The sequence below is a fragment of the Emys orbicularis genome, chromosome 4, assembly GCF_028017835.1.
Source record: "Emys orbicularis isolate rEmyOrb1 chromosome 4, rEmyOrb1.hap1, whole genome shotgun sequence".
NCBI lineage: Eukaryota > Metazoa > Chordata > Testudines > Emydidae > Emys > Emys orbicularis.
In genome coordinates this window covers 84,848,717-84,918,955 of record NC_088686.1, presented here as the reverse complement: position 1 = coordinate 84,918,955, position 70,239 = coordinate 84,848,717, and the positions used below count along the sequence as shown (strand labels likewise).

At 46.1% G+C, this 70,239-nt stretch overlaps 2 protein-coding genes across 5 annotated transcripts; both read right to left on the bottom strand.

Moving 5' to 3' along the window:
• Nucleotides 1-8,696: 8,696 nt before the first annotated feature.
• LOC135877502 (CD59 glycoprotein-like) lies at nt 8,697-24,426 on the bottom strand. Of its 4 annotated transcripts, none has more exons than XM_065402951.1 (4): nt 24,107-24,426; nt 17,838-17,921; nt 10,935-11,036; nt 8,697-9,916 (listed from the first exon to the last, which is right to left on the bottom strand). In XM_065402951.1, the coding sequence occupies exons 2-4, from the start codon at nt 17,905-17,907 to the stop codon at nt 9,720-9,722; spliced, it is 369 nt and encodes a 122-aa protein (XP_065259023.1). In that variant the 5' UTR covers nt 17,908-17,921; nt 24,107-24,426; the 3' UTR covers nt 8,697-9,719. The 4 variants fall into 4 exon arrangements, with proteins under 4 accessions (XP_065259023.1, XP_065259021.1, XP_065259022.1 ...); XM_065402949.1 differs by having other exon boundaries at nt 24,099-24,423; XM_065402950.1 differs by lacking the exon at nt 24,107-24,426 and adding an exon at nt 23,834-23,933.
• A 17,145-nt stretch (nt 24,427-41,571) lies between these two features.
• On the bottom strand, nt 41,572-69,932 carry LOC135877040 (CD59 glycoprotein-like). Its single transcript, XM_065402372.1, has 4 exons — nt 69,888-69,932; nt 61,858-61,935; nt 44,409-44,510; nt 41,572-41,768 (listed from the first exon to the last, which is right to left on the bottom strand). Exons 2-4 carry the CDS (start codon nt 61,919-61,921, stop codon nt 41,572-41,574), a joined length of 363 nt encoding a protein of 120 aa, XP_065258444.1. The 5' UTR covers nt 61,922-61,935; nt 69,888-69,932.
• Between the last annotated feature and the right edge of the window lie 307 nt (nt 69,933-70,239).

Below are 70,239 nucleotides of genomic sequence, written 5' to 3'. Positions count from 1 at the left end.
GTTTTGCCTCATGGCATATGAGTGCAGCATGGCCACTGGCTCCAATTTCTTCTGCTCAGCAGTTTATAGATCTCAGTGTGCACACAACTCTTCTAACTGCTTCTTGGTGAGCTTACGTTTCTTTGCTCAGCTGCCTTTTCTGCTGCTGTCTTCATCTCATAGTCTCTGTTGTTCTATTTCCTTTACCCAAACTAAACAAACAGAAAATAATAAACTGTAATTTTGTATTTTGCTTCCACCTTTTTGAACCCATTAAGGTCTGTTTTATAAGTGATTGGAGTGTGACCCTCAGTTCACTGATGCTGGGGTGTGTGATGGTGCCCCCCATAAGGCTTTATGGAATATGCTTATGAATGTATATGTGACATAACTGGAATATGTTTTAGGCTACATATGCCATGTAACATATCTATATAAAGGTTATGATCTACTGAATGTATTCATCCTATTTGTATGCATGTATCATTTTTGTATTCAAAGTTATGAATATTGGCTGTGTACTGGCTTGATTTTAACTAGCCTAGTAGAGCATTTGGTCAGCTTCTTGACACAAGTGCAAATTAAGTGCCCAATCAAAAACCACTTAAGCCAACAATGATCTTGAAGATGCCAATCCACATCTGAGCCTTCCCGGGAATGTGGCTTGGCTGGTAAAAACTGAGTAATGCATGGACATGTGGCTTGCCCCTGTGACTCCAAAACTCCATCTTGGAGCTGGACTTTGCATAGGAGTGAGGAGGGGGGTCTCCACCCACAAGAGAAAGTCTATTTAAACCCCTGGGAGACCCCTCCATTTTGTCTTCAGCTGGCTAAAGAGAGAGCCTCTCCACCCCCAAGGATACCTGAAAGGAAATGGAACAAAGAACAGTAACTACAGGGAGTGTGAGTGATTGCTGGACCCAGACTAGAAGGAGACTAGTCTGTAAAAGGAAGCTTACTGGGTGAGGTTTTTATCTGTATTCAGTTTCTTAGACATAGACTTGCATGTTCTATTTTATTTTGCTTGGTAATTCTCTTTGTTCTGTCTGTTACTACTTGGAACCACTTAAATCCTACTTTCTGTATTTAATAAAATCACTTTTTACTTAACCCAGAGTATGTATTAATACCGGGGGGGAGGGGCAAACAGCTATGCATATTTGACACCTGAAAATCATAGAATATCAAGGTTAGAAGGGACCTCAGGAGGTCATCTAGTCCAACCCCCTGCTCAAAGCAACACCAATCCCCACCCAGATTTTTGCCCAAGATCCCTAAATGGCCCCCTTAAAGATTGAACTCACAACCCTGGGTTTAGCAGGCCAATGCTCAACCCACTGAGCTATCCCTCATATCTCTCTATCAGTGTTATAGAGGGCAAACAATTTATGAGTTTATATATCATATAGCTTAAAGCTTATACAGGGTAAAACCGATTTATTTGGGGTTTGGACCCCATTTGGAGTTGGGCATCTGAGTGTTAAAGACAGGAACACTTCTGTAAGTTGCTTTCAATTAAGCCTACAGCTGTTAGGGGACATAGTTCAGACCCTGGGTCTGGGTTTGCAGCAGGCTAGCGGGTCTGGCTCAAACCAGGCAGGGCATTGAAGTCCTAAGCTGCCAGGGCAGGAAAGCAGGGGCAGAAGTAGTCTTGGCACATCAGTTGGCAGTTCCCAAGGGGGTTTCTGTGATCCAACCCATCACAGGGTACAACTCCTGTAACTACACCACTGATGTTTCAGGGATCACCCAGGCCAATAAAGGGTTCTGTCACTGCCTGCCTTGTAACTTTGGATACCTTAATGCTATGTTGTTACGGCTCAGAGCCTTGACACCAGTAGCCAGCCCACAAACATAAATATCTCACCTGAGCGTCCACCAACCTAGTTATTCCTGTAAGATGGCATGGCCATCCCTCTGCATCTGCCTCTGAGGAGGCCACACCTCCTTGCAGTCTGATCTGCGGGGTAGTCTCAAAGCAGGGGGTGGAATTATTGGCAGTCTATGGGCCCCAACCCTCAAGCAGGGCAGGGCAGCAAACAGGGCTCTGGCCTGTAAACAAGGCAGAGCTGTGGGAGCCTATAAGCTCAGGCCCTCTAGAGGGGGGAGGGATGGCAAACAGTTAGGGCTCTGGCCTGTAGTCAAGCAGAGCAGTAGTAGTCTATAATCCCCAAAGCAGTCTAGGGGCTCAGGCAGGGGTGAGCACCCTAAGGAGGTGATGGGGTGACAGGGGTAGGGGGACACAGGCCCACACAACTCTGCTGTGTCCCAGCCCAAGGCTCTAACAGTGGCAGAGTGGTCTGCCACTGGGTCAGCAGGGATTCCAGCCACAACACGCTGACTGTGTTTGGGATAGCACTACAGCCAGACGATCATCTGCCTCCCATGGGCTACTTCCTACTTCCCCTCGGCGGGTACCTCAGTGTGGTGGGGTCCAATATCTCCCCAGGGTAGATGGCCACCAGCAGCTCCTCAGCATCATGGTCAAACAGCAGCACCAACCACTTGGGGGTGTCCTCAGAATGGCTGAGATCAGCTCCAGGCTCAAGCAACCAACAAGATGCACCTGTCTCCATTAGCAGCTCCCTCCCAACTGAGCTGCAGGGTCTGGGTTTTATACTTCCCCTTCCTGTCCCATCCCTCTGCTTCCAGTAGGCGGGGAAAAGGCTACCTGGTTCTGCCCACCATGTGGTGTGCTGTGACCGTCCAGCCGCATCTGCCTCTGAGGGAGGCCACACCTCCTTGCTACATTCCTTATAGGGCGACACCACTAGACCTTCCGGTCCTGTGTCTCCCCAAATCCGTCCTTCCCAGGCTCTTTATTCTGAAGCACTGACTTTTCCCTTCTGGTTCATCACCCTCCAAAGGTGTGAAACCAGCCCCAAGTTTGGCACAAATACTCCACATAGTTTACACAACAGAGACTTGCTTGCGGATAAAAAGAAACAAAAAGTTTCTTTAATAGAAACATAACAGATTTAAAGATGAAATAGTAAGGGAAAGCAAACACATACAAGTTACACAGAAAATAAAAGTAAAGATGCAACTTCAAGCTTTACAATTCTATATTATATAAATTCCCTTTTCTAAAACAAGTTACCTATTGCCCTTAAACAGTTTCCCAGTGTGCCCCGTGTCATTGAGGGGATCCAGCATTTCACTGACAGCTTCCCACTTAGAGGCTGCCCCTCAGTGTCTGGTTCACCTTCACTTCAAATCCCTTCTCTTTTAAGGATTTGCAGGTCTTTTTCTTGCTCTCAGTCTATGGTGATTCATCACTACTCAGAGAGGGTGAAATTCCCTCTTGACTTGGTAGCCAGGATATCTAAATCTCTTCCTATAAACTGTAATGGTCCATCATTTATCTTTTCCTGGGTTGCACCATAGATCATTACTTGCATCTTGTGTGTGTAAACATGAAGCTTGGGAGGAGACCTTCCCTGCTGTGAGGTGTATTTGAAATTGTAGTACCGCGCATGAGCATAGCAATCTGTATTCATAAATACACAGATTCTTTACCACAATCTGTATACATATCTCATAATGACCTTCAAGTTCAGAATATTACAAGCTTTCATAAAAAACCTTACTCAGCATTTTTATACACAATAACACTGTATACAACCAGTTGATTCAACCGCTTACTCTTTGGGATTCAGCCCCTGTCCTCTCCAGTTGGGGTGTCTGGACCCTTATTGTCATATCCCATCAATTGCTTAAGTAATTTTTGGAATGTGTATTGCCTTGTGTATACAGTTTTGTTATGCAGAGCAAGACAATGAGTTACAACATTTGGGACTCCACATTTACTCTGAAGGATCTTTTTAAAGAAGAAAAAAATACAGTCAACCCTTAGTTAAATCCCACACACTCTGGGCTGATGCTAGCAATTTAGTGTAGTTGAATGGCAGGCCAATCTGCTAGTCTCTAGAGTTTTAGCCAAAAAACATCCACAAACACACAGCTGATTTCAGATTTAAAGTTCAGCCTATTCTTGGAATACGTGTGGGTTGCAAACCCAAATTATACTTTATAGTTCTCTGCATTTCTGAATAGACTTACCATGGCAACACACTCTTATTATTTACTATACTCAGCAAAGCCAATGGCTCAGAACTGGCCAGAACTTTGTTATCCAAGAAACCTAGATTTGCTTACCCCTTGAGTGAAAGGTGCTGTTCATTCCACCAACTGTATTTGCAGTACAGTAGAAGGAAAAAGTTTATCATATTTGCCTACATTATTTTTTGTACAACAAACCAAGTGTATTTTACACCCACCAACTGCATAGATTGTTATAGGTAGAGCAGGTAGTATTGCCTATAGTTACAGTCCCCTGACACTGTCCATTAAAAGAGCCTGTTTTTAGTTGCGCATAACTTTGCCAAACTTTAATTGTTACATGGATAACCTTAATTCTGTCATTTCCTAGCTTTTAAATACTTGACTTTCTTAGCATTCTTTTAATGTAGTTTTTCGTTTGCAATTCTCTAGATTATTAAAAAGCAAACTAAAAAAAACCACCGCAGAAATTCCATCATGTGGAACTATATTGATTCCTACATGGTTCATCAGCAGGTTGAGAACCTTTAGATCCACCACACAGACTTCTGGTACTACAGGCAGCAGTAGAAGACTGTTACACTCTACATGGGCTAACCGCCAGAGGAAGAGAAGGCACATAGAGGGAAAGGAGTCCAGGAGATCTGGCTGTATTTTAAAAAAGCCTTATTGAGGGCACAGGAACAAACCATCCCGATGTGCAGAAAGAATAGCAAATATGGCAGGCAATCAGCGTGGCTTAGAGCATGGGACACGTGCCAAAGGCGGCATGCGAGCTGATTTTCAGTGGCACTCACAGTGCCCGGGTCCTGGCCACCAGTCCGGGGGGGCTCTGCATTTTAATTTAATTTTAAATGAAGCTTCTTAAACATTTTAAAAACCTTATTTACTTTACATACAACAACAGTTTAGTTATATAGTATAGACTTATAGAAAGAGACCCTCTAAAAATGTTAAAATGTATTATTGGCATGCAAAACCTTAAATTAGAGTGAATAAATGAAGACTCGGCACACCACTTCTGAAAGGTTGCCGACCCCTGGCTTGGAGAAATATTCGGTGATCTTAAACCCAAAAAGTAAGCTTACAAGAAGTGGAAACTTGTACAGATGACTAGGGAGGAGTATAAATATATTGTTTGAGCATGCAGGGATATAATCAGGAAGGCCAACGCACAATTGGAGTTGCAGATAGCAAGGGATGTGAAGTGTAACAAGAAGGATTTCTACAGGTATGTTAGCAACAAGAAGAAGGTCAGGGAAAGTGTGGGACCCTTACTGAATGGGGGAGGCAACCTAGTGACAGATGATGTGGAAAAAGCTGAAGTACTCAATGCTTTTTTTGCCTCACTCTTCACAGACAAGGTCAGCTCTCAGACTGCTGCACTGGGCAGCACAGTATGGGGAAGAGGTGAGCAGCCCTCAGTGGTGAAAGAACGTATTAAGGACTATTTAGAAAAGCTGGACATGCACAAGTCCATGGGGCTGGATGCTATGCATCCAAGGGTGCTGAGGGAGTTGGCGGATGTGATTGCAGAGCCATTGGCCATTATCTTTGAAAACTTGTGGTGATCAGGGGAGGTCCCAGACGATTGGAAAAAGGCAAATATAGTGCCCATCTTTTAAAAAGGGAAGAAAGAGAATCCGGGGAACTACAGACTGGTCAGCCTCACCTCAGTCCCTGGAAAAATCATGGAACAGGTCCTCAAGGAATCCATTTTGAAGCACTTGGAGGAAAGGAAGGTGATCAGGAACAGTTAACATGGATTCACCAAGGGCAAGTCATGCCTGACCAACCTGATTGCCTTCTATGATGAGATAATTGGCTCTGTGGATAAGGGGAAAGCGGTGGACGTGATATACCTTGACTTTAGCAAAGCTTTTGATATGGTCTCCCACAGTATTCTTGCCAGCAAGTTAAAGAAGTATGGATTGGATGAATGGACTATAAGGTGGATAGAAAGCTGGCTAGATCATCGGCTCAACAGGTAGTGAACAACAGCTCGATGTATAGTTGGCAGCCGGTATCAAGCACAGTGCCCCAGGGTCTGTCCTGGGGCTGGTTTTGTTCAACATCTTCATTAATGATCTGGATGATGTGATGGATTGCACCCTCAACATGTTTGCGGATTACACTAAACTGGGGGGAGAGGTAGATATGCTGAAAGGTAGGGATAGGGTCCAGAGTGACCTAGACAAATTGGAGGATTGGGCCAAAAGACATTTGATGAGGTTCAACAAGTACAAGTGCAGAGTCCTGCACTTAGAAAGGAAGAATCCCATGCACTGTTACAGGCTGGGGACCGACTGGCTAAGCAGCAGTTCTGCAGAAAAGGACCTGGGGATTACAGTGGACAAGAAGCTGGATAGGAGTCAACAGTGTGCCCTTGTTGCCAAGAAGGCTAACGGCATATTGGGCTGCATTAGTAGGAACATTTCCAGCAGATCAAGGGAAGTGATTATTTCCCTCTATTCAGCACTGGTGAGGCCACATCTGGAATATTGCGTCCAGTTTTGGGGCCCCCATTACAGAAAGGATGTGCCAGTTCCTTTAAGATTCTTGGATGGAGATTATCCAGGCCCCCCCATTTGGTCCCATTAAGCTGTTTGAGTTTGACTTCTACCTAAGATGTGGTAAAGTCTACCTCCATATCCTTGCTGCCATTAGCCACCCTGCCACTACCCATAAGCTATTGATTAGCCTCATTAAAAACTGAGGCAAATTATTTGTTTAGGTGTTGGACCATGCCTACATAATCTTTAATCTCCATCTCATCCTCAGCGCTTAGTGGTCCCACTTCTTCTTTTCTTATTTATAAAGCTAGAGAACCTTTACTATTGGTTTTAATTCCCTTTGCAAGGTCCAACTCTGCTTGGCTTTTGGCAGTTCTCACTTTATCCCTACACTTTCTGACCTACAAGAGGTAGCTTTCCCTGCTGATCCCTTCCATCTTCCATTCCTTGTAAGGTTTCTGCTTTTACTTAATCACCTGTTTGCAACCCTTCCCTATGAATTTTTCCCCTTGCTTGGGATGAAGGCTTCAGATAGCTTCTGCAACTTTGACAAAGTAATTCCAAGCCTCCTCCACATTCAGATCTTGAGTTCTTCGGTCCAGTCCACTTCCCTAATTCCCTTCATTTATTAAAAAGTTAGCTCTTTTGAAATCAAGGACCCTTGTTGCAGATCTATTTTTTTTATCCTTCCATTTAAACTGAATTAACTCATGATCACCCAAACCAAGGTTGTTCTCTACAGCCAGTTCTCCTCTGAGGTCCTCGCTACTCACCAATATCAAATCTAAAACAGTCCTTTTATTAGTAGCATTTGTCCTCCAATCTATATCTGGGAAGTTAAAAATCTCACAATTCCCAGGAGTATTTATGTTATTAAAAACATTAAAGAGCATTTGATGTAGCACATGTAGCACCTTACATTTGTCTTCACTGAATTTCATTTTGTTTTGGATAGCCCACGTCCCCAATTTATCAAGATCCCTTTGAATTTTAGCTTTATTTTAGCTTTATCCTCCAAAGTGTTTGCAAACCACCACCACCCAGCTTTGTGTCATCTGCAATGGTCAGTGTGCTCTCTATTCCTACATCCAGGTAATTAATAAAGATGTGAAATAACACCAGACCCAAAACAAATCCCTGTGGAACCCCACTTGAGACCTCCTTCCAATCCGACATTATTCCATTAACAGTTACTCATTGTTTGTGGTTGTTTAACCAACTATGTATCCATTTAATAGTAGTTCCACTAATGCCACATTTCTTCAGTTTATTTATCAGAATGTCACATATGACTATGTCAAAAGCCTTGCTAAATTCAAGGTATATTATGTCTGTCATATTCCCCCTATCCACTAAACCAGTTACTCTGTCAAAGAAGGAAATCAAACTAGTTTGGCATGATTTGTTCTTAGTAAATGGCTGGCTACTGGTGGTCACCCCTTCATCCTCCAAGGATCTGCAAACTGAATGTTTTATACATTGCTCCAGTAGCTTCCCAGCTATTGAGATCTAACTGAGGGTTCACCAGCTCCTCCTTTTTCCTCTTCTTAAAGATGGGCACGTTAGCCCTTCTCCAGGACCTCTCCTGCCATGCATGAATTTGCAAATATTGCCAGTGGTGCCAAGATTTCTTCGGCTAATTCCTCCAGCAGCCTGGGGTGAATACATGAGGCCCTGCTGACGTGAATAGGAGTAAAGGGGTACTATCCCTCTATCATATTATGCCTCTGTTAATATACCCCAAAATTGCATTTGCTTTTTTTGCAACATTACTGCACTATGATGCATTTCATTGTAGCAAGAGCTCTTTATGAATGAAATGACCCAGGAGGCCCAGCACACCAGAAACACCCTCCTTCTGGTGGATAAAAGAAGCTACTCAGGCGATAGCTACCCAGGACAGTAGGCTAGGGAGGAGAAACGCAGTATAGCTGTAGTCATTAGGTCCGTGAATCATATTATCTAAAGGCTAAAAACCTAGCCTTGTGGATAGGTATGCAAGGTGTAACAGACTGGAGTAGTGATGAGGAGCCAACTGTGCAGATGCCCCGTGTACTACCTTAGGTTGAGAAAAATCCCTTCCTCGATAGAGGACCCCTGTGCACGTCTTGAGATTTCTACGTTGCACTACAATTCTCACACTTGGGTAAATAAACCAGCCACAGCTCATATTTTATTATCACCCCACATTACTGCTAAGTCTGAATGATCACTGAAGTTACAGAATGGTTTAAGTGGATAAATCATTTTGAAGGAAAAAAAAAACTTGCCCTCAGTTGCATCATGGTGCCTTTACAATCTGTTCAAAGACACAGTCGCCAAGATGAAGTGTAGTGCTCAGCATAAGAAACTCTAGATGCCACAGATTAAAGATCTCAAGGCTCCAAAAAAAAGGACAGTGGTAATTCACTTCACCCCTTCTCTAAGTGAAATAGGAGCATGCCCCTCAGTGTATTTACATTACTTCTCAGAAAGGAGAAGAAGTTCTCCTACAGAAGTTCTCCAGGAATGAGAGAGGGACTGCAAATATCACCCCAGTCTGAGTCACTACACTTTACAACAAAACAGACAGTCAAGAGTCATTTCATGTATAAACATACAGTGCATTAGCCACAAAGCAGTACCAATAATAATACAATTTTGGCAGTTATAAGTGTTATACAAAAAAGCAATCATGACCTGATATGGGGAGTTAGGTGCATTTGTTAAACATATTTTCAAGCAGAAACAATTACATAAGAAAATAAAGGAAAAGCTGCTGGGCAAGACCAACTCCTAACAGTTTCACAAACAACAGTCTGACTTTAAAAAATGGCTTACACCTTTGAAAGGCTATGTAACATTACCACAACTGGAGTGCAAAGGACAAACTCAAATCAGATCAGAGATGTGAAACTCACTGTAAGCAAGGGAAAGAATTTACTCCAGATAACACATAATTATAACTTCTATCAAGAATCTGCAGTTATCTACCACTGCAGGTGTACTTTCCCTACATTTTAACATATAGCTTTTCCAAAAACAGTGTTTTTTTCTAAAGTCTGCTTTCTCAAACACAACTGCTCTAGGCGCAAAAATTGTATACAATAGACAGCATGTTTATATGTATGATTTATAAATCAGTAGGTATTTAAGAAAACAAAATTATCTTTTTTCCCCTCCATCTTAAAAGCAGAGTATCCAGATCATGGTCATCACGGTAGCAATGCTGAAGACTGCTGTACTAATCATTGTGGTTTGACTCCTGTTACACAGATCTTTTTGGCAACATTTGAAATTTAAGTTGTCAAACTTGTATTTCTCTTTAATTTGGTTCATGTCGCAGTTGGAATATTTATAGCAATTAGAGAGCGTCCTTTCACCTTAAAAAAAAAAAAAAAAAAAGGAAGAAGTTATGCAAAAATTACTAGCTTCCCTGTAGAGAAAACTGTTTCACAAGGGTATTCAAGGATACATTAGATATTCACGGGGATTTCCCCGCCTTGGTTTTTGTTACAACAGAATGCTCTTGTGAGCTGTTTGGGACATAGCAGGTAGAGATGAATCCAAATCAGAACTTCTTATCTAAGAATCTGAATTTCACAGGTGGACTTATTTCAATAGATGGTCATAACAGACACCACACACACACACACACACATACACAAACCCCCTGAGTTTTGTGGCTCTGGCTCATCTCTCATCCCAAGCACTGCAATCTGCAGGCAAGCGGCTCTTACATATTATAATATAAGACCAGCAAAGGGTGGAGATGGCCTTCCAGTGCCCAACCTGGCCAAATGGGATCAGCTATGAAATTTAGGTCCTAGTTCCTAGAATGCTGGTTTGCACTCATCTCTAGCTGGAATGCAAAGCAGGGGACAATGCTGGCAGGCATAGAGTAGAAGCCTACAATTCAGTTTCCAAATTGGACTGCAGTGAAAATGAAAGTTCTGTGTACTTCTCAGGCATATACCACTTGGCATAAAGAAGCAACATATACCCCAATCCTAAGTCAGTGAACTGGAGAGTGCTGGCCTCCCAGCTGGCAGTGAGATTTCCTCCTTTTACAAGTTTCCCCACACGTCCACCAGTCATTCAACAGAGCAGTCTGTTGGATGCTTAACTGCACAATAGAATCTCTTTTTAAACCATAAAACTATGTCCCCACAGTTGTGTTGGAACATCCATAGTTATAACAGTTCAAACTGTATTAATGCACACAATCCTACATAAAGCTGAAGGAACCAACAAGGACTTCAGTAAGAGTGTACTTCAGATGGACATTCATACAGACTGTAGAAATAAAACCTATTTGATTACACTGGGATCATTAAAATTGAATGAATATAATGTACTGTATTTATTTTAAGTCTACCACATTTGGGAGTGTAAACATACCACTTTTAATCCATAGGCAAGAATCAGTGTCACTTGGGCAGGTAATATTGGTCTTACATGGCAGAGCAGTAAGTGGACAGTTGTAACACTTCAGCATATATCCTGAGAGAGAGAGGAAAGAAGCCAGTTACTAAGTAATAAACTTTCTCTTTGTACATTTGATGTTCTGAAATAAGTGTGACTTTTCAAGATTATTGTTAGGTCAAAACAGTTATAAATCCCTGAACCATAACCTCATGATAATCTGGTTTAAGTACTGCAACTTTTAGGTCAAACCACCCAATCCTTTAGTATTCGGATTCTGATTCCAACACTGAAGTCAAATTCAGCTCCTAATACATCCACAGGAGTCCAAGGAGATAGATTTACATAACTCTACTGCTTCCTGCTCCAAACAGCCTGAGTTTTAGCAGTTGGCAGGGGACCTGACTCCAACAAGGTCCAGAGCAACTGGAGCTGGATTTAAACAGATCATGTAACTGCTGCTCCACACTGCCTGAACCTGCAGCCTCCATTCCATTATCATCCTTTTCTCCTTTGTTTTACCAGTGACATCTGTACTGCCCCACCCGTTCACGTCACCAAAATCTTTGACCTTTATCTTCCTTGACCCTTACCTCCTCCTAGCTCCACTCCTCCCACCCCTCCTCCTCCATTACCTTTCCCTTCTCTGCTCTCATTAATTCCACCTCTTACCATCCCATCACTTTACCAGTCTCTTCCTTCACTTCCTGTTCTAGCAAGCCCTCAGTTCCCCTGCATCTCTTCTTTGCTGCCAATGACATCAGTCCTAATCCTAGCCCTACTGCTTTCACTCCTCACTTTCCCACATTATTCCTACCCTCCCCTTCCTCATGCTCAGTCCTCTGACTTTATTCCAAGCCCATGTCGCTGTTGGAATGCATGCTCCAGTGTAGAAATAAAAGAAATAGCAGTACCACCAAGACATGCATATAAGTTATTATAACACTCTTCCTTCCTTTTCCTCCCTACCCCCAAGTTGTCCTAAGTAAGACTGCAAGCCTCTGGGGCATGGACTATGTCTTGTTTGTTCTGTAACATTCCTACCAAACTTTGAGCACTATGGGCTGAAGTCTGCTCTTCTTGAAGCTAAAGGCAACTGTTCCCTGCAATGAGATCAGGACCTCGCCCTATAAAAAGTAGAGACTTTTGTATTAGGGACAGGTCTCAGATACATCATACTCAATATAAATCCATTCAGACCTTTCACATCACATTTTAGCATGTCTGCCAACCACATTATTTCCTCCCTCCCTCAGAGCCCCTCTTTTCCTGCAGTGAAGTCACAACCATAGTCCTTCATTGAAGGATCAAGAACAGCAAATGAAGCCGAGATGGGGAAGCAGCTGGACACGACACTGCTAAAAATAACAGTATAGACATGGGAGGCATTGCTTAGGTGTGGAGAGAGCCTGTGTAGGGGTTCAGGTATGTCGAGTACTCTACTCTGGTAAGCTGTGCATCACCATCTACACTGCTACTTATAACCATGCTACCTGGGTGTGCAGTGTCTGTACTCTAAGTACAGACATATCTTAAGTCCATGTGCCTGTGTTCACACAATATGTTTCTCAAAACTGCCCTATGCAAGATGGCGTGTCAGTGTTCCTGTCAACCCTCTAATCATTGCACTCTAAAGAAGCTATTTGGAACATACTGTGAGGCCATGGACTCAAGTATCAAGTAATCACTTTTTTGGCCAGTGGCGCTCCGCTCTGAGGTACTGGAGGGTTAAGAGAACTACGTCCTTCCAGGTTGGCAAAGGCCAGTGGGGAAGTGCTGGGCTCAGTGCTGCAGGAAACCGACCTTGCTTCCTACAATAAGAGAAAAGCTGCCAGATACACACTTAGAGGCCTTGGTACAGTCTTTTCAAAATTACATCATTTTAAGATGACAGTCTGGACCATTGCCACCTTGCATTGAGTCTTCCCTTTGCGATAAAGATCAAAAAGTTGTGAGAGTTGTCCCAACACCACATCTAGATGCCTCAGATTTCCTTGACAGTTCATTCTGAGTCCCATCTTGGGTATGGTGCAGAGACTGCTCTTGTTGTGTTGATGGAGGATCTCTCAGCCATGGATGATGATCAAATAGCTTTCTGATACCAGATTGAACAAGTGCTTACAGTACTGCTGATCACAAGGCATCAATGACATACTTGTGGATCTGATGTTGCTGTTTGAGCAATAAACACAAAGCCTCTCAGAGTTCTCTCAGCTGGAACTGTTGGATAATTACTACTGTGACCTGACACTCGTGAGGCATTCTCTTGGTCAACTTTATATACAAAAAGGTACAAGGAGGGTTAGTGAAGAAGCATGGATTGCAGTGTTTGACATACTGATGTCACCCAGCTTTGTGTTTCTCTCTTATTTGACCCAGACAGTGGAGTTAAATATAGGGCATGGAGGAGAGCAAACTGGCTGAGGCTCAATGCATCTAGATTGGGGCGATGTGGGGAAAGCAGATATGGTAAAAGTAACACCAGCTGGAGAGGTGTGATATATGCAATGGATGTACATGTTCCCAACCTGGATTCTCATTAGATTTCTGGTTATCACTGAATGATCAGCTTTCAGCAGCAGTAAAGATGGCTTTTTACTGGCTAGGAGGCTACAGCCTTACCTTTCCAACATGGACCTCACCAGTTTAGAGGATGCCTTTGTCAAAGCAAGACTGGATTACCTGCGACTACACCTTAAAGGCATTCAGAAACAAAAGCAAGTGCACAATGTGGCAGCTTGCTTGGTGAGTGAGATGTCTTCTCACATGCATATTCAACCAATACTTTGTGATCCAGATGGGTTGATTATGGAGTCCAGATGAAATGAAAGTTCTTGGTATTGCTCTGTAAAGCAATAAGTATTTTAAGAACATCCTATCCGAGAGACCATGTCTCTCTTCATACAGTTGAGATCTGCAAGAGTGCCTGAGATGAGTCCTCTTGGTATACCGGGTGTTGGTGGAAGGATATTTCCTGTGAGGGCCCTCTTACCTTTTGCTCCATTCAAGACATGCTGCAAGGATCATTTTGAAAGACAGCCAAAGAAATGACCACAGCCAGTGTGGTGATGTATGCAAAATAATGGGGAATTCTTTTTTAGATCTGATTGTGCTGTCTGGATAATAGGTGATTGTAGTGCAATAATTTGTAGGGTTGCTGTTTCTTCTCTTTAGACTGATTTTTTCCAGTTTTTTAATTAACTGAGGCACCAAAAGTGTAAGGTGCTCTTGTTCTTTTCTAAATAAATACGGTTACTATACAACTATGAATGTCAGGGGTTACTGCTAGCATTACACTGCTCTACAGCCAAAATGCTTCTGAAATAAATGTAGTCAAACTTTACTAATTCTGGGTCACTGAGAACGAAAATGATGCTTAAAATTGTTGATTGGCTCTAGTTTTCAAGATATGCTATTGGGTCAGTATATACGACCCTTGACTTGGGAATGGCGGAGGATAAGTGAGTTATAAAGGGAAGGGATCTCAATTTAAACCAGAAATGACTAAAATACATCTTTGACTGGATCTATGAATAAATCTATGACTGGGTTTGGACAGTACTTGCTTTTTAGGCAAAACAATGAATGATGCAATCTGAAGCTGGTATTGCGTCATACATGATATGAATTGCATCATGTTATTCCTAGAAGTCATGGATGATGCAATCATAACGAAGCTTACATCACTCTGCTGAACAAATTGCCCTATATCAGCTCTAGAAATCATACAGTGTCATGCTCTCTTATTTGTCAGTGTTTAATTTTGCAAAGGGACACATTTCTGTTTAGCCAAAGTGAGCAGAGATGCCTCGTACTTGTGTGAACAGTGCAGATAACTTCTGCTATGTTTGTGAAGTGACTTTTGCATCACAAAAGCGCAGTATAACCACTATGGTTAAGAAAGCCTATCACCTTTATTTTGGCTGCAAAATTGGAGATCAGGACAAGAGGTGGGCCCCACACATATGCTGCAAAACTTGTGTAACAAATCTTCGCCAGTGGTTGAACAGGAAAAGGAAATCTATGCCTTTTGCAGTGCCAATGATTTGGAGAGAGCCAACAGATCATACCAGCAATTGTTACTTCTGCATGGTGCCTCCAGTTGGGAAAGGTGTGTCAAAGAAGAAAAAGTGGACTGTGCAATATCCAAACATTCCATCAGCTATACACCCAGTACCCCACGGAAAAGGACTGCCGGTTCCTGATGCACCAGAATCATTCTCACTTGAGTCAGACGAGGAAGAGGAAGAGGATGAAACTTCTGGTCCTGAACCATCAATGTCACAGGACCCACATTTTCTCCCATCCTCCTCCTCTGAACCACACCTCATAACACAAGGTGAACTGAATGACCTTGTCAGGGATTTGGAACTACCCAAGAGTAAGGCAGAGCTGTTGGGCCCCAGACTACAGCAGTGGAATCTCCTGGCAGGTGATGTTAGGGTTTCCATGTTCCGTGACCGTCAAAAAGATCTTGTCCCATTCTTCTTCATGGAAGGTGATCTTGTAGCCTGCAACAACATCGATGGTGTGATGGCAGCCCTCAACATCGTTCACGATCCAGATGAGTGGAGACTGTTCATTGATTCATCGAAGACGAGTCTTAAAGCTGTTTTACTGCATAATGGCAATGTTTTGCCATCAATTCCAGTTGGTCATGCAGTCCATATGAAGGAAACCAATGACAACATGAAACAACTTTTGAGGTGCATAAACTATGACCAACATCAGTGGCAGCTTTGTGGCCATTTGAAGGTTGTTGCTCTCTTGCTTGGTCTGCAGACTGGATACACGAAGTACTGCTGTTTTCTCTGTGAATGGGATAGTCGTGCAAGAGATTCCCACTACATCAAGAAAGATTGGCCACTCCGACAGTCATTGGAGCCTGGGAGGAAAAGTGTTCAGCATCCACCACTTGTTGACTCAAGGAAGATTTTGTTACCACCCTTACACATCAAGCTGGGTCTGATGAAGAACTTTGTCAAGGCCATTGACAAAACACAAGCAGCTTTCAAGTACCTCCGTGGAAAATTTCCAAGGTTAAGTGAAGCTAAGATAAAGGAAGGTGTCTTTGTTGGTCCTCAGATTCGTGAACTTCTTCGAGATGATGCATTTGACCATGCACTGCGTGGCAAGGAAAAGACGGCATGGAAAGCCTTCCAGTTAGTGGCAATACATTTTCTCGGAAACAACAAGGCAGACAACTACAGGTTGTTGGTGGAAAACCTCCTCAAGGCATACAAAAGCCTTGGTTGCAACATGTCACTAAAGATACATCTTTTGCACTCTCATCTAGATTTTTTCCACCGAACTGCGGAGCAGTGAGCGACGAGCACAGCGAGCGATTTCACCAGGACATTGCAACAATGGAGAAACGCTATCAGGGCAAATGGAGCCCATCAATGCTTGCAGACTATTGCTGGACAGTGACAAGAGATGCTCCATTTAATGAATACAAGAGACAAGCCAAGAAGCGCCGAGTAGACACTGAATAGGACTAAACTATGTACAGAATAGTTTTTTGCCTTTTGTTTCACAATAAATTTTATTTATATAACCCTTTTGCTGATTTTTAAAGTGTTACATAAACAGGACAGGTGAAATATTATCATGTAAAGCAACCATAAACACATGAAAAGACCTAGGTTTACAATTTATGATTAAAACTCTACTATCTACACAATATACACAGACATAAAATGTAAACACTTAAATATCTTAGAAACAGTAGCCAATCAGTTGTTTTAATTGTCATATTTGAATTCAGCACATCAAAATACATAATAAATAGCACATTTTATCTCTGAAGCAGACGACTTCTCAAAAATTGTAGACCAGTGTTATTAGCAACATGAAGAGATCTTTCAGAAGTTTTTCATTTGTATAGACATGCTCCCTATTCAAACCTGCTTCAGTGTGAAGTCTCTCATTTGAAAGGCCAAGACATAACCCTTTCTTTAATGTGTTGTCAAGTCCCTTTTCTCTGGGGCAGGGGGAGGAATTGATTAGAAAGGGGGAAAGTGAAAAGAAGGAGATCAAGAGGAAGAGAGGAATTCCCCCTTTCTTCTTGCAAAAGGAAGAGACGTGGGATTCTCTCCCCGTCCCCTTTATACATGCTGGTATGTGCATGTGCGCATTCGCTCTCACCCACCCACCTCTCCCTCATAGTAGAGAAATTTGAAAAGATTTTTTAGTTTATAACTGGCAAAGTACCTACTTCAGCATTAGGATTTTTAAATAAGTAGTAAGAATTAGAACTTAACATTCCATGTAGGATGGTCTCAGGGAATCCTCTATAAATTTATTTCCACATGCACCCTACTTAAGACAGCTGTGTAATAGCCTGCGCCTTTGATGCTGATCTGGATAGAGTCAAAACACATCCTATGCAACTTGGAATTCCATCTATATCAAGTCCATATCCCAAGCTCTTAATCTGCTTGCCCTCGATTTGTGCCATATTAATATTATTGTATAAATATTTACATAGTTCAACCTTAATCTGATATTCTATTGCTGAAATAGGATTCTGCTATTGCACTGGGCTGCAACTGGTTTGCTGTTTGCAATGCAATGCATGCTGCATAAAAGATACAGATTGGCAGACCTCCGCCACAGAACTCTAGCAAAACCAGGTGTGGCTAAGTTCAGCAAGGACAGGTGTATACTTCCCAGGGGCTGTGCAGCACAAGGGATCACTGAGCCTACTGTAGCACTAGCTAGTGGTCCAGAATAGCTTCTGGGAAGCAGTTCTGCCACCTGAAGGAAAGTGGTGAGAGGATCCTCCCCCCGCATATTTGCTCAGCACCAGCACAGCTACTTGGATCTGATGCTGGGATCATAATTTGCCCTTTAATGTAGACACTTCAGGATACCTACCAGAACTGCAAAACACAGCCAGAATAATGAAGCCAGTGAGCAGGACACAATTTGTTTTGTTCCCGTTCATGTTTCTTCCTATATCTGGAAGCAAGAGCACAGTCATGAGTTAGGATTACACTCCTTAGCTCGAAATATTTAATGTTAGGGGGAAAAAAAATCTACAAAACCATCCTTTATAAGGGCAATAGGATTTGGAGATTCAAGATGGGGACCAAGGTGCCAAAGTGGAGATAATGATACTCCCATACCTCACTGAAATGTTGGGGGAAATAAATTCAGTAGTGTGTGGGCTGTATACCTATGAATACCTATCAAAATACCTATGATAGTATTGTCAAGGGTTCTGAATGTTTGTTCTAATTATGTGGCCCACCCATGACAATTACAGATTCTACAGAATCCCAGCTCTCATTAATAAAAAATTAGTTTCTCCTATGGTGACCAGATGTCCTGATTTTATAGGGACTATCTTGATATTAGGGGCATCTTACATAGGACCCTATTCCTCTCCCACCCCCGGTCCTGATTTTTCACACTTCCTATCTGGTCACACTAATTTCTACCCATCAGGCTGTGAAGAAAACATTCAAAATGTGAACCAAGTGCAAACCAAACCAATGAAGTCTACCAGAGACTGCAGCCAGCCTGTCATGGCAAGTTTTCCATCTCCATTCATTTCACTGAATTCTAAAGCCTAATGATGATAGTTAACATTGATATTTAAAGAATTTCACTGCTGATCATTTTAATAGAAGTGCAAGTGGGTAGGCACAAAGCTCAGAGGGGGAGACTGGAAGTTGCAGCAGAAGGGAAAGGAGGCTGAAGAAAGGAGAAGAGACACAGAAAGGAAGATGGAGAAGGAATAAAGATAATGAAAGAGTAGAAACAGCTGTGGTCCTAAAGGGCAGCACTCAGTGGAGAGACAGCAATAAGGCACTTAAACAGTAAATATAGTAACTGGAAAGTTAACTACTACGCAAGAGCCATATCCTACTGTAGTAGGCCTGGCTGCCTCCTGAGCATCCTCTGGTGGCCTTGGAGTCAGTCTGCAGTGCTCTGCTTTGTTTTTCCCTTTTCCCCTTAATATACCCAAACACACTTATCCATTTCCATCCCCTCTTGGGTTCTGCTTTATTAAGTTAACCAACATTCAAAATAAAGTTTAAGTCCATCCATTCTCCTAGGCCTTTCCTGCCTGTTGCCTCACTCCCAAAGTTTCAAGTTTCTCTATAGGAGCCTACTCGGTGAGAACTCTGCAGGGTCAGGAGCCTGGCTTCTTCCTTCTGCTCTTACTGGGGAAGCAGGTGATTCCTGCTCAGAAGCACCCCCTTAGTAATCAGAGTTGTCTGACTCCAGGCAAATCCAGTCAGACTTTCCCACGGGAGCCTCCTGCTCACCAGGTTCTGCCCTCCACCCTCCTCTGAAGTCAGGGTCTTTCCTACAGGAGCCTTTTTTACTCCCTGCAGTTTTCCTGAGCTTCTCACCTTCATTGCAGCCGCCTGCTGCTCTTTATAGGGGAAGTACTTGATCTCAGGTGTGGCCTATTCAGTAATCAGGGTTGGCTAGTCCCAGGCCCTGAAGCCCTTAAGGGGCAAGCCACCCTGTTACACCTACCTTTGATCTTTGAGATCAGTGGGAGGCTTGCACAATGGGAGATCCACTGTGAACACTGATACTGTTTATAACCCCTCCACAGGCTTATTAAAAATGGCATTAACCCTCTGCCAAAAATGAAGGTGACACCCCTAATCTATCTAAATAGCTTTGGATCCAAGAGGTTGAAGGACTAGTGGTCCAACCGTGAAAATGTGAGCCAGGAACTCCTAAATTCAATCCATCCTTCAACACTGATTCCCTATGCTTTTGTCTTGAACATCACTTAACTACTCAGTGTCTCAGCTTCCCCTACTGTAAAATGGGGACAATTTCTACCACACAGGGGATGTGTTGGGGGTTCATAGATTCTAGGACTGGAAGGGACCTCGAGAGGTCATCGAGTCCTGTCCCCTGCCCTCATGGCGGGACCAAATACTGTCTAGACCATCCCTGATAGACATTTATCTAACCTACTCTTAAATATCTCCAGAGATGGAGATTCCACAACCTCCCTAGGCAATTTATTCCGGTGTTTAACCACCCTGACAGTTAGGAACTTTTTCCTAATGTCCAACCTAGACCTCCCTTGCTGCAGTTTAAGCCCATTGCTTCTTGTTCTATCCTTAGAGGCTAAGGTGAACAAGTTTTCTCCCTCCTCCTTATGACACCCTTTTAGATACCTGAAAACTGCTATCATGTCCCCTCTCAGTCTTCTCTTTTCCAAACTAAACAAACCCAATTCTTTCAGCCTTCCTTCATAGGTCATGTTCTCAAGACCTTTAATCATTCTTGTTGCTCTTCTCTGGACCCTCTCCAATTTCTCCACATCTTTCTTGAAATGCGGTGCCCAGAACTGGACACAATACTCCAGTTGAGGCCTAAACAGCGCAGAGTAGAGCAGAAGAATGGCTTCTCGTGTCTTGCTCACAACACACCTGTTAATACATCCCAGAATCACGTTTGCTTTTTTTGCATCAGCATCACACTGTTGACTCATATTTAGCTTGTGGTCCACTATAACCCCTAGATCCCTTTCTGCCGTACTCCTTCCTAGACAGTTTCTTCCCATTCTGTATGTGTGAAACTGATTTTTCCTTCCTAAGTAGAGCACTTTGCATTTGTCTTTGTTAAACTTCATCCTGTTTACCTCAGACCATTTCTCCAATTTGTCCAGATCATTTTGAATTATGACCCTGTCCTCCAAAGCAGTTGCAATCCCTCCCAGTTTGGTATCATCTGCAAACTTAATAAGCGTACTTTCTATGCCAATATCTAAGTCGTTAATGAAGATATTGAACAGAGCCGGTCCCAAAACAGACCCCTGCAGAACCCCACTTGTTATGCCTTTCCAGCAGGATTGGGTTAATAAACAGTTGCTAAGGAGCTTTACTTCCTACATATTATTTTATTTGATGACTGGCATGAATACAGCAGGTAACTAGGAAAGGAACACCAGATCATTCTGTTGCTATGGGACTGCCCAAATTTTACTGATTTCTCGGTCCTTTGTGAGGCACCAAAATCAAAAATAAAAGACTTGCAGCACATTCCTGCCTGTCAGCAGACCTCCAAGTTCTTATACACTAAGAGCAGCAGCATTTATACAGCAGTAGCCTTTGCACTTCTACCACTTCAGCCTTCGTAATGTCACATTAGAGGATCCGTCATCTTTTCATAGACTTTAAGGTCAGATGGGGCCATTGTGATCATCTAATGCATAACACAAACTACAGAATTTTACCCAGTAATTCGTGTAGTGGAGATAATTATTCTTCCTGACCTGCCTTTCTCTACTCCTTGGAGGAAAGGGAGAGGGGGTGGAGGACTCAAAGCTGAAGCAGAACCATCTCCTCCAACACCAGCTAGCCATTAGCACTCCTTGTTCTGTGGTACACTGCCCCAGAATATGGTGCAGCAAAAGGGGAACTGCTGGCTCTGTTGTCAAGTCCAATAACTTGTAGTTAAACTATAACATCTGTATTTAAGGAGTCCAAATGACCACTTCCCTTAGTAATTCATTCCAGTGGTTGACTCCTCATTTAAGAAGTTGTGTCATTTTGAATTTTTTCCACTTCACATTTCCTGTCTCTGGAGTTTGTGAGGCTTTTTGTCTGTTAAATTAAGGAACCCCTTCATATCATCTCCTTGTGTAGAAACTTGCAGACTATGATAAAGTCAAAACTTAACCTTCTCTTTTATAAGATAAACAGATTGAGTTCTGGAAAACACATCTTACAATAAGTCTTCAGAAATTCAGTTTTTCTAGTTCTTCTCTGATCTCCCTAATTTTTCAATGTTCTTTTTGAAGTGTGGAGAGCAGAACTAGATGCAGTAACCCAGTAATGGTCTCACCCATGTCCTATATAGAGATGCTATCTCCCTATTCTTACTTGATAATCCTTGGATGTGTAAAGAGAGAACTCGGTTAGCCCTTTTGCCACTGCATCACATTGGGACGGGACCTCACAGTCACTTATTCATCTACAATGATTCCTGAGTTCTTTTCACAGAATCACTGCTTTCTGGGATAGTCCCCCATCTTTTAAGTATGGCCTACATTCTTTATCCCTAAACATATGACTTCTCACTTGGCAGTACTTCAAACATGTTCAATTGTGCCCAGTTTACTGAGTGATCCAGATGGCAGGCTCTCAGAGACCAACCATTGTTACTTTCCACCCACTAACATTGTGTGTCTGCTATCAGTTAGCTCAATTTAAATAGATTTTTAAAAATGGCTGTTAATTTTGTATAATGCTATTTTTAAAAAATTGGTGTCGCTCATAAGTCAAATGCCTTACAGAAATCCAAGTAAACCACATCAGTTACCTTTATCAACCACACTCAGTTTTATCAAACAAATGTGATTCTTTCAAAAGGCATTTTCCATGAAACCATACTAATTGGCATAACTTATATTTTTGGCCTCTAGTTCCTTATTGACACAGTTCGATATAAGCCCTTCTATTATTTTACTTGGGCTCAATATAAGACTTACCAGCCTGTAATTAGCTTGAGTTATTTTTAAATGGAAAACAAAGTATTGCCACAACACTGGCTTTCTTCTAGTCCTCTGAAATTTTACCAAGATCCATTAAAAATTAATACCTGTGGTCTGGAACCAACTCGATTAAAACTCTTGAATGCAAGTTGTTGGGAGCTGCTAATTTTAGAATCAACTAGCTTTAGTTAAGATGCTGTTTAATATCCTTCTTTGTTGCAGCTAGATACATCATTCAGCATTAGCCCAAATACAAAACAGAAATATGAATTGAACAATTCTGCCAGTGTCATTTCATAAGTCTCTGAAGGGTTGGTTCAGTAAAAACAAGCCAACCGTCTAAATTCATCCCCGGTGAACTCCCCTGAATCAACAGAGTCACACAAGGACTCAATACATCCAGGCATATGCAATGGGAAAGTCAGACATATTTAAGCAATTGACAGTTAACAGCAAAAGGCTCCTGGCTTTTGGAAGTCTCAGATTTGAATGGCATTCACAGCTGCCATGGTTTAATGTTCTTTGGCCAATTCGACACAACTATCAGTATGAACTGACCGTCTCTCTCTTCACACAAATCCCTCTTTGCAAACACATACCTTCTGAAGTTTCCTGGACGTTAGGCTTCTGTTTATTTTGCCATTATCCTAAACCAATATAAAGTCACTTGACTTGCCCTACATCTCTTCAAACTCTATACATGGTGGGCAGGATGAGCTGATATATAGTACTTTAGTCTCTGTGGGCATGATTCTAATGATCTGCTCAAGCGACTGTGCTTAATGGGACTATCCTGACAGCAAGAAACTCCAGAGCGTTCTAAGTGTGGAAGAATCTTGCCCTCTACAAGTCTGACTGTTTGGTATCTTCCTGTACTTATCGGCACTGCACTTTGATAACCTGACATGCATTTAAGTGTTCTGCTAGCTTTCCGCTCTCAAGCCGCCCTTCTTGCCTAACGCATCCTTTTAGAGCTGACTTTGTGCCCGCTACGTATCTAAGAAGCACAGGCACAATGCCCGAGGCTGCTAATGCAACATTGCTGTTGAGGCAGAAGGGAAAGATGGAGGGGGACGGTGCGATAAACCCTAGAGCAGCCAACTACAGGAAATATATTGCAAACAACAAGAGAGGCTACAGCCCTGGGTGCCAAGTCACGGCTCACCGCACAATTCCCTGAAGACGCTACATTTAAGACTCACACCACTCTCTAGCCATTCCGGGGGGTTGCCAGACACAAAGAAAGAGCTGGAAAGCCGGACCGCCTCGGGCACGGCGTGAATCCTGCCGTTAAAGGGGCCAGCGCGTGAGGCAGCACTTCGGGGGAAACACAGTCTGTAGCCTGGGCCCCGCCGTTTCCTTTCTCGCCCGTCAGACCCGACACGTTAACACAGACCTGTTCTGGAAGCCACCCCGAGACGGCGCGTACCCTGCGGGCGGGAGAGGAGGCTGTGACCAGGGTACTGCACACACTGCGTGCCTGACACAGCAGTGCCCAGACCCAGCAGGGTCACTGGGCATCGCACGGCCCTGGAGGGAAACACGGGCTCTGCCCCAAGCGGTTATAATTCAGGAGACCCCGCCTGACAGCGAGCCACGTCCTGGGTCCCCCCGCTGCAAACACCCCGCGGGCACACGGCTCCCCGCCCTCCTGCACCTACCTGCTCACCCGCTGCCGGCGCGGCGCGTCAGCCCGGGCCGCCGCCGAAAGATCTTCCAGGGGGCTACGCAGCAGCCCAACGGTCTCCGCTCCTGGGCGAGCTGAGGGGAAAGCAGCTGACGCCAGGGGCGGCTCCCGGCTCGGCAGGCGCCTTACCCTCTTCTTGTCTCCCTCCTCCCGTCCCCGCGGTCTGGGAGGGGGCCAACCCGCTGCAGTCGGCTAGGGCTTGTCTGCCCCGGCAATTTACAGCGCGGCAACTTTCTCCCTTAGGGGTGTGAAAAAACACCCCCCCCTGAGCGCAGCAAGCGTCAGCGCTGTAAAGCGCCCCTGTAAACAGTGCACCCGCGCTGGCAGCTACGCGCGGCCTGGTCTACACTACCCGCCTGAATCGGCGGGTAGAAATCGACCTCTCGGGATCGATTTATCGCGTCCCGTCAGGACGCGACAATCGATCCCCGAATCGACGCTCTTACTCCACCCGCGAAGGTGGGAGTAAGAGCCGTCGACGGGAAGCCGCGGAGGTCGATTTTGCCGCCATCCTCACAGCGGGGTAAGTCGGCTGCGATATGTCGAATGCGTATCTTAAATCGACCCTGTAGTGTAGATGTAGGTGTTTTTTAGCGTTGCCAGTGTAGACTAGCCAGTCAACCCCCAGAGCTGAGCGGCGGCAGTCAGGGCCGGCTCCAGGCACCAGCCCACCAAGCATGTGCTTGGGGCGGCACCTGGAGGGGGCGGCGCGGTGCGGCACGCCGACCGGAGAGTGGGGCCGCGACTGGGCTCGCCGCCCTCCCCGCGGCACTCTGGCCGCCGGGGAGAGCGGAGCCGCAGCGGGAGAGATAATTCAAGTAGACCCACCCTTGTTGTGGAAGTAGAAGCTAAGAGAGTAGACAAAGCTATAATAAAACAAAACAACGGTGAGGCTAGAGCAGAGATTGTGAACCTTTCCTGATTACAAAAACAAGGAGGAGTCCTTGTGGCACTTTAGAGACTAACCAATTTATTTGGGCATAAGCTTTCGTGGGCTAAAACCCATTTAATCAGGTTTTAGCCCACCAAAGCTTATGCCCAAATAAATTGGTTAGTCTCTAAAGTGCCACAAGGACTCCTCCTTGTTTTTGCTGATACAGACTAACACGGCTACCACTCTGAAACCTGTTTCCTGACTACTGAGCCCCTTGCAGGAGTCATATTTGTCTTATGTATCCCCAAGTTTCACCTCATTTAAAAACTACTTGCATACAAAATCAGACCTAACAGTAAAAAAGTGTCACAGCACACTATTACTGAAAAATTGCTTACTTTCTCCTTTTGCCTCTATGAAATTTAAGTTTGTACTGACTTCATTAGTGCTTTTTTTGTAGCCTGTTGTAAAAACTAGGCAAATATGTAGATGAGTTGATGTACCCCCTGGAAGACCTCTGTGTACCCCCAGCGGTACACATACTCCTGGCTGAGACCCACTGGGCTAGAGCCTTTGGAAATGGAGGTAGATGGAGTAAAGATTTTTGCAAAAGGAAATCTAGCCAAGTCTAAATAAAAGTGGGAGAACAAATATGCAGAACCAAAAGAGAGCTCTGAAATGAAGACAGGCAGAATTGTTGTAAGATAAATAAGCGGTCATTGGGGGCGTTGTGGTAAAGTATGAGAGTGGCAAGGCTGTAGAATCAGGAACAAGACAATTCAGAGACACCACCATAAAAGGAAAAAAATTGAACACAATTTCTTTAATGTAGCCCTCTCCTCTAGGGTGACCAGATAGCAAGTGTGAAAAATCAGGATGGGGTGGGGATAGGGAGTCATAGGGTACGTCTTCACTACCCGCCGTATCGGCGGGTAGCAATCGATTTATCCGGGATCGATATATCGCGTCTCGTTAAGACGCAATATATCGATCCCCGAACGCGCTCACCGTCGACTCCGGAACTCCACCAGAGCGAGCGGCGGTAGCGCAGTCGACGGGGGAGCCACGGCCGTCGATCCCGTGCCGTGTGGACCCCAGGTAATTCGATCTTAGATACTTCGACTTCAGCTACGCTATTCGCGTAGCTGAAGTTGCGTATCTTAGATCGATTCCCCCCCCCCCCAGTGTAGACCAGCCCATAGACACCTATACAAGAAAGCAACCCAAATATCAGGACTGTCCCTATAAAATCAGGACATCTGGTCACCCTACCTCTCCCAGAGCTTCCTTCCTCTAGCCAAGTGGATTTCAATCTGGGGGTCTGCAGATTACGTCTAAAGCAGTGATACTCAGACCTCAGTGGTTCAGGAGCCAAATTAGCTATCAACATTATCCAAAAGACCCACAGTAATGTGAATTCATTGCTTCATTTACTATAGTACTATTCATATTTAAACAATATGACAGAGTAAATATTTAGTTTATATATATATAAAAAAATTTCACAGCAAACAAGTTAATAACAGCGCAAGTTAACTTAATTGGGTAGTAAAAGCATCCTGATTGGTTAATAACTTAGACTAGTTAATTAAATCACTGCATGATTTACTGCATAAACAGTGGTTTAATATCATGCAATGCAAAGAGCCACAGGAGACACATTAAAGAGCCACAGTTGATTATGACTGATCTAAGGGGGCTGTGAAAGGTAGTTGTTACTACAGAACAGTGGTTTTCAATCTGTGGTCTGTGGACCTCTGGGGGTCTGCAGACTATGTCTAAGATTTACAAAGGGGTTTTCACCTCTATTTGAAATTAGTTAGTGGCCCGTAAGTGAAAAAAGGTTGAAAACCACTGTTCTAGCCAGTTCACAGAGTACAAAAGCTAGGACTCTTCTGAACACATTAGCTAAATGGGACATAAAGCATTACAAATTATAGCTTTGTAGCACTTAGAATGTACTTTGCCAATGTTTTAGTCTCATACTGCTTTTCCAAAATAGTTTTTCCTTCTGAAATGTGACATCATTACCTTTCTCACAAAATCTTTCAGAACCTAATTACACACAATGTGCCCATATTTCTAACAGAAGAGAGCACTTAATGAAATAGGACTTATCTTTCATAGAGACCTATTGGGAAGTATAAGCAGAAAAAAAATATGGTCCTGATCTTCAGATGATGTGAATTGCCATACCTCTATCTAAGTGGATGTATTTTATCCAATTTACACCAGCTAAGACTCTACATCTAAATGTTTATCTTTTCTTCTACAGATTAAAAGCAAAGCATCCAAAAGTCATGGCCATAATAGTTGCTACAGTGAAGGCTGTTTTTTTAGTCACTATGATTAGATTCTTGTTGCAAAGGTCAGTTTGACAGCAGTGGGATCTAAAGTTGTAACCATTACAAAGTCTCATCTTTTTTTTTTTTTTCCTGTTGGTTCGGTGGTGTTTCCAGCCAGTTATCTTTAAATTTAAAAAAAAAAAAAAAAAAAAAAAAAGGACAAAAGTTATATTAATCTATTTACTTCCCTATGGAGAAAAAGAAAATTGTTTGGTCATGGTATTCACAGGCAGATTAGAGATTTGTAGGGTTACCACTACCATATCTCTCTTAGGTACTTATATTGCCCCCATTGCCATAACATTCTAGTACAGGGGAAGGCAAACTACAGCCCGCGGGCTGGATCCGGCTCATCAGGGCTTTCAATCCAGCCCGTGGGATTGCCAGCCCTGTGGCACAGCGGGGCTAAGGCAGGCTCCCTGGCCCTGCACCACTCCCAGAAGCAGCTGGCACCATGTCCCTGCAGTCCCTGGGGGGGGGGGCAGAGGACTCTGTGCGCTGCCCTGGCCTGCAGGCACCACCCCCCACAGCTCCCATTGGCCAGGAACGGGGAACTGCGGCCAATGGGAGCTTTGGGGGTGGTAACCACAGGCGAGGGCAGCACACCTGCCCCACTCCACCCCAGGAGCCACTGACGGACATGCTGGCCTTGAGCCCCCTGCTGAACCCCTCCTGCAACCCAACCCCCTGCCCTGAGCCCCCTCCTGCACTCCACACCCCCTCCTGCACCCCAACCCCCTGCCCTGAGCCCCCGCTGCACCCCGCACTCCTCCTGTACCCCAACCCCCTGCCCTGAGCCCCCTCCTGAACTCCGCATGCCCTCCTGCACCCCAGCCCCCTACCCTGAGGCCCCAACCACCAGCCCTGAGCCCCCTCCTGCACCCCAACCCCCTGCCCTGAGCCCCCAACCCCCTGCCCTGAGGCCCTGCTGCACTCTGCCCTCCTGCACCTCAACCCCCTGCCCTGAGCCCCCTCCTGAACTCTGCACCCCCTCCTGTACCCCAACCGCCTGCCCTGAGCCCCCTCCTGAACTCCACATGCCCTCCTGCACCCCAACCCCCTGCCCTGAGCCCCCTCCTGCACCCCAACCCCCTGCCCTGAGACTCGCTGCACCCCGCACCCCTCCTGCATCCCAATCCCCTGCCCTGAACCCTTTCCTGCACACCACACCCCCTCCCACACCCCGCACTCCCTCTCACCCCCAACCCCCTGCCCAGCCCTACATTCATGGATCTGTATACAATTTCCCCATCCAGATGTGGCCCTCGGGCCAAATAGTTTGCCCACCCGTGTTCTAGTACTACGTAGTCAATGTATTTATACTCACTGTACCCATGTGAGGTAGGGAAGTTTTATCATCTCCATTTTACAGATAGAGAAGAGAGGCACAGGAACCCAGATACACAAAGATATTTAGGCTCCTAAATTCCATTAAATTCAGTCTAAGTTAGGAGCCTAAATACCTTTGTGGATGTAGGACAGAGATACTAAGGCTTGGATCCTCAAAGGGACTTTTGCAATGCTATGCATTGCAACACCTAACTTTTAGATGCCTAGAAAATCACTGGAACAACAATAGGTTGTTGACTAGGGAAAGACAGGTGCTTAAGAATGGGATCCACAAAAGCCAGCATGCTAGGCGAGGAGAAACTTAAACTAGCCAGTTGGAGATGTCAATGAGAGGGGTGTGTCCTAAACCCTGCCTCTTTCATGGAGTCAGGTGTCTCAGGCGGCATGACACCTGTGATTGTTCTGCTTGTGTGTACGCACTGGCAGTAGCTCAGTGAGAGCTAGCGTAAATAGCTGCGTAGCCATGGTAGCATAGGCAGCGGCAATAAAGGCACAGCTAAGTAATGCTGAGTATGTACCCACTGTTTTCAGGCGGGTTTGTACTCAGCATGGCTCAGCCATTCTGGTGCTGCCATGCTACTGTGGCTATACTGCCTAGTTACACTCATGCTAGCTCTCATTGAGTTACCGTCAGTATCTGTATGCAAACTGGGGAAATTACGCCCCTAGATTGTGGTGTAGATATAGCCTAAATCAGGACTGCAGGGAGACACCTATCTCTGCTAGTGATCTACAGTCAGGAACCCCTCTCCTGGAGTCAGGCAGCTCAGGTCCCTAAGCCCTTTCTTGTGAGAATGAGTTAGGTGCCTGCCTCCCTCCATGCAAAACAGCCGGGAGGGGGACCTCTCTCTTAACCTTTAGCTCAGTGGTTTGGGTACTCACCTGGGGTGTGGGACACTCTAGTTCAGTCCCCCTCTCTGCCTGATGAGGAGAAGGGATTTGAACTGGGATCTCTTGCCTCAGCTAAGTACCCTAACCACTGGACAATAGAGCAAATCTCATGCTTATGCCCAACTAATATTTAATTAGTCAATTAAAGTGGAACAGCTTCAACAAGAGACATTGAGCAAAACCCACAACAGAATATTCCATGACCCAATGGCTAGGGCGCTTACCTAAGAAGGGGAGATCCCACAGAGGGGTATTGAATTAGGCTCTCCCACATCCTCGATGACTATCCTAACAACTGGGCTAAAGGTTATGAGGGAGGCCTCTTCACCCTCCCTGCTGGCTGTATTGTGTGGAGCAAGGTGGCCTCTTAGCACACATACCAGATTGGGCCCTGCACAGGAGCGGCGCCAGGGTTTTTGCTGCCCTAGGCGGCAGCACTCCTCCTCAGTAATCAGCGGCAGCTCCTCCTCTGAAGCTGCGTTCTCGGCGGCGGGGGTCCTTCCGCTCCAGGTCCTTGGGGCACTTTGGCGGCGGGTCCCGGAGCGAGTGAAGAACCCGCCACCAAATTTCCGCCGAAGACCCGGAGCGGAAGAAGCCCCTCTGGGTGGCCCTGGTTCTTGGCGGCATTTCCGCGGCCGCTTTTCTTCCCACTCAGAGGAATTGCCGCCAAGGGCGGTGAAATGCCGCCCCCACATCCTGCCGCCATAGGTGACCGCCTAGGGTCGCCTAGTGGAAGCGCCGGCCCTGGCCCTGCCTGCAAGATATGTGGAGGAGCATCTATGTCCATAAGAATGTCCATACTGGGTCAGACCAGTGGTCCATCTAGTCCAGTATCCTGCCTTCCAACAGTGGTCAATACCAGGTCATTCAGAGGGAATGAACACAACAGGCAATCATCGTTGTCCAATGTTGTCCACTCCCAGCTTCGGACAATCAGAGGCTAGGGACACCCAGAGCATGGGGTTGCATCCCTGACCATCCTGGCTAATAGCCATTGATGGACCTTTCCTCCATGAACTTATCTAATTATTTTCTGAACCCCGCTATAGTTTTGGCCTTCACAACATCCCCCAATAACAAGTTTCACAGGTTGACTGTGCATTGTGTGAAGAAGTACCTAATTTCATTGGGTGACTCCTGGTTCTTTTGTTATGTGAAGGGGTAAATAACACTTCCTTATTCACTTTCTCCACACCAGTCATGATTTTATAGACCTCTATCATATTCCCCTTAGTTATCTCTTTTGCAAGCTGTAAAGTCCCAGTCTTTTTAATCTCTCCCCATATGGAAACTGTTCCAAACCCTTAATCATTTCTGTTGCCCTTCTCTATACCTTTTCCAATTTTAATACATCATTTTTGAGATGGGATGACAAGAACTGCACATAGTATTCAAGGTGTGGGTGTACCATGGATTTATGTAGTGGCATTATGATATTTACTGTCTTATCTATCCCTTTTCCTAATGGTTCCTAACATTCTGTTAGCTTTTTTGACTACTGCTGCTGCTGCACATTCCCCATGTTGTGAATTGCTCTGAGGTGTAAGTGGGAGATAGGTGTCCAGCAATCTAAAGCGAGGCAGCAGTGTGCATGCCTAGATGCAGAAATGGAGGTGCCAGGAGAACCAAGGTGAAAATTTAGACACCACATGAGTCTAGGCATGTGTAGGATTAGTCTGCAGCCAAGTGGGAGTCTTGTGGATCACACTGGTGCATAAAGCCAAGCTTTAGACACCTAACTTTCTTTGGGGATCTGGCCGTAAGTGACTTGCCAAAGATCAGACAATCTGTGATGGAGCATGGAATTGAACTTGTTTCTCCTTAGTCCCTAACTACTGGACCATCCTTCCTTTCTACCAGGTATTACAGATCAGTTCTTTCTCATATCAGAGGGTTCTCAAATTATTTGGCCAGATACAGATGAATCCTAAACCAAACCTCAGATCCAAACACCATTGAACTTTGTAAGAGTTAGGCTTGGGATCAGAACTTCACAGCTGTCCCCATCTTTAGAGAAGGCTGGACAAAACCCCCTGATCTAAACATGCCTGAATTTTATGGCTCTGGCCCATTTCTCATAACAAGAACCTCAATCTTCAGGAAAGCAGCTTTCAGAAAGGGCAGAGGAAAGCATCACTTTATAAAACACAGAGGGTAGGATTAGATGACCTCTTGAGGTCCCTTCGAGCCCTACATTTCTGATTATTCTTATTGTGTACTGTGGACAGTGTTGACACAAACATGACAGCAGGCAGAGGAGCCCTTATAAATATGTTATGATTGTGAAGTAAAAGCACAGGGCAGGGCTCAAATTATATTAATATACAGTACTATATGTGTCATTTCCATAGCAAATTATTAATCCTACAAACACATGAATAAGGTTCATATGACTTCACTGCAGGCTCAGAAAAAGCAGCGGAGCATATATGAGCAGAAAAAAATCATTAATTCATCTCTAATACCTGATGTTTCCCCTTTGGTTTATCTGTGACATCCACACAGTGCTGCTTGTCCTTACAATGTGTGATGAAAAAGAAGCTGCTCCAGCATAGGGGGCATTACTGGGTGGACCTGGGCTGGAGGAAAAAATGTGTCTGTCCTTCCACAACATGTTTGTGTCAACACTGCCCTTTCTGGATAAAGACACCCTGGAGCAAGCATGTGTGATCTTATAGCCCTCTAGTGGCTGCACACTAAATAGGCTATTGAAGCCCTTGAATGTTTTGGGTTACCCACAGTACACAATAAGGGTATGTCTACACTACGAGAGTAGTTCGATTTCACTGAAATCGAATATGTGGAATCGATATTACAAAGTCGAACGTGTGTGTCCACACTAAGGACAGTAATTCGACTTTGTCAGTCCACACTAACGGGGCAAGCGTCAACATTGGAAGCGGTGCACTGTGGGCAGCTATCCCACAGTTCCCGCAGTCCCCGCTGCCCATTGGAATTCTGGGTCGAGCCGGCAATGCCTTCTGGGTAAAAAATGTGTCGAGGGTGCTTTTGGGTAACTGTCGTCATTCGTCCGTAACTACCGCCCTCCCTCCCTCCCTGAAAGCGCCGGCGGGAAATCAGTTCGCGCACTTTTCTGATCAGTGACAGCGCGGACACCACAGCAGTGCGAGCATGGATCCCGCTGCGACCATCGCTGCAGTTGTGGCCGTTCTCAACGCCTCGCAGCTTATCATACACCTTTCCGTGAGGCAGATGCAGAGAAATCAGGAGAGGAGGCTACGGCACCGCCGTGAGGGCCTGAAGTCAGAGAGTAGCACAGAGCTGTCAGAAACCACGAGACCCAGCGCCCAGGACATCACGGTGGCAATGGGTCTTGTGGATATTGTGGAACGGCGATTCTGGGCCCTGGAAACAAGCACGGACTGGTGGGACCGCATAGTGCTTCAGGTCTGGGATGAATCCCAGTGGCTGCGAAACTTTCGCATGCGGAAGGGGACTTTCCTCGAACTTTGTGAGTTGCTGTCCCCTGCCCTGAAGCGCAAGGACACCCGGATGCGAGCAGCCCTGACTGTCCAGAAGCGAGTGGCCATAGCCCTCTGGAAGCTTGCAACGCCAGACAGCTACCGGTCAGTCGCGAACCACTTTGGTGTGGGCAAATCTACCGTGGGGGTTGTTGTCATGCAAGTAGCCAAGGCAATCGTTAAGGTACTGCTCTCAAAGGTAGTGACCCTGGGAAACGCGCAGGTCATCATAGATGGCTTCGCCGCGATGGGATTCCCAAACTGCGGTGGGGCTATAGATGGGACTCACATCCCTATCCTGGGACCGGACCACCAGGCCAGCCAGTACATTAACAGAAAGGGCTACTTTTCAATGGTGCTGCAAGCACTGGTGGACCACAGGGGACGTTTTACCAACATCAACGTCGGATGGCCGGGCAAGGTTCATGACGCTCGCGTGTTCAGGAACTCTGGTCTGTTTAGACGGCTGCAGGAAGGTATTTACTTCCCGGACCACAAAATAACTCTTGGGGATGTGGAGATGCCTACAGTGATCCTCGGGGACCCAGCATACCCGCTAATGCCCTGGCTCATGAAGCCCTATACTGGCGCCCTGGACACAGAAAAAGAACTGTTCAACTACCGTCTGAGCAAGTGCAGAATGGTGGTGGAGTGTGCTTTTGGCCGTCTCAAGGGGAGATGGAGAAGCTTACTGACTCGCTGTGATCTCAGCGAAACCAATATCCCCATTGTTATAGCAGCTTGCTGTGTGCTCCACAATCTCTGTGAGAGCAAGGGGGAGACCTTTATGGCGGGGTGGGAGGTTGAGGCAAATAGCCTGGCTGCTGATTACGCCCAGCCAGACAGCCGGGCGATTAGAAGATCCCAGCGGGACGCGCTGTGCATCCGGGAGGCTTTGAAAGCTAGGTTCCAGACTGAGCAGGGTAACCAGTGACTGTTAAGTTTGTGGACACAGAAGCTGAACCTGCCCCCGTTTCTTTACCCAGTTAATGTTGACTATCCTTCCAAGTTACATACCCCCTTCACCACCTTCCCAAAAAATAAAATCTGTTCTGTTTTGTTAATGAACACCGTTGTCTTTATTACTGTTTTCGCGGGAATGTTTTAAACCGGGGACGCAGACTGTGGCGGGGGGCGGGTTTACTGTTCTGATGCAAATGATGCTTCTAAACTCCAGGAATGACAGGCTCCGCAGTGGTGGACTGGTTGTTTCAACGGAGCCTGCCAGCACTCCTGGGCGGGACTGCGTGTATGTGTCGGCTATGTGACTTTCTGGCAGGGGGAGGAGGGTTACAGATCCCCTGCTGCGTGGCTCTGTGATCCAGGATAAGGACCGCGGCATAAGATCTGTAACTGCCCTCCCCCGCCACAAACTCACAGATCAACCCCCACCCCCACAGAACATGAAAACCACCTCCCAGACTGACCAGGGTAACTAGTGACTGCACTGTGTATGTGTCCTGATGCTGGACCTGCCCCCGCCTCTGTACCCTGCTAAAGGTGGCTGTCCTGTCCAATTACCAAGCCCCTTCCCCCCCTTCAGACAGAGTCTCCTCCAAAAGAAAATCATGGAAACAGTAATTAACAGAAACGAATATTTTATTATGAACCGCACATGAAACGGGGGGGGGGGGTGAAACTTGGACGGGGGCTTGTGTGAGGTGGGTAGGAAAGGACTTTTCAAATTTTGGGGAATGAGAGCCTTCTAGTGCTAGAGCAGTCTGCAGGGGTTGACTGAAAGTTTTAACGGCCCTTGCCGCCCCTCCTTCTTTGGACTTTGGGTGAGGGGGGTGTGGGACTTGGTGGCGGGGGAGGGCGGTTAGAGATAGACTGCAGCGGGGCTCTGTTCTCCTGCCTCCGGTCTTGCAGAACATCCACAAGGCGCCGGAGCGTGTCCGTTTGCTCCCTCATTAGTCCAAGCAGCGTTTGAGTCGCCTGCTGGTCTTCCTGACGCCACCTCTCCTCCCGTTCCATGACTGCTCGGTGCATCTGGGACAAGTTCTCCCTCCACTGTGTCTGCTGGGCTGCCTGGGCTCGGGAGCAGTCCATTAGTTCTGAGAACATGTCCTCACGCGTCTTCTTCTTCCTCCGCCTAATCTGCGCTAGCCTCTGGGAGTGTGATGCCAGGCTGGGTTGGGAGACAGTCGCAGATGTGTCTGTGGGAATGGGAAAAAGGGAGTGAATTCCTGAGACAGATAAATGAAGTTGTGAACAAAGAACATAGTCTTTCTCTGTGAACAAGACCATGCACTGCACCTCTCACATGCGCACTTAGGACAAGGTCGAATTTTCGGCCCTCGCCTTCAGTGCCTGGGGTCTTGCAGTGGCGATCTGAGAAGCGGGGCAGGACACCTGAACTTGTGTAGCAGGCAAACATGGTAAGCCGTAGACTTGTGGCTGCTTAAAACTGTAATAGTAGCACTGGCCTCCTTTCACATTGAAAGCAATGCCAGTCTCTGCTGCCAGCAATCCGGCAAGCATGAACTCTGCCCCTGTCCCACCCCCTCGCGGCTGTCCCAGGGAAAGATCCCTGTATGCTGCCCTTCTCCCGACTCCACCGCGTGGCTGTAAAGCAGTCCCAATACTAACATTCCCCTCCCTAATTCAAAGCAGGGCATCATGAGCGACATCACCCTGATGAGGATCTCGGACAGCGAGAAGGACCGGATGCTTAGGGAAAGCATGCAAAAACCAGGGCCGTATGCCGCCATGCTCTGCCGTGCAATGATCCCCGAGTACTTGATTGTCTCCTGGCGCGGAAACGTCTCGTACCATGGAGGACCCAATAAGATAGCTCTCCCCAGGAACCTGATGAACAGGCTTGAACATTACCTACAGGAGAGCTACGTTGAGATCTCCCATGTGGATTTCGTCTCTATCCCCGGACATATCGACCGGATTTTGTTGTAGCTGCACTGGCAGGGACTAAAGAGTGGAGCATCTTGGGCAGCAGAATCATGAAAAACCGGACATTGTTAGATTTTTTTTAAATAGTTGGGACTAAATAGTTAAGCGCCTAAGGCAAAGAAATCATGAAAAACCCATTGTTAATATTATAAATATTCCAGTTCTGTTAAAAATAAATGTTTAGATGTTTAAAGGACTTACTGCTTGATCCTTCCCCTGATTCTGTGTCCGGGGTAACGGATGGGGACGGTTGGTAGGGGATCTCGGTAAGGGTGATGAAGAGCTCCTGGCTGTCGGGGAAATCAGCGGTGCAAGCGCTGTCGACTGCCTCGTCCTCCTCATCTCCTTCCTCATCTTCCCCGTCCGCTAACATGTCCGACGAGGAACCGGCCGCGGACAATATCCCATCCTCAGAGTCCACGGTCAGTGGTGGGGTAGTGGTGGCGGCCGCACCTAGGATGGAATGCAGTGCCTCGTAGAAACGGGATGTGTGGGGCTGGGATCCGGAGCGTCCGTTTGCCTCTTTGGTTTTTTGGTAGCCTTGTCTCAGCTCCTTGATTTTCACGCGGCACTGCGTTGCATCCCGGCTGTATCCTCTCTCTGCCATGGCTTTAGAGATCTTCTCGTAGATCTTTGCATTCCTTCTTTTGGAGCGCAGCTCGGAAAGCACGGACTCATCGCCCCACACAGCGATGAGATCCAAGACTTCCCGATCAGTCCATGCTGGGGCCCTCTTTCTATTAGATTGCACGGCCATCTCTGCTGGAGAGCTCTGCATCGTTGCCAGTGCTGCTGAGCTCGCCACGATGTCCAAACAGGAAATGAGATTCAAACTGCCCAGACAGGAAAAAGAATTCAAATTTTCCCGGGGCTTTTCCTGTGTGGCTGGTCAGAGCGTCAACAGAGTGGTGCACTGTGGGATAGCTCCCGGAGCTATTAGCGTCGATTTCCATCCACACCTAGCCTAATTCGATATGGCCATTTCGAATTTAGCGCTACTCCTCTCGTTGGGGAGGAGTACAGAAGTCGAATTTAAGAGAGCTCTATGTCGAACTAAATAGCTTCGTGGTGTGGACGGGTGCAGGGTTAATTCGATGTAACGGCGCTAAATTCGACATAAAAGCCTAGTGTAGACCAGGCCTAAGACTAATCAGAAATGTAGGGCTGGAAGGGACCTCAGGAGGTCCTCTAATCCTACCCTCTGTGTTGAGGCAGTACTTAGTATACCTAGACTATCCCTGAGAGTTGTTTGTCTAACCTGCTCTTAAAAACTGCCAGTGGCAGGGATTTCACAACCTCCCATGGAAGCCTGTTCCAGTGCTTAAAAATCATTATAGTTAAGCTTTTCTTAATAGCTAACCTAAATCTCCCTTGCTGCAGAATAAGCTGATTACATCTTGTCCTACCTTCAGTGGACATGGAGAACAACTGATGACCGTCCTGTTTATAACAGACCTTAACAGTGGTTTCCAACCTTCTTAAGCACAAGATCACTTTTTGAATTTAAGTGCAACCCAGTATCTACCTCAAAGAAAATGTAGAAATAACAGTAATCATACAAACCTAAACACCCTTACTCTGCCCGTTGCCCCGCCCCTTTCCTGAGGCCATGCCCCTGCCCCGCCCATTCTCTGAGGCCCTGCCCTGCTCACTCCATCCCCCCTCCCTCCATTGCTCGCTCTCCCTCACCCTCACTCACCTAACTGCTTTAATTAAATTACCTACACCTGTAAGTTTCAAATACGCAGATACTTACCAATGGGTATGGCACAGTCAAGGCTTTCTCAGCAAAGGGACTATTTTTACCTTGAAGCCAGGCTGCAATGCTAGGGCAGGGCCAATACCTGCCCTTCCCTCATCAGGTTTTGAGGGTGGGAAAAGGCATGTGTGACGGTCCCTGGGGATGGAGCCAGCGCTGGACACAGTGTCTGCAGGGAGCAGAAATCAGCGCGGTCATGGCAGATGTCATCACTGACCCACGGGGCTGGGTGGCCTGCTGAGATGAGTGACAGGGTGGAGGTGGCACTCCCTCCCCGGCGCCCTGTGATGCCTGGCCTGTGCCCAACCATCTGGGGCTGGCATGAGCCGCCTGGCATCGCTGCTCACCTCCCAAACATTCTTCCACACCTCTCTAGGGGGATGTGTCCCACAGTTTGACTAAGGCGGGATATGATAAAGGTCTATAAAATCATGACTGGTGTGGAGAAAGTAAATAAGGAAGTGTTATTTACTCCTTCTCATAACACAAGAATTAGGGGTCACCAAATGAAATTAATAGGCAGCAGGTTTAACACACACAAAAGGAAGTATTTTTTCACACAAACGCACAGTCAACCTGTGGAACTCTTTGCCAGAGGATGTTGTGAAGGGTTCAAAAAAGAACTAGATAAGTTCCTGGAGGATAGGTCCATCAATGGCTATTAGCTAGGATGGGCAGGGATGCAAAACCATGCTCTGAAGTGTCCCTAGCCTCTGTTCGCTAGAATCTGGGAATGGGCGACAAGAATGGATCGCTTGATGATTGCCTGTTCTGTTCATTCCCTCTGAAGCACCTGGCATTGGCCACTGTCGGAAGACAGGATACTGGGCTAGCTGGACTATTGGTCTGACCCAGTATGGCATTCTTATGTTCTTAAATGGGTCTAAGGCCAGATGGGTCAAATGGGGAAGTGTGGGGGTAGCTATATCACAATCAGGGCTGTCCCTAGACATTTTGGTGCCCTACACAGCCCCAGGCCTCCGCGGGAGGGGAGGCTGAGCCCAAGGTCTGTGGGGTGCATGAGCAGGCTTGGGGGGGTAGGGGGAAACCGCCCCCCAGCACGAGCCGGTGGAGCAGAGCGGGTTGGGGCCAGGTCATTCCTCTTCCTGCCACCCGCTGATTGCAGGGCAGGCAGGCCCGACCCGCACTCACGGGGCAGCGGGAAGTGAAGTGACCCAGCTCTAACCCGCTCTGCTCTGCTACCCTGGTGGAGCAGAGTGGACTGGGGCCGGGTAGTTCCACTTCCCGCCACCCGGTGAGTGCGGGGTCGGGCCTATTGCAGTCCCCCAGGACATAGCTCAGGGGAAGGGCTGGAGTGGCGGGTAGGCCTGGGGCAGAGTAGGGGTGGGAAAAGGCGGGGTGGGGGTGGAGCAGGGGCAGGGCTATGGGGAAGGGGTGGAGTGGGGGCGGGGGTGGGAAAAGGCGGGGCGGAGCAGGGGCGAGGGCTATGAGGAAGGGGTGGGAAGGGGTGGGTGTGGAGCAGGGGCGGGGGCTTTGGGGAAGAGGCGGGGTGGGGGCGGAGCAGGGGCAGCTTTCCTGGCCGGCTCAACCAGCTGGGGGATCGGGCTGGCCGCTGGAGCAGCACGCAGCTGCGTAGGGCACCAGGAAATTTGGGGCAATTAGTTTAGTTTGTGTATGGGTAAGGATGGCCCTGATCACAATTCAGTTTTCTGTGTGGTATACTTTTAAATGAATCCCTGCCTGTGTTGTGAGGCAGTGCAAAATGGCTATCACACAGCAAAAGCTTCCTCTCATGGAGATCCTGGCAGCCACATCAGGGTCACCACATTCAGCCAAATTCAGAGAGACATGAAGATATAAACATGAAGCGGGATTATATTGTAGGGCTTACCTGAGGGTTAATTTACATAGACAACCTGGATCCCCAGTAGACGCTATACCAACTGTTATGTCAGCCCAAAGTAGACTGCATACAGTGTCTCTAAACCTCTGAGTAGTTCAGGCCAGAGCCCAATAGATGGAGGATCTCTCAGCCCAGGCAGATTTTGCTCCTCCCTGGAACCAAGGGCTCCTGCTGTAGCCCAAACTATTGCATTTTAAAGACCTGCTTTGCTAATGAGGCCCACCTGTCAGTTCCTGCCTTCAGGCCTGATTTTGGGGGTACAGAGCAAGAATAAGAAACCAAGTATTTTTTCTCCTTCACTAAGAAAGTAACTCCTTCCTCTCGGAGTGGAGGAGGTGCACCTCACATGGCAGAAGGTGGAATTCCTACTGTGGGAGTTGATCAGAGCATTCTTGTTTCCATTGGTCTGGCGTCACAAGATTTGAACTAGAATCCCTTCTATTTGGCTTTTCTTTGCTGGGAGCATACAATGCACTTAAAGCAGACTGTTTCTGCTTCAGGCACTGTGCTTATTAAGGGTGAGGAAAACTGTTTACATTTAAAAAAGTGAATGCAATTCCATGACATGACTCTGGAAGCAGGAAGATACTAAAAACCAAGTGAGGGGAGGGCCTTGGAACAGAGGCTGATGATGCCATGACTTTTCCAAATGGAAATCCAAAAAATTATGCAGAAGCAGAAAACAGTTCTAAGAAGCATGAAAGGCAGAGTTGTTCCAAGAGAAGCAAGATAATTAGAGGCTTTATGGCATATTTTATAGATTCCATGTAAATTTGCTTGAAGTCCAATATGCTCCTTGTGTTGCTAATGAAATGGCTGCTAATTAACACAATAGCAACAATTAACAAAAAGTGATGTTACCTGAATCAGTAGGATTTGAAACCAGCATCAAAGAGAAAAAATTAAATTAGGAACTAACAAAGAACAGAGGGAGTATCTGGTTCAGAAAGGCAATGATTCATATAATCATCTAGTGATTTTTCATGCAATACATTTTTTATTAGCGTCAATAATAATAAAATATTGGCAGTTATAAGTGTTGCACAAAGAAGTTCTACAAGTCTATTTCTGAAACATCCACATTTAGAAGCCCTTAGAGTCAGTTGCATTTGCTGAATCTGTTTTCAAGCAGAAATTAATTAAAGCATATCCATACTGGAAATTTTGCTAGGTATGCCCTTTTAAACTCTTAACTGTTTTTCAGACAAAAATATCAGGCTAATGCCAGAAGATTGCATACAACTCTGAATATACAAAGTTGTTTGCTGTGCAAAGGACCTGCGCAGCTCAAATCTTTGTTGTGAAAGCCATCATAAGTAATAGATAAAATTTACACAAGATGCTGAAGCAGCAACTACATGTACCTGCATGCTCAGAACTCTACAGAGAGGCAGGGCATTCCTTACTTACTTAAAATGCACCTCAATTTAATTTTCAATTGTAAAACACTCAAAAGCTTTCCCCCAAAATAATGCAATTTCAATGGCTTCATAATTCATTTGAAAAACATTGCTAAACATATTTCAGCAAGAAGTAGGATTTCAACTACATTAATAAGATCATAAGAAATTTTACTTCTAAACAACAGCAGGAGAATTCACTGGCTGAAGGATAATAAAACATATTGGAGAAGAGAGAAAAACATAATTGCAAATTCATAGAACATTAAGAAATTACAATTTTCTAGCACGTAATCTGTATTTTCCCATGTTTTTTCCATATACAGCTTTTTCTAAAAGATGGTATTTTCCTCCAAATGTGGCATCACAGAATGTTCTGCCTCTCTCTGACTGATAACACACAATGTGCCCCTTTTTCCAGACAGCTGTTGACAGTAATGTATCTGAGAGAGAGCACTTTGTGAAGCACGATTTATAAATCAGAGGGCAAAACTCCACCACCCCATAGTTAGAGAATTGGGAAAATATTTAGCAATACAAACAGAAAAAAAGATGTTTATCTTTTTGTCTCCAGATTAAAAGCAGAGCATCCAGATCATGGTCATCACAGTCGCAATGCTGAAGGTTGTTTTACTAACCACTGTGGCTGGACTCTTGTTGCAAAAGTCCTTTTGACAGCAGTGGAAATCAAAGTTGTCAGCACCAAAATCATCAGCAATCTCATTCATCTTGCATCGGGAGTATTTCCAGCAGGCATAGGTTTTCAAATCAGCTTAAAAAAAAAAAAAGTCAAAAAAAGAGTTAGAAGCAGGATACCATACTGTTTGCTTCTCTATAGAAAGAAGCAGAATCACTGCCCTGGTCTGAACATGCCCAGTTCTTGTCGTTCAAACTCCTTTCAACATGTTCAGTCACTCTTCTGTGAACACGCGCTATAAACATGCTGGTGGGAACACAATATGTGAGGCAACAACAGGCTTGTCGTCAGATCAGTATTAACTTGAGATATGACTCAAGTATTCCCTCTAACTTAATGTCTACACACAAATCTCTAGCTCAACTGAAATAGTGCTTTAAACTCGAGCTAGTTGGCCCATCAGGGATCTGGGTTGAATCTCAAGTGCTGCTGTCTTTTAAGCTAATAATGCAGTGGGGATGCAATTACGGCCAACAGCTTGAGTTAGCACAACTCATAAGCTACACACAGTGATTGGGTTACCAGCTAAGTGTTCTTTCACAGGAAAACCTGGAATGAACTATTCATTGCTGGATAATGCCCAGTTTGTGCTCAGTTCTCATCACAGAGTCTACAGTTTAATGAAAACACTATATAGAATAGTGTCCTTTTCTAGTTGTGCCTGTGAAGTTTCCTTCATGCTCATGGATTCACAAGCTTGCAGCTTCAATACATTTTGGTAGTGACAGAACTGGGGGCATTTAAAGACCCCCATTATCACAAGACACCATAGCCAGTCCCTATTTTGGAGAGGAAGAATGAAATGGGGGTGGGGAAGAGGGAGTGTGTGTGGTGGAATCTAAAGATAGTAGAAACATATTTCAGTCTGGCAGTCATTTCTTTTACAAAAGGAGTTAGGCGCTGTCTACATGAGAAAGTTGCACTAATTTAAAAAGGTGAGATGTTCAACTGATGCAAAAGAATACATGGAAACTCTTGTATAGTATTGGTTTAAGAATGGCTTATTTCAATTTTAGTTTTCTTAAATGAATACAAGAGTTTCCACACAGCCTTTTGCATCAGTTTAACTGAATCAATTTAAAATCTCACTTTCAGTTAAAATAATGCAACTCTCTCATGTAGACAAGCCCTCAGTTAAAGGCTCCATTTACAGCTCACCATATGATCTCCCAGCCATTCTTGTAGGAATCCCAACCTACAAAATGCAAGAGGCAAAGTCACGGTTTGGTTTGGGCAGTGTGGGATCTCTGACTAGGCAGGTTGTTTACCCCAGCAATTCTGTCTCTTTAAAAAGTTAGGCGTGGAGTAAATCCAGGTCCAAAAGAAACTTCTAGTCACTGGCTTCCTTTAGTTTATGCTTAAAGAAATAACAAAACTCTAGGTTAGCTTGCTTCAATCAAGCCCACAGTGATAGCTCACTTACTGAGTATATAGTTCTATACAGTCTGGCCAACTGCTTCAGTTCCAGGGCTGCCCGGGGGGAGAGGGAGGGGGGTCAAGTGGGGCAATTTGCCCCAGGCCCCCACGAGAGTTTTTCGGGGCCCCTGGAGCAGGGTCCTTCACTCGCTCCGGGGGCCCTGTAAAACTCTCGCAGGGCCTGGGCCCCCGGAGCTTCTTCCGCTCCGGTTCTTCGGCGGCAGTTCGGCGGCGGGGGGTCCTTCCGCCCCGGGACCCGCTGCCGAAGTGCCGGGTCTTTGGCGGCAATTCAGCAGCGGGGACCCTCTGCCGCCGAAGACCCCAGGCCCCATGAATCCTCTGGGCGGCCCTGTTCAGTTCTGAGCTTCTTTCTCAGGAAGAACATTCTCTCCCACAACAATCCTCTCTCTTCTGAAGGACTATCATTTATAAGAGCTCAAATCCATGCCAGCTGAACCACTTATTGCTTCTCAGTGCCTCTTAGCATTTCCCTTACTACTAGGAAGTATAAGCCCTATAATGGAAAATATGATTATGACCAGAAAACAGACTTCCTCCTATGAGGTTTCCTACAGTTCTTCATTCCTTGCTATTGCTTAGCTGTTTCTCAGAAAAGGTGAAGAATAAGTGCAATGTTGATGTCATCCACACTTGGCATTCAACACGTGGAAAAACCTTGTTCCTCCAGGCAGAGTCATGTTTTCAGGTCAATAACTCCTATGCTAGATTATATATATATATATATATATATATATATATTTATTTATTTATTTATTTATTTATTTATTTATTTACTATTCTGCAATAAAAAAGCATGCACCCAGTGTTCTGGGTGCTCATGACAATCTTTGAAAGAGATAAGTGGATATGACATTCTGGTGTCAGAATGGTTCATTTTTTGAAATATGCTTTGATTGTTCTGAATTTTTCAATCATAAGTTTATTTTAAGTGAACTATAATTATGCTGAGAACAAATGACGTGAAGTGCACTTTATCCACTACAGTCTTATGCTGCCTTGCTGTTAATTCATTCACTTGGACTACTTCAATTTGACATTTTTATTTACCTGGATATATGACAAATGTTGTACATCAGATACACACACCACCATTTATCTTTATCAGGTGCTCAAAAAACAAATTGTACTGATGATTATTATCAGCATGTAATTCAAACGGTCTTTTATCATGAACTAAATTAACAAACCAGAGTCGGACATTTCCAGACTTGAAATGCACAGACTTTGAATGAGTTAATTTTTCTGTATTTATTTTATTCTGTGGGATAGTATACATACCAAACCTGATCTGTAAGCAACTATCATCTCCATGGGGGCAAGTAGCATTGGTTGAACACAATGAAGGACTATCTGCACAGATGTAACACTTCAGGGCATATCCTAAACAAGAAAATAATATTTTATCATTACATAGGAACCAGCTGCTTTCCTAATACAAATTCAAAATGCTCATAATGAAGGACTTTTCAATATCTGTTAGACTAAACCATTTTAAATCCTCAAATAATAAAAAGAAGACTATTCTTCTTTAAGTACTGCAAGAGCCCCTTAGGCTGCAAATTATTTATGAGTCTCTCAATTTATCAACCCAAGTTCAGGGAAGCAGCAGCTGCATTTAAATAAAGCAAATTGGGACTGCATCCAACTGCTGCAATGCATAAACTGAGCCTTAAGCTTTACCAGCCCAGGGACATTAACCTGAGTTTCCTACATCTTTGTTTTACTGGTGACATTGATTCAGAACTGCTTATCCTTTTAATCAGACTCTTTGTCCTTTCCTTCTCATTGCTTCTTGCCCCACCCCTCAACCCTTCTTTCTTTCCCTCATCTCATCTCTTCTGTTCCATAAACTGACTCTCTTCCTACTTTTTCCCCCTGTCCTGAACTATGCGTGTTCTCATAAATCTTCAACACTATGCTGGTGACATCTTTTCCTAATCCTGACTGCTAGCACACTCCCTTCCTATCATTAACCTCCTTGTATCTCATGCTCTAATTTCTTATTCCTTTTTTCCCTACTCATCTCTGTTCTCATAAATCTTCAGCATTCTAGAATATCTGTCCTAATCCAGACTGCTAGCCAGAGCCAGCTCCAGCATTTCTGCCGCCCCCAAGCAAAAAAAAAGCCGCGATTGGCGGCGGCAGTTCAGCGGCAGGTCCTTCGCTCCTAGAGGGAGGGAGGGACCTGCCGCCCCCGAATTGCCGCAGGTGCCGCCCCTCTCCCTTGGCCACCCCAAGCACCTGCTTGTTAAGCTGGTGCCTGGAGCCGGCCCTGCCGCTAGCATACACTTCCCTCATTTTTCCACATCATTAACTTCCTTGTCTCTTATGCTCTTTTTCTTTTACCCTTCTTGCTCCCATCTCATCCTATGTTCCCACTGAAATATATGCTACTGATTTTTTTCAAAGAAGCAAATACGTGTTGTGGCAAACCCAGGACAAACAGCTACAAAGGGGGTAGTAATCAGTCCCAGGGGGTTAAAAAGGCCTCTCCCAAGCCACTGAAGAGAGAGAACCATGGGGAAATAAGGTTCAGCTGGGCAAGGGGTTACTAGGGAACTAATTAGGTTCAGCTGGCTCCAACTGCTTGGGACCTTTTTAAACCCTCCCCGGCGTGGAAGGAGGGGGGAGAGAGAGTGAGAGAACCAGGGAAGCTGCCAGTAAGTTAGGAGCAGCAAGGCTCTGAACCCTTCCTGCAAGGAAGGCTGCACTCTGTCCCCAGAAGGGAAGATAAACCAGCACAAGGGGCTGACTGAGAAAAGGACTAGCCAAACCCTGGGCTACCTGCAAGGATTTGCCTTGCCCAAGCCTGTGTCTCCAAGGCCAAAAAGGACTGAGCCTGCTGAGGAGAAGAAGGTACTTTGCCACACGTGGTGTCAGGGGTGGGATCGAGTGAGGCGTTGTGGCAAGCCATCTCAGGGCAAGGTAAATCACACACACACACACACACACACACACACACACAAATATGGAGGACGTAGTGAAGGCGTTGATTCAGGCCACTGCGGCCCAACAAGAGGCTACCCGAGTACAGATGACAGCCCAGCAAGAGTCAGTACGTGTCCAACAGGAGACAAACCAATTGCTGATGAACCAGGCGGCCCAAGATCGAGCCACCCTGAATGATGTAGTGAACCAGTTGAAAGCCCTGACCACGCTGACGCATGGGCCCCAGGGGACCCGGCCGCTACGCGCAAGCAACTATTTACAGAAGATGACAACGGATGATGATATAGAGGCGTATCTCCTTGCATTCGAGAGGACGGCACTGCGGGAGGCTTGGCCCCAAGATCAGTGGGCAGGCCTCCTGGCTCCATTTCTGTGTGGGGAGGCTCAGAAGGCCTATTTCGATATGACCATAGAAGCAGCTATGGATTACCCCCAGCTGAAGGCGGAAATCCTGGCGAGGTCAGGGGTGACGCCGGCCATAAGGGCCCAGCGCTTCCACGAGTGGAAGTACCGGGACGACAAAGCGCCGAGGTCCCAGCTATTTGACTTGATCCACCTCGCCCGGAAGTGGCTCCGCCCTGAGACCCATGGGCCGGAGAAGGTGGTGGAAATCCTGGTGTTGGACAGGTACATGAGGGGGTTGCCGCCGGGCGTACGAGGGTGGGTCCGGCAAAATGATCCCTCCTCGTATGATGAGCTAGTTGCCCTCGTAGAGAGACACTTAGCAGCCCAAGAACTTTCTCGGACCCCCGGGGAAGGAAGGCGCCAGAATCGGAGACCAGTCTCTGCACTGAGGCCCCGGTTTGCCCTAGCGCCAGGCCGGACAATGGAGGGGAGGAAAGAGGCAGAAGAGCAGCCCGCGGTCCCGGAGAGACTTGAGGACTGGGGGAGAAAGACTTGAGAGATAAAGCCCAGCAGCCCGAAAAATAGGGGGCTGCCCCGAGCGGGGTACCGATGTTATGCCTGTGGCGAAATGGGGCATATCGCTGCCCAATGCCCGAATCTAGGAGAGCCTATGCAATGCGAACTGGGAGATATAGGGGGACCATGTGAGCTAATAAGTCTAGTCGGGGTTGCAATGGTCCCTCATAGATACACTAGGCCAGTTAAGATGAATGGTATAAAGACCACAGCCTTAGTAGACTCGGGAAGTGCAATCACGTTAGTCTCGGGGAAGCTGGTCGGGCAAGACCAACTATCCCGGGCCAAACGCTCGGGAATATCCTGTGTGCATGGGGATGTCAGCCACAAGTACTCCAACTATTATCCAACCATCCCCGTAAAAATAGAAGTTCTCGGAAGCCCCACTAGGTTGACGGTGGGAGTAGTTCCAAAACTCCCCTACCCTGTCCTTATCGGACGAGACTTCCCGGGGTTTGATAGCCTACTCCCCGGGGAGGAGGTAGAAGAAAATAATGACCCTGGGACCCAGGGCGTGGCCCAGATCGTTAACCCTCCCCCGGCCTTCCATTAATTTAGCCAGGATTTGTTCTCCCCGCCGGGGAAGTCCAGGAAGACTAGGAGGGAATGGAGGGCGGATAAAAGGAGGGGGACGAGGGTCCTGACCCAGTGCCAGAAGTCTACGCTTGTAGGGGAAAGAAGGGGCTCGACTGACCGTGGGACTGGGTCGGCGATCAACAACCCTATCGCCGGACCTGGTTCCCCAGGGGCTTTCCCCGAGGGGGAGACGGAGGTAGACCCCCCCGAGTTTAGACAAATGGGGACCGCACGCGGGAATTTTGGTCAGGATCAGGCCAATGATCCCATATACCACAATATTCTCAAAGAAGTAGTCGAGGTAAATGGGGTACCCGTGGAGGGGAGAGTTAAGGGCACGGGGCCATATTATATGATTAAGAATGACCTGCTATACAGAGTAGTCCGGGTCCAAGAGCAAGTCATACAACAACTCTTGGTCCCACGGAAGCATCAAAGAGCCGTAATGGAGCTGGCCCACAGCCATCTGTTCGGGGGCCATCTAGGGGTAGATAAGACCCTGGATCGGATTCTACAGAGGTTTTTTTGGCCTGGCATTTTTGCAGCGGTCCGGCGATATTGCACAACTTGTCCGGAATGCCAGATACATGGACCCCGACCCCACTTAAGGGCCCCTCTGGTACCTCTGCCAATTATCGAGGTCCCATTTGAGCGTATAGCTATGGACATAGTAGGGCCATTGGAAAAGTCAGCCCGGGGCCATCAATACATTCTGGTAGTACTAGATTATGCCACCCGATACCCCGAGGCCGTACCCCTACGGAATACCACGTCCAAGACCATAGCCAAAGAATTAGTCCAGATTTTTTCCAGAGTAGGAATACCTAAGGAGATTCTGATGGACCAAGGGACCCCCTTTGTGTCTAAGCTGATGAAGGACCTGTGTACAATGCTCCACATACGGACCCTTAGAACATCGGTCTACCATCCCCAGACCGATGGCCTGGTCGAACGCTTTAATAGGACATTGAAGAACCTGTTACGGAAAGTGATTAGTCATGACGGGAAAGACTGGGACGCCCTGCTGCCTTACTTGCTGTTTGCCGTACGGGAGGTACCTCAGGCTTCCACTGGATTCTCCCCCTTCGAGCTGTTATACGGTCGCCACCCCAGGGGCATACTGGACCTGGCTAAAGAAGACTGGGAAGAACAGCCGAACCCTGGGAGAAACGTTGTTGAACATGTGTTGCAGATGAAAGACAGAATAGCCCAAGTCACCCCCCTGGTGCGCGAACACATGGAGAAGGCCCAAGGGGCACAACGGACAAGCTACGATCACCGAGCAACGACCCAGAAGTTCCAGGTGGGGGACCGGGTGATGGTGCTCATACCCACGGCCGAGAGCAAGCTCCTGGCCAGGTGGCAGGGGCCATACGAGGTAATAGAAGCGATAGGAGAAGTCGACTATAAGGTCCGACAGCCGGGCCGCCGGAAGCTGGAGCAGATCTACCATATAAATCTGCTGAAACCTTGGCACGATAGAGAAGCTCCGGTGGCTGCACTGGGGGTGCCATCCCCTAAAAGCAACCAGCCCGACCTGGTGGGGATATCCCCGGAGTTGACTCCGGAACAACGATCAGAAGTGATCAGCCTGATCAAACGCAACCAGGATGTGTTCTCCGAAAAGCCGGGCAGGACTACGGAGGTTCACCATCACATCCTCACGGAGCCTGGAGTGAAGGTGAATGTTAAGCCATACCGGATCCCAGAGGCCAAGAGAGAAGAGATTAGGACAGAGGTCAGGAAAATGCTGGCCTTAGGAGTCATTGAAGAATCTCATAGCCAATGGTCCAGTCCTGTGGTTTTAGTGCCTAAGCCGGACGGCAGTATGAGGTTCTGCAATGACTTCCGCAAACTCAATGAGGTGTCCCAATTTGATGCCTACCCTATACCCAGGATCGATGAGCTGATTGACAGATTGGGAAAGGCACGGTTTATGTCTACCCTTGACCTTACCAAGGGCTATTGGCAGATCCCCCTGGCCAAGGCCGACAAGGAGAAGACAGCCTTTGCAACGCCAGAAGGTCTATATCAGTACACTGTTCTCCCCTTTGGGTTGCATGGGGCCCCCGCTACTTTCCAACGGTTAATGGACAAACTGTTGCGACCCCATGGAAAGTACGCGGCAGCCTATCTCGATGACGTCATCATAGCCCCGACTGGGAGACTCACGTGGAGAAGGTGGAAGCGGTCCTGGACACCCTGAGGAAGGCAGGGCTGACTGCCAATCCCTCCAAATGTTCGATCGGGTTAGCTGAGGCTAAGTACCTTGGGTATATACTGGGGAGGGGCGTGGTGAAGCCCCAGCTCAACAAGTTAGAAGCTATACAGAAGTGGCCCCGACCACTCCGGAAGAAACAGGTCAGAGCATTCCTGGGACTAGTGGGGTACTATAGGCGGTTCATTCCCCACTTCGCCACCAGGGCATGCCCATTAACGGACCTAACAAAAGCTCGGGGCCCTGACATAGTAAAATGGTGTGCTGCGGCCGAGGGCGCTTTTGCGGATCTGAGGACGGCCCTCTGCACAGACCCTGTACTAGTAGCCCCAGACTGGGGGAAGGAGTTTATCCTACAAACCGACGCCTCTGAAGTAGGGCTGGGAGCGGTGCTTTCCCAAATGGTCGGAGATGATGAACACCCCGTCCTCTTCCTCAGTAGGAAGCTCCTACCTAGGGAACGGAAATACGCCGTGATGGAGAAGGAATGCCTGGCTGTGAAATGGGCCATAGAGAGCCTCCGCTACTATCTACTTGGACGGAGGTTTACCCTTGTCACGGACCATGCCCCTTTGCAGTGGATGCACCAAAACAAGGACAAAAACGCGAGATGGTTCCTGTCGCTTCAACCCTTCCACTTCACAGTACGACATAGGTCTGGGACCCGACATGACAATGCGGATGGCCTGTCGAGAGTGCACTGCTTTCCGACCCAAGTAGCCCAACCCCGTAGTGTTGAGCAGGGGGGTGGATATGTGGCAAACCCAGGACAAACAGCTACAAAGGGGGTAGTAATCAGTCCCAGGGGGTTAAAAAGGCCTCTCCCAAGCCACTGAAGAGAGAGAACCATGGGGAAATAAGGTTCAGCTGGGCAAGGGGTTACTAGGGAACTAATTAGGTTCAGCTGGCTCCAACTGCTTGGGACCTTTTTAAACCCTCCCCGGTGTGGAAGGAGGGGGGGAGAGAGAGTGAGAGAACCAGGGAAGCTGCCAGTAAGTTAGGAGCAGCAAGGCTCTGAACCCTTCCTGCAAGGAAGGCTGCACTCTGTCCCCAGAAGGGAAGATAAACCAGCACAAGGGGCTGACTGAGAAAAGGAATAGCCAAACCCTGGGCTACCTGCAAGGATTTGCCTTGCCCAAGCCTGTGTCTCCAAGGCCAAAAAGGACTGAGCCTGCTGAGGAGAAGAAGGTACTTTGCCACAGTGTCTGTCCATCGCTGCCTCCTGCTAAATGCAACATCAGACTTGCTCAAATGTGTGTGATCCCATCTTTAGGCTGTACCCTAAAACAGCTATAACCCTTCATACTATGACAAAAATGAATGTTTCTAGTTACCATTTTAAAACTAGAAAAGAAGAGATGATCATGACCATTCCTTTTTTGAAAATCTTGGCTCAAGTGCATTTGTTTTTGTATAACAAGTGTGCTTCAGGTGAAACCTTCTTTGAAACAGACCAATTTTCCCCAATCCTTGCATGAATCCTTAAGCATAGCTGCGGAGAGAAGGAACTGTGAGACAGCAGTAGCCAACAGTGGCTTCCCCAGGAATTGAATTTGGGGGGGGGGGGTGTTCGAATTTACGGGGGGGTGTCAGGGCCGATGGGGGGCGAGACTGTGAGGGTGAAGGTGGGCTGTATGGCACCATAGTAAAAACTGAAAAATGTTTCATGTCCATTTTATTAGATTTAACTCATGTTTTAAAATCATCACACAAATTAAAGTTGGCTACTCAAGCCTTCTATGAAGCACTACGTCTACATCCTTCTTGGTTTCTTGTTATAATTTTGCACAACTCTGTTAATGAACTTCTTGAATGCAATGCGTTCATCTTTGGTGACTTCTCATGTGTCCGGTACTTCCATTCTTTCAGTTGATATGCTCATTAGTTCATTCACATGATCAGGCAGAAGGTGACTTCTTTCAGAACACAAAATTCTATTAAATGATGAAAAAGAACGCTCAACTGTAGCTGTTGTGACTGGGAGTAGCAAGAGATGAATTCCTACTTCTTTCATCCCAGGAAACAGAACACAAAGATCGGGTTGGTCGAGCCACTAGTGATGATAAAAAAGAAGTTGAAGTCAAATTCTCATTCATTCGTCGTATGATATTGAACTCTGTGTTCAAATTTTCTATTCTGACCTGAGCACATGGCAGCCCCATTGCTGGTAGTGCCTCACTCCACTCAACTGTCGGTGTTTTATAGGACAGGCATCTGTAAAACCTACGTAGAGGTTGAGTAGAATCTAGAAGCCGCTGTTGTAGATTTTAAAGAATCAAGTCTGTGTACTTTTTCAGTTGTCTTAACAAACACTTCTTGTCTTCTTCACTTAAGGATTCAATATAAATGCCTTCATTAGTCAACTTCTGGACTGAAGTCTTTGCTTCTTCCAGTACTTTTTCAATGGATAGATCTCTGATTGATCCAAATGTAGCTTCTATTGCTGGACAAAGATCTACTACTGTTGTAGCAGATGCCTGGATGGCATTGTTTAATGACCCAGGTGGTTTCAACAGTAGACTTACGAGAGAGAGAATGGCAATAGTCTTCTCTGAATGTAGTAGCAAAAGTAATCCATCAGCCTCACTACTTAGATCCATCCCATCTTGGTAGATACTTTCCAAAGCCAGTAATAACGGCTGGAGTAATTTTAAGACAACAGCCAAGGATCGCTCATGAGAAAGCCAGCAGGTTTTCCCAGGTTGAATTTGAACTTCAGTCCCAGTGTATCTTCTATATTTTCCAAGATATTCAGTCTGTTTGGACTCTTGCTGAAAAAAGAATATAATGAAGACATTAAATTTATAGCTTTTTTTAATGTCTTTTGAAGATTCTGCAGCTCATACTAGTGCTAGTTGGAGTAGATGGCCTCTGCAGTGTGTATAGGAGAGATTAGGGTTACACTTTTCTCTGAGCAAAGCTTGTACTCCACCATGTCTCCCAGAGAAGTTTGCAGCTCCATCAAATGCACAAGCAGCCATCTGTTTGGGGTCCAATTGACAAGCATTTAACTCTTCTAAGATGTGGATTGTCACAGATGCAGCCGATGTGTCTTCTATAACTTGAACATCTAGAAATGCATCTACTGGCCTACCCTTGACATCAAGATAATGTACACAATGACTTAATACTTGATGCCCATTTGCATCGGTGCATTCATCAGCCATGTATGCAAATTTTTTGAATGTGGTGAGAGAGTTCTTCACTTTTTCAACTGTTGAGTCTTTCACTGTTGCACCGCATGCTTCTAGCCAGTCAGTTGAATTTCTTAAAGAAAGATAGTGAACATTTGCTGGTCTTGTTCGGAACCAGTGTTCAACTTCAGGACGAACAAGTGATAATGCACTTAACATTGGCCTCCGGTTTGTAGTGTGTGGTATCTCTTGCTTAAATAGAAAGTAGGATGCCACAGCCATGTTTGTTCGCATGAACTGTGTTGTGTCTCCAGCATTCTTAACAGCCTCATTAAGTACTTCTAAAATTGGCTTTGAAAGTGGGCTTATAAGGCTTTCTGCATGTTGATACACTCCAGAGGCCTGGTGTTTTGCAGCCTTTTCATGTAGTTTGTCAGCATTGGCTTTGCTGATCGGTTTGACAAACCAAGCTCCTCCACTTTTACCAATTATAGCATTGGGAAGTTTTCCTTCTTCATAAGCTTTTTTGCAAGAGGTGCACCAGTAGCCATCTTTTGTAACTTCAATAAATGGGAACACTTTGACCGACAAACATCGGGAACTGCCTTTAGGTTTTGGAGACACTGTTTCTTCAGTAGGTAGCTGTATTTGTGCTTCGGGCTGGTCGGATGTAGCTATACCACTTGAACCTTCAGATGACATGTTGATACATTCTTGGTTCTTGATGTGTTCTTCACCTTGGTTAGTTTTTGAGGCCTTTGAGTGGAAAAATTATTGTATTGTTTTTTGTCTTTTCATTTTCACTTTGACCTGCAACATATAAAAGAGATATGAATAAAGTAAATGTTTTGTTAGGATAATGCAAATTTAACATAAGGATAATGCAAGTTACACCAAAACACATAACAGGTCTAGATTTCTAAAAATATATAATTTTTTTTAAAAAATGTACTTAATTTAAATTGACTTTTGAAAAGTAAGCCCTCATGGGATAAGAGGGAAGTCCTCTCATGGATCAGTAACTGGTTAAAAGATGGGAAACAAAGAGTAGAAATAAATTATTAGTTTTCAGAATGGAGAGAGATAAATAGTGGTATCTCTGAGAGGTCAGTACTGGGACCATTACTGTTCAACATATTCATAAATGATCTGGAAAAATGGGTAAACAGTGAGGTGGCAAAATTTGCAGATTATACAAAACTATTCAAGATAGTTAAGTCCCAGGCAGACTGCGAAGAGTTACAAAGGGATCTCACAAAACTGGGTGACTGGGCAACAAAATGGCAGATGAAATTCAATGTTGATAAATGCAAAGTAATGCACATTGGAAAACAATCTCAACTATACATACAAAATGATGGAGTCTGAATTAGCTGTTAACACTCAAGAAAGAGACCTTGGAGTCATTGTGGATAGTTCTCTGAAAACATCCACTCAATGTGCAGTCACAGTCAAAAAAGCAAACAGAATGTTGGAAATTATTAAGAACGGGATAGATAATAAGACAGAAAATATCATATTGCCTCTATGTAAATCCATGGTACGTGCACACCTTGAATACTGTGCGCAGATCTGGTCACCCCATCCCAAAAAAGATATATTGGAATTGGAAAAGGTACAGAGATGGGCAACTAAAATGATTAGGGGTATGAAACAGGAGGAGAGATTAAAATGACTGGGAATTTTCAGCTTAGAAAAGAGATGACTAAGGGGGGATATGATAGAGGTCTATAAAATCTTGACTGGTGTGAAGAAAGTGAATAAGGAAATGTTATTTAATCCTTCACATAACACAAGAACTAGCAGTCACCCATTGAAATTAATAGGTAGCAGGTTTAAAAAAAAAAAAAAAAAAGGAAGTACTTCTTCACACAACATAAGTCAACCCGTGGAACTCTTTACCAGGGGATGCTGTGAAGACCAAAACTATAACAGGATTAAAAAATTAACTAGAAAAATTCCTGGAGAATAGGTCCATCAGTGACTATTAGCCAGGATGGGGAGGGATGCAACACCATGCTCTGAGTGTCCCTAGCCTGTTTGCCAGAAGCTGGGAATGGGCCACAGGGGATGGATCACTTGATGATTCCCTGTTCTGTTCATTCCCTCTGAAGCACCTGGCCTCGACCACTGTCGGAAGACAGGATACTGGGCTATATGGACCATTGGTCTGACCCAGTATGACCATTCTTATGTAAAAATTAATTATAATAATAAAAATGTTTAGTACAGAAACTCCCCAACATAATGACCTCTCAAGATAGCAACAATGTGAGACAACAAATTGGCAAATAATGCATTTTAAAAATCTTGGCCTACTAGGAAACATATATATATATATATATATATATATATATATATATATATAAGTTTCCATTCCCAGTCACAAATCTAGCATTCTGGAGCAAAGTCACTAAAATATAGTCCAACAAACAAATGTTTATTTAATGTGCCCCTCACTTTTCCCTCCACCGCACCCCACTCACCGGTGTTGTCCTTGGTCAGTGGAGACTCAGAGTTCAGAGGTGCTTTCACGTGAGTACACCTCCCAGGTAGGGGGCAAGAAGGCACCTCTCGTTCCTCCAGCTGCTCACTGTTCGCTCTGGCCACTGCTGTTTGTTGTGCCACCGTTCACTCCATCACTCTGTTGCCAATGACCCTGCGCAGTCACCTTCTGCTGCCACCTGCCACTGAGACCTCTGCGAGTTGGTCTCTTGAGGTTCCACCCAGCTCTCAGTGATTTCAGCTGAGCTCTCAGGCGGGGAACCTCCCTGCTAGTGCAGTCTGGGCTGTCTCTTCCACAGAAACATGACCCCACAGCACAACTAAGCACTTTTAGACCTGATTATCAGTGATTTCAGCTGCAGTGGTCACTTAACAGAACAAAAGACTATCTATGGCGCCTAATCAGCTCTGTCTTTAAACAGTGGAGAGGGACAGGTCCCCACCCTCTCTCTTGATGCCCTCAATCAGCACAGGCTAAGTACAGTTCTACTGCCCTTTACTCATACAATAAGAACATTTCATCCCCCCCCCGCCCCCCCCCTCCCCCCGCATTCAAGTGATTTGTAACCCAACCCCAACCAAAATCTATCACTTGGGCAACACAGCTCTGTTTGCTGGGTACCTAGGTAGATTAGGTGTGAATGTAAATACGATCTGGTCCTGAAGCCTTTCCCTCCAGCCCCGGCTCATCACTAGCTGTCAGGGAGAGCTCATTTAGACTTCGCTTACAAATCATCATTTGAAATTATTAGGTTGGCCAACATCACCGAAATGAATGCACTGACATTGTCATAAAAAACAACAGCTGTATAAGGAAGCTAGTCTATGTTCATACTTTTCAAATCTATTATACTTTTTCAGATACATGTATTTTATCATACACTGTATATGCTTTTAAAGTGTGTATTAATGTTTGAATTTCAATTCAAATTTCCAAACAGTCACTAAATTGGCATGTAACTAGTTCACAAAACTGGGGGGGGGGGGCGTGTTGGGAAAATTCAGGGGGGGGTGTAGGGAAATCACTGGTAGCCAATATTTGTTACACGTGTAATTGAAGGAGGCCAGTCTATCATCTTGCATTATATCTTTAATATTTGTTAATCCTTTTGCTATCTAAATTGTTTTAAGCATGGAGTAGGCCTTAATCCTGAGGCACGGGTTATCCATAGTGGTACAAGAAGGATCTTGTGTGACAAGCAAGACTGTTTTTTTATTCCATATAAGTTGCATGATAAGCCTATTTATTTGAGCAAAGAGCAAGGGGGAGATCTTGAAAGACAACAGACTAATAATAAAAGTCATTCTTGGGAAGATATTCATTTTGACTAGTTCTATTCTCCCGGATAAGGATAGAGGAAGGAGACACCACTTTTCCATGTCCTTGGAAATTTCTTTTAATATATAGTTTAGGAAAACAATTTTGGGAAGATTAGGACAAATTTAACACCTAAATAAGTTATTTCCTTGTACATTTGAAATGCAAAATGCTGAAACTGAGAAGAATCTGATCTTTTGGATATATCCATTGTTTGTGATTTATTCCAGTTAATGCAAAAACCCAAGATCTTTCAAAAAGTATCAACTACATTCAATAATGATGGGATTGATGAGGATGGATTCTTCAATAGTACAAAAATGTCACCAGCATATCAACTGATTTAGTATTCTTTCCTATTTATAGGCATACCTTCAAGGACTGAGTGGTGATTGCCAGTGGTTCAAGAGAGAGATTAAAAAGGAGGGGCAAGAGGAGACAGTCTTGTCATATCCCTTTTTATAGTTGAAATGTGGGAGAAATAATTCCATTAGTTGATAGTGAAGCAAGGGGAGAGTTGTATAATACACTGATCCAATTCAGGAATATTGGTCAAAATCCAAATCTTTTAGGACAGACATTAGATAAAGCCATTCAACCCTATCAATGACTTTCTCTGCATCTAGAGATAAGGCTATACGTAGTGAAAATCTGACATCTGAGCTTGCTGGATCAAGTGAGCTATTTTTCTTGTATTATCAGCAGCCAGTCTTCCTTTAATGAAACCAACCTGATCTGTGTGTATAATTGATGGGATGATGGTGTTCAGTTGTGTTGCTAAAATTTTTACAATTATTTTGCTATCTGTGTTCAACAGAGATATGGGGCGGAAGTTACCACAGTTGCAACCATCTTTGTTCTTTTTAATATTAAAGCAGTTCTCATGTCATGAGACATGGTTCCTTTTTGGAATGTTTCAGTGAAATCCTTTGAAAAAATAGAAGATACCTAATTATTAAATGTTTTGTAGAAATCTGACAGAAAGCCATCCATCCCAGGGGCCTTGCCGGAATTCATATTTTTATAACCTGTTTGATTTCTTATGATAGCTTTGTCCATATGTGACGTTGCACTCCATAATGTTTTATGGAAATATGCTTATGAGTGTGAATACAATGTAACTGGAATATGCTTTATGCAAAAGGTCTCTTGTAAGGTATCATTACAAAGCTTATAATCTACTGAGTGTGTTCATCCTATTTGTATGAATGTATCATTCTTGTATCTGAAACTAGGAATATGAAGTATAACTCTGAGGTCCTACGGTAATTATGCAAAGTGTGGGCCATTGATGGTGGTTTAGAATCTTGATGGCTCCCATTGACTAGGACAATTGGTTGTAAATGGCTCTGTCTATTTGCAAGCCTTCCTGTGTTCGTGTGAGCCAGCCCAGGAGAAACAGAGGCTGGGGTCTCACAGGACATGTGACCATGTCACATGATGCTGGAATCCATCTTAATTCTGGTACTTTTCCATTTAGAAGGAGGGGTGGGGACCCAGAGAGACAAAAGATTCCCGCCTTGGGCCAAAGCTATACAAAGTGGTGGAACAGGACAAAGGGGGCTGCCAGTCATGAGAATACCACTAGTTACCACCTGAGCTGGAACTAACAAGGACTGTACCAGGGGAAAGAATTGGGCACAGACTAGGAAGGAGTCTAGTCTGTGAAAGAAATGTATTGGAACATCTCTGAGGGTGAGATATTACCTGTATCAATTTCTTAATGTATTAGGCTTAGACTTGCATGTTTTTGCTTTATTTTGCATGGTGACTTACTTTGTTCTGTCTGTTATTACTTGAAACGACTTAAATCCTACTTTTTATACTTAATAAAATCACTTTTGTTTATTAATTAACCCAGAGTAAGTAATTAATACCTGGGGGAGCAAACAACTGTGCATCTCTCTCTATCAGTGTTATAGAGGGCGGACAATTTATGAGTTTACCCTGTATAAGCTTTATACAGAGTAAATGGATTTATTTGGGGTTTGGATCCCATTGGGAACTGTGTGTCTGGGTGCTGGAGATAAACCAAAAACTGCTCAGCAGGTCACCTAAGTCTGCAGCTTTGTGGCTCAGAGGTAAATTCAGCACGTCAGGTGACAGTCCCAAGGGGGTCTCTGTGACTGAACCCATCACACCATAAACACTTAACTTAGGGTATTAAAAGGTAGACCTTCAGTAAAATGATCAAATTTATTAGAGTCAAATTAATTGTCTGATTTATATAAAGTTTGATAGAATTGCTTAAATTGATTATTTATATAGAATCATAGAAGCGTAGGACTGGAAGAGACCACAACAGGTCATCTAGTACAGTCCCCTGCACTCAAGGCAGGACTATGCATTAACTAGACCATTCTTGACAGGTGTTTGTCTAACCTGTTCTTAAAAACCTCCAATGATGGAGATTCCACAACCTTCCTAGGCAATTTGTTCCAGTGCTTAACTACCCTGACAGGAAGTTTTTCCTAATGTCCAACCTAAACCTCCCTTGCTGCAATTTAAGCCCCTTGCTTCGTGTCCTATCCTCAGAGGTTAATGAGAACAATTTTTCACCCTCCTTGTAGCAACCTTTTACATACTTGAAAACTGTTATGGCCCCCCTCAATCTTCTTTTCTTCAAATTAAACAAACCCATTTTTTCAGTCTTTCCTCATATTTTCTAGACCTTTAATCATTTTTGTTGCTTTCCTCTGGACTTTCTCCAATTTATCCATATTTTTCCTGAAATGTGGTGTCCAGAACTGGACACAATACTCCAGCTGAGACTTATCAGCGCAGAGTGGAAGAATTACTTCTCGTGTCTTGCTTGCAGCACTCCTTCTGATACATCCCAGAATGTTGTTTGCTTTTTTTGCACTAGTGTTATATTGTTGACTCATATTTAGCTTGTGATCCAACATAACACCCAGGTCCCTTTCCACAGTACTCCTTCCTAGGCAGTCATTTCCCATTTTGTACTCCTAAGTGGAGTACTTTGCTTTTGTCTTCATTTAATTTCATCCTAGTTACCTCAGATCATTTCTTCAGTTTGTCCAGATCCTTTTGAATTTTAATCTTATCTTCCAAAGCCCTTGAAACCCAGCTTTGTACTGACTGCAAACTTTATAAGTGTACTCTCTATGCCATTATCTAAATAATTTATGAAGATATTGAACAGAACCAGAACCAGGACCAATATGCCCTTCCAGCTTGACTGTGAACCACTGATAACTACTCTCTAGGAACGCTTTTCCAACCAGTTGTGCACTCACCTTATAGTAGCTCCACCTAGGCTATATTTCCCTAGTTTGCTTATGAGAAAGTCATGCGAGACAAGAAAAATAAATTCCATGGCCTTTGTACACAAGGATTTCAGCTTTTCTGGCAGCATTCATTAACGTTACTTTATCATTGAACTTCAGTAGCTTGAAGATGATGGGTTTGGGCTTGTTAGACTCTCATTGTCTAGTACCAGGCATTTCATGAGCTTTTTCAGTATCTAATGGGGGCAGCTGTGGGTCCAGTTTAAGTATGTCAGGGAGCAGTTTCTGAAGAAAGCTGATAATATCCTTCTCCTCTAGACCCTCAGCAATGCCCAAGAGGCAAAGGTTGCGTCTGTGAGACCCTTAGGGCTTGTCTACATTACCCGCTGGATCAACGGGCAGCAATCGATCCAGCGGGGGTCAATTTATCACGTTGCCGAGCGCTCTCCCGTCGACTCTGGTACTCCACCAGGGCGAGAGGGGCAGGCAGAGTCGACGGGAGAGCGTCAGCCCTTGACTTACCGCAGTGAAGACAGTGCGGTAAGTAAATCTAAGCTATTCACGTAGCTGAAGTTGCGTAACTTAGATCGATCCCCCCCAATGTAGACCAGGTCTGAGTCATCTTATTTTTCTTCCAGTTTCTCTAGTCTAAGCTTTAAGGGGCAGTTCCTTCTTTAATTTCCCTGGCTTCAATGGCAGTCTTTTGTAGCTCATTTTCCATGTGAGTTATATGGGATTTTACAACACCTGTATCTTTAGAGAGGCCACGAATATCTTTTGAGATTGAATCCAGTCTGACTGTGAGGAATTCTTTCAGTGCTGTAATATTCTAGGCTAGGTCCTGCTGTGGCCGTGTAGTCTCTCCTTTCAGCTGCTTAAGTGATTCAGGCCTAGGTCTTTTCTTGTCTCTCATTTCTCCATTGGCATCCATATTCAACAGTTTGAAATTTATCCATGGGGTTAATTTAAACTTTAGGACAGAAACTTATTGTCAATTTGCCAGGAAAGTAATGATTAGAGATGAATTGATATGTTTTGAGGGAGGAGGTCTGAGATTAGGCAGCCATCCTTCTCACAGGTACCATGTGACCCACTGCTTCCCCCCCCCCCTCCTTCTTGGGGAACAAAACAAAACAAAAGCCAAAACCCATCTTTCTTTTCCATAGGCTGTCAAAGGAAAAGAGAGAAAATCAAGCAAGAAGGAAAAGGATGAGAAGGACTAAGAAGAGTGGAGCAGGAAAAGTGCAAGTCCTACCCTCTTTAAAAATAACCTATACTCAGTTCACACACTGAGACAGACAACTTTGAAAAGCCTCTTTTAAAAAAAAGTTTAAAAATTTTTAAATTCACAATTAAGATTTTTAAATAAAAATTTAATCTTGACCTCCCCAAAGGATGATCCATGAGATTTCTTTAGCAAATTTTGCTACACCATCCTCCTGAAGGCAACATTGTAGTTGTCTACACATCTGAAAACTTATCCTATGAAAATCTTAAATCTGCTTCTACCAAATATTTCCAGTTTTTATCCCCTTGTCCCCTGGCAACCTTCTGCTGATACTATAGCAATGAAACAAGATATTTTGTTCCTATACTGCTATGGGATGCACACTGTATGCCTGCATTCTTGCTTCAGCTTGAAAACATTCTGTTACAGAAATCTACCTCCACCCCTGAACCTGCCCTCACCGCAGAAAGTGACACTGAAATGCTGTACATTTATATAAGCTGCACTACTTCCCCCGGAACTTGTGTCTATAATGACAAATTCTATCCTTGACTACATTGTGCACCTGTTTAATGTGACATTGGCATGTATGTAAGAAAAGCGCTAATGCAGAACCTCCAGGATACCTACCAGAACTGCAATAAGCAATCAGAACCATGAAGACAGTGAACAGGATACAATTCATTTTGTTCATGTTTCTTCCAGAATCTGGAAGCAAGAATAAATGAAAAATGGTTACATGTTCCTTAGTTTATAATATTTAAAACCAGAGAAAGTTTTGATTGAAAAAGAGTAAGATCTAGTAGTCTGAAGACATGCATCAGGAGTCAGGAACTCCCAAATTCTAATCTTGGCCCCAACAGACTATTTCTGTGGCATTGGGCAAATCACATAACTTCTATGTGCTCAGGTTTCCTCATCTGTAAAATGGGGATAATACTCACCTACCTTACAGAAGGGACGTAATGAAGGGTAATTCACTGGTATTTGATACAAAGCTTATTAACATCAGAAGGCTTTGGACAAGTCCCTTGATGTTTGCAAAGTACTTAAGATATCATATCTGCAAAGAATTATTGGATACCACATATGGATGTGGCAGGTATCTAGGAAAGGAACACTAGATCATTGTGTCACCATGAGGCAGCTCACAGACATGCCTGATTTACTGATTTCTGTTCTCTGCATTTTCTATTTTTTGTTTATTTTCTATGCTTGATAGCCCACCCAACCCAACCAAACTTCTGTTGGAGCACAATGCAATTCCTTTTTGTAGCACAACTCTCCCTACCTCTTCGTCTCAAGCTGTTATACTTGAACAGCCAAAGTCACAGAGCAGCAGCCCAGGCACTTCTTTTAGAGCATATACCATCTTTTCTAAAGGCATCATTTCATAAATAGGCTCTTAAGGCTCAGTACAATACCAACCAAAAAAAAAAAAAAGGGTGGGAATCTTGGGGCAGCCTCATATATCTATACCTGAGGCAAAGTTGCCTCAACCAATGGAGTTATAATAGGGATGAACTTGGCACAGTATATCCAGGCATCTGCAAAGGGCAAACCAGAGACACAATTTTGCAATTTAAATCATACATTTTATGACCCTCCATGTCCTTTCATTCCTCCTACAAGAATATTGTCAAACTCCCTCCATTTGAGTGAGTGCTTAATTAAAGTCTTGTAACTAGATTCCTACTGTACACACTAAGAATATTTACACACATTAAAAATTAAATACAAAAAAATGCATTTGTGCAATATTAAGACTGCACAGTTAAAAATATACAATGTGAGAAAGTAAAAAGGCAAGGTTCCAGTATTAGTATCTAGGCCATACTACACATACACTCTTTTGTATTCCTGTTTTGGGGGGCACATATATAAGTCATAAGTTACATACCATAAAGACTACAGAAAATGAAATACAATGTGGCCAAGGTAATGTCTCTACTGTAATCTTAATTTTGGATTTTGTGACTTTTTGTGATTTGAAACTGCAACATAAAAGTTGCATTAATGCAGATTTTTTGCATTTAATAATTTAAGTGGACATATAATTCTCTTGATTGAAAGTGTAGTCCACATAGCTAGAGTTAGCACTTATTTTATTCAGCAGTAATGTAAGGAACCTACAGGCCTGTATCCTGTAAGACATTGGCTTCAGCAGTTAGCATAAGGCTTGAGGCCTATGAACTTTGGCACAGATAATTTAGGGGTGACCACTGGGACAATTTGGGGAACTGGGAATAGGGTGTTTAAGGGGAAGTTTGTCCATAACAACCCGAGGAACATGAGCTAACATCAGCTCTTGGATATTTTAGGATAGGCACATCTGCAGATGTCTGACCACAAGAGTGCCATAGCAATGAACTGACATATATGATAATAATTTGGGATCATTAATATACTAACCTATAGGAGAAGGGCTCCCCAACATTAGTAGGGTGAGGAAATACAAATAAAGAAGAGGGGAGAAACCCCGACGGAATATGCATTAGACACAGTGGTGTCAGCGTAACATATTATAAAAGTTGTATCCCAGCCTGTGTACATGGGGGAGACAGATGTAGCCCTTGGGTGATGCCAGAATGATGACCACTGGTGATGATGTGGAACGTGATGGCAATGAGGAAGCTAATGGCCTACATTTCAGGTTGTTTTGCAAGGGACGGTGTGAGTATATAGATGTACATTCTATATTACGTCTATCTACCGTACTGGGTTATAGTGTTTGTGACTTTGCTAAATGTATTAATAAACTATTGTAAATTGAGAAAGAAAGGTTCCTAAAGTGTGAGTGTTGCAACTGTGCACATCGGGGTTCTCAACTAAACAGTAATTTTAATAATACAGGGCCTGATTTTTGGACAAGAACTTGTCAAACCTCAGAGTTTCTTAAGTAATCAATATACTTAATACACAGTCCATAGATTGGGCTACAAAAGATCTATGATTTAGATATAGTATGTAATATCTAGTTATGTTACATAGCAGCTCCTATATCAAATTAGTCCAGAGATCTATTTGTTCAGAAACTGGATGCTAGACAGCAGCCAATACCACACGTCTATGAGAAGGTATAAAAAACAGTCTTATAAAGACAATTATGTAATAGCCATGGGGTCGGCAACCTACGGCACGCGTGCCAAACACGGCACGCAAGCCGATTTTGAGTGGCACGCTGCCTGCCCGGTGAGAGGAGGAGGAGGAGGAGGAGGGGCAGGAAAGCACCACGCTGGGGGAAGAAGCGGGGGAGGGGGGAAGCTTGGCTGCTGCAGGACCAAGCTTCTGCCTCCTGCCCCCGCAGGGGAGAGCGGAGGGGGGGTCCCTAAGATTACCATATTTAAAAATTTAAAAAAGAGGACACTCCACGGGGCCCTGGCCCCGCCCCCGCCCCTTACCTGCCCCCAGGCCCACCCAACTCCGCCCCTTCCCTGTCCGGCCCCGCCCTTTCCCCACCCCAACTCCGCCCCTTCCCCAAAGTCCCCTCCCCTGAGCGCCCCGCATTCCCCCTCCTCCCTCCCAGCCACGCAAAACAGTTGCCCGAGTGCTACCGGCTTCACGGTTTGCCGGGCAGCCCCCAGACCTCCAGACCCTGCACCCCCGGCCGGGCGCTTCCCCAGCGCAGCCGGAGCCCGAGAGGGGAAGCGCCCGGCCGGGAGCGCAGGGTCTGGAGGTCTGGGGGCTGCCCGGCAAACCGTGAAGCCGGTAGCGCTCGGGCAGCTGCACAGAGCTGAGGTGTCTGGGGGGAGCTGCAGGCGGATTCCTCTGCGCCGGTGGCGGCGGCTGCTGCTGCTTCCCCCCAGACAGCTCAGCTCTGTGCAGCTGAAGAGCCGAGCTGCCCGAGCGCTACCGGCTTCATGGTTTGCCGGGCAGCCCCCAGACCCTGCGCTTCCCCTCCCGGATTCCGGCTGCGCTGGGGAAGCGCCCGGCCAGGGGCGCAGGGTCTGGAGGTCTGGGGGCTGCCCGGCAAACCGTGAAGCCGGTAGCGCTCGGGCAGCTCGGCTCTTCAGCTGCACAAAGCTGAGGTGTCTGGGGGGAGCAGCAGCCGCCGCCGCCGGGGGGGAATCCGCTTGCAGCTCGCAGCCTGCCGGAGCCGCTCTAAGGTAAGCAGGGGACTAGTATTTTCCCGGACATGTTCGGCTTTTTGGCAATTCCCCCCGGACGGGGATTTGAGGACCAAAAAGCCGGACATGTCCGGGAAAATCCGGACGTATGGCAACCCTAGGGGTCCCGGCCCCCCCGCCCCACTCAGCCCCCCCGCCCACCTCTCTCCCCTGCGGGGGCAGGAGGCAGAAGCTTGGTCCTGCGGCAGCCAAGCTTCCCCCCTCCCCCGTTTCTTCCCACAACGTGGTGCATTCGGGCCCCTCCTCCTCCTCCCCCTCCCTCTCCCTGCCGGCGATGGCCCTTGTGAGGGGGAGGGGGAGTGGAGCAGAGCCTTCTGCCCTGCACCCCCCACATCCCCCCCAGCCCTCTGCCCTGACCTCGAGTCGCCCCCAACACCCAGCCTTCTGCCCTGCACCCCCACACCCCTCTGCCCTGACCTCGAGTCACCCCCAACACCCAGCCTTCTGCCCTGCACCCCCACACACCCCCAGCCCTCTGCCCTGACCTCGAGTCCCCCCCCAACACCCAGCCCTCTGCCCTGAACCCCCCCACACCCAGCCTTGTGCCCTGCACCTCCACACACACCCCAGCCCTCTGCCCTGACCTCGAGTCCCCCCCAACACCCAGCCCTCTGCCCTGAACCCCCCCACACCCAGGCTTGTGCTCTGCACCTCCACACACCCCAGCCCTCTGCCCTGACCTCGAGTCCCCCCCACAACACCCAGCCTTCTGCCCTGAACCCCCCCCACACCCAGCCTTGTGCCCTGCACCTCCACACACATCCCCAGCTCTCTGCCCTGACCTCGAGTCCCCCCCCCAACACCCAGCCCTCTGCCCTGAACCCCCCCCCCACCCACACACCCAGTGGGCTGAGCAGGCTGGCGGTGTAAGATCAGCATTTTAATTTAATTTTAAATGAAGCTTCTTAAACATTTTGAAAACCTTGTTTACTTTACATACAACAATAGTTTAGTTATATAATATAGACTTAGAGAGAGACACCTTCTAAAAAAACGTTAAAATGTATTACCGGCATGCGAAACCTTAAATTAAAGTGAATAAATGAAGACTCGGCACACCACTTCTGAAAGGTTGCCTACCCCCTATTCCAGGGGAAATTTCTTCCTAAACCCAGGGAGCTGGTGGCTGGCTTAAGTCCTAAAATGTGGAGGGTTTGTAGCCCTTATAAAGCTATCATATCTAGTACAATTGTAGATATGCTTCTTATGTATAATAAATAAATGTCTTTTTGGAATCCTACTAAACTCTTGGCCTCAATGGTCTGGTGGCAGTCAGTACCACTGGTGTCCTAGGAACTGTACACTACAATAAATTCAGTAAAACAACAAACAAACAAAAAAATAAGGTTGAGCTTCTCTAAAAATGTGCAGTAGAATCCACAGACCTTGCCATTTCGGTATAGGCTAGTATCAAGTACACCAACCCCTGAGTCCTTGGTGCACTCCCTGCAGTATCCAGCCGCAGTCACTGGACAATAACTCTCAGGTAAGCTATCCCCAAAGAGACAGTGTACACACAGTTTGACTGGTACAAGGTCCTTTATAACATTACAGCACTGAAATACATGTATAGTAAAAACAATCATAAGTTTATTCACAAAGATTAAGATTTAAGAGATATTGAGAAAGGATAATGAGCAGAAACAGAACTGGTTACACATGAAACAACATAAAATACAACGCTAGGTCTACACTTATGAATGGTTACCATTCTATTTAATAAAGTAGATCTTCTCTCAAGGATTCAGTGTCTTTGACAGAGCAGCTGGTTTTCAGTCAAAACCAGGATCCACATTTTCATAAATATCCACATGCCCTAATAGGGAATTCCTCAGCAAATGGATAGCAAAATGGCTTTTTGCTTCTCCTTACATTTCCCATAATTCAGTCTTTTCACCCCAGAGTCAGGAGGACACCCCCCCCCATTGTTTGTTCTCCAATGTGTTGGCTCCAAGTTGTCTTCATATCCTCATGTTGACTTGAAATGCATATGCTTAATTTATAAATGAACCTAGGCAGACATGTGAATATACATTCCTCTGTCCGCCAAAACCAGTTTTTCATCTCTGCTGAGGAGTAACACCTTGATACAAACTATAAGGATATATTTTGAGTACATATACATGTCTTCTTAAATATAATCAGTACATACATTTCACAATAATATGAAGGACCAGCATGATCTTGACTTTCCTTTAAGATCTCAAACAGCATTCTTTATAGATAAATATTATGAAAGCAAAGTGTAGTGAGTTTGTCAAGCCTGATAAGAGTTGCTGTTACAGAACAGTAAACCCTTTTCCAGTTGGCATCAAGGCGTTCTTAGGGTCACTAACTACACTGGGTTTTCTATTTACAGCAGCCAATCACTGATTGGTCCCTATTTGTTTGTCTGTGTACAGTGCCAAACCCTAAGGTTTTCAGATGAGTATCCTGAAAAAAAATCAAAGGACTGGTCTTTCAGCACAATAATTTCTGAAAGAAGAATGATTCAAAATTGCTGGGGGGCAGGGGAAGAGAGAGCAGAGACACCTCTCAAAAGAACACAAAATTGAATTCCTAGATTACAAGCTCCCCCAGTTTGACCATAGAGAAACCGATAGCCCTGAGCATTCTTCTCAACAGCAGCATGACCCTGCCTTTGTTTATATCAGTGGCTGCCAACCTGTCACTCACAGAGCTCTAAATTTCAGAATAGCTGCTGAGTTAGTCTGTATCAGCAAAAACAACCCGGAGTCCTTGTGGCACCTTAGAGACTAACAAATTTATTTGGGCATAAGCTTTCGTGGGCTAGAACCCATCTGATGAAGTGGGTTCTATCCCATGAAAGCTTATTCCCAGATAAATTTGTTAGTCTCTAAGGCAGGGGTGGTCAAACTTTTTGGGCCGAGGGCCACATCTGGGTGGGGAAATTGTATGCAGGGCGAGGGCAGGGGGTTGGGGTGTGGGAGGGAGTGTGGGGTGCAGGAAGGGGCTCAGGGCAAGGGATTGGGGCAGAGGAGGGGTGCGGGGTGTATGAGGGGGCTCAGGGAAGGGGACTGGGGTGCAGGAGGGGTGTGAGTGCAGGAGGGGGCTCAGGGCAGGGGTGTAGGAGGGGTGTGGACTGTGGGAGGGAGCTCAGGGCAGGGGTTGGGGTGCAGGAGCGGTGCGGGGTGTACGAGGGGGCTCAGGGCAGAGAGTTGGGGTGCAGGAGGGGTGCACGCAGGGCCGGCTCTGGCTTTTTGGCCACCCCAAGCAAAAAAAAAAAAAAAACCTGCGGCGCGGCCGGAGCGCGGGTGCAGGGGGACTGGCTGGGGGGGGAGGGGGAGGGAGCGGGCGGTAGAGAGAGAGAAGGGGGCGGCCAGGGCTACAGCAGGGGTGTGACGACAGGTATAGAAACCGTCCCGTTTTGCAACTGGGTGCGGTTTCCGCCAGCAACGTGACCATCACAGGGACAGTGGAATGAGGGTGAAGCTCAGGGCAAGTGTGGCTAGCTTGAAGGGATGTGGGTGAGGCACGGATCCAGGCTCCATGTCCGCTCCCCTGCAGCGGAGTTAGCTTTTCCCTAGTGCGGGTCTCTCTCTTCAGGCCCTCCCCACAGAGAACTTTCTTCTAGGGCCCTTGTTCCCCGCGCAGCCCCGGTTAGCCCCAGACCCCAGCGGGAGGCTGGTCCTCCCCGCCGCAGCGCCTCTGCGGCACGCGAGCTGCACCTCCCCACTGCCTCCAGCTGCCCTTCTGCACTCCGCCTCAGCCCTCTGGTTACTGGAGCACCGCGGCTCTGCTCCAGCAATAAAACAGCCTCTTCCTCTGCACTGGCGGGAGAGCAATCCATGCCCAGGGCCGGCTCTGGCTTTTTTGCCGCCCCAGGCAAAAAAGCCTCCGGCCGCCCCCCCCCCCCCCACCACGGGGGGGCGCGGAGCACGGGGGGGGCGAGCCCCGGCGGGGGCTCCGCTCTCCCGCCGGGGGAGGGCGGCCGGAGCCCCGGGGCGAGGGTGGCGAGCCCCGGCGGGGGCTCCGCTCTCCCCCCGGCGGCCGGGGGGAGGGCGCCGGAGGGGAGGGCGGCCAGAGCCCTGGGAGGAGGGCGGCGAGCCCCGGCGGGGGCTCGGCTCTCCCCCCTCCCCCCCCCGGCGGCCAGAGCGCCGGGGGCAGGACGGCGAGAGGGCGGCGAGCCCCGCCTGGGGCTCGGCTCTCCCCCCGGCGGCCAGAGCGCCGGGGGCAGGACGGCGAGAGGGCGACGAGCCCCGCCTGGGGCTCGGCTCTCCCCCCGGCAGCCGGGGGGAGGGCGGCGAGCCCGGCTGTGGCCCCGCTCTCCCCGGCGGCCCGAGCGCCGCGCCGCCCCCCTCCAGGTGCCGCCCCAAGCACCAGCTTGGTTGCCTGGTGCCTGGAGCCGGCCCTGTCCATGCCCCCCGTGGCAGAGGGGAATAAGGAGAGCAGATCTTGTGGGTTGATGCAGCAACCGCCTACCCAATCCAGCCCTCTAGCCGGCATGCATCTACTGAGCGCGCTGGTCGCCGCAGTTCCTCCGCACTGCAGCACGCTCCAATAGCCTCCTACCTGCTCTGAGCTTGCACCTGTGCAGCTCCCCGCTCACTCTGCCCCTCTGCTAGATGCACGTCTTCTGCAGAAAGCTTTCCCACGGCAGCCCCTTCTAGCTCCGTCAGCAGCACTCAGCTTCCGTGCTGGCTTTTGGTTGTTCTGACGTGGGGAAAAGGGGGCGGGGAGAGGGAGAGGAGCAGAACCCCCATCCTTTAGTTCCCCGCACTCGCGTGGCATGGTAAGTCACTCCGCAGTGTGTGTGATCAGGCAATGTGCTCTCCCTTTCTTTTGTAATGGTTTGCGTTAGAGCTTGCTAAGTAGAGTTGTGTGCTTACGTTATTTAAGCGGGGTTCTCTTTCCCTCTCTCTAT

Bases quoted from the DNA above. Each gene is read 5' to 3' on its own strand.
- LOC135877502 (XM_065402951.1), bottom strand. From the start codon at position 17,907: ATGAACGGGAACAAAACAAATTGTGTCCTGCTCACTGGCTTCATTATT. The intron at 11,037-17,837 runs GTAGGTATCCTG...TCTCTCTCTCAG, and splicing joins GGCTGTGTTTTGCAGTTCTG to GATATATGCTGAAGTGTTAC. The intron at 9,917-10,934 runs GTATGTTTACAC...TTTTTTTTTAAG, and splicing joins TTGCCTATGGATTAAAAGTG to GTGAAAGGACGCTCTCTAAT.
- LOC135877040 (XM_065402372.1), bottom strand. From the start codon at position 61,921: ATGAACAAAATGAATTGTATCCTGTTCACTGTCTTCATGGTTCTGATT. The intron at 44,511-61,857 runs GTAGGTATCCTG...TTTCTTGTTTAG, and splicing joins GATTGCTTATTGCAGTTCTG to GATATGCCCTGAAGTGTTAC. The intron at 41,769-44,408 runs GTATGTATACTA...TTTTTTTTTAAG, and splicing joins TTGCTTACAGATCAGGTTTG to CTGATTTGAAAACCTATGCC.